Here is a 72,089-nt window from a genome sequence, read left to right as displayed (position 1 = left end):
TGTGGGTTGCAGAGAGGGCTTCATGGAAGACATGAGACGTGGAGCACAGGCTGGAGTGGATTATAAAGAATGTCCTGAGGGAAGAAAGTAACTGGGGTAAGTGTTTAGAGCATCATTTCCTGCTCTGGGTTCTGCAAAACAGCATTTAGCATAAAGCCTTTGAAGAGCAAAGAACTTTGGGAAATGCTGCATATCCTCATCTTGGCTGAGGTCTAAGGTTAGACTGTGATAGGCTCTGAGAACACCCAATTAGCCTGATTTAACTTACGTTTTCCGAATGTTCTAGATCGTAGAATCTCCTTTGGGGGAATAGGTATCTTTCAGAATGTTCATATTCCATGGAAACTTATGGGAAGCATTAATTTACAGGGTGATGTTTCTGAAACTATTATTTACTTGTGCCTTTTTTTGAGGTCTTAAAAAAATTCATCTTCTCTGTTTATACTACCTTATGATCAATCACATTTTCACCAGGGCTTCTCTTGTTTAACTTGATTTCTTTTTTTTTTTAATATTTATTTATTTATTTATCTTTAGAGGGAAAGGAGAGGGGGAGAGAAACATCAATGTATGGTTGCCTCTAGTGCATCCCCTGCTGGGAATTGGCCTGTAGGGAACTGGCTTGCAACCCAGGCATGTGCCCTGACTGGGAATTGAACCGTGATCCTCTGGTAGGTTTCTTCTATTAAGTAAATATAATAACTTGGTCAATTTTGGCAAGCTGACCTGATCCATTCCTAGCAAGGACGAAGAGTGAATTTCAGAAGAAGAAGGCTTCATGCCCTGGCTGGAGCAGCTCAGTGGGTTGAGTACCTGCTCGATTCCCAGACAGGGAACATGCCTGGGTTCTGGCTCAGGTCCCCAGCTGGGGGCGTGCAAGAAGCAATTGATCACTGTATCTCCCACGCATCAGTGTTTCTCTCTCTCTCTTTTTCCCTCCCTTCGCCTCTCTCTAAAATATAAATTAAACATTTTTTAATTAAAAAAAGAAGAAGCCTTCAGATAATTTGCTATAACAAGGACTGAAAAATCATTTGGCTGAGATTGTCCAAATCTGCCATCCAAAATTGTCCACATTTTGCAGTTTTCAAGATTGTGCCCTTGACCTTAACTATGACTATTGAAAATAAAACATTTTCTTAAAAATGCAGAAAGGAAAAGAAATGGTCCATCATAGACAACAGAGATCAAGCAAGTGGGCTTGAGCTGGGATTTGAACAGTCTGCCTGACTGAGCAGGTCAGGGGAGCAGGGGGATCAGCTTCAGGTCCTGAAGTGATTCATGGGAAGCTCATGATGAGACACATTGACCTTCACTGGATTGCCCACTGCCCAGGACCATGCACTTCCTGTTTAGTGCACTAAATAGGAATTTAATAGTAGCAATCCCTTAATTCAGGTAGCAACTGTGAAAGAGATCATAGTAATTTGAGGAAGTTAAGGGGAATGCCAACTTCAGAGGAAGTTTCTAATGGTGTTGAACAGGAAGTTCAAGAACTTCTGAGGAACAGAGGAAACTCTTCCAAGTAATGAAACTACCTGAAGTTTGTTTTCAACTTGGAAGCTTTCTACTTCCTTCAGCAAGTGAATAATTGTGAAACACCTCTCAATATTCCATTGAAGTGCAGATTGGTGGTGTGAGCAGAGTTTCAAGGCAAAGGGGCTCATAGGACACTGAAAAATATATATAGAAAAAGAGAAAGTTTCTTAAATTCCAACATTGTGTGGATTTCTGCCATGACCAATATGCATGAATATTATTGACAAAATGATGGCTGAACTTAGAGGATGAACTTGTCCATGTACAAATGGAGAAATTTAGAATTTTCTGTCATTGGGATTAATTACCACCAACAGCACAAACTCCTGAGGAAAGTGAGGCAGAAAAAGTTTACAACAGAAAAGGACAGGAGCTGTGTCGAACCATATAGAGAAACTTCTGTGTGAGACTATTGAAGGGTTTTTACCAATTCAGCATAGAGGAAGGCTGGGTTTACATAAAAAAACATTGTGCGTTACTCGCAATCTTGCTTTCTGACCTTGGCTCAATAGCTCAGTGACTAGAATGTAGGAAGCACCCACAAATATTTTTAGAATGAATAAATGAAGAAATACAAGTAGCTTAAGTTAACTGGCGGCTATTGCAGAGAGCTCATTTATTTATTTGTTAATTCATTTATGGTGTTAAGACTTTATTTCTTTAGAGTGGGTTTAGGTTGACAGAGAAATTGGGGAGAAAATACAGAGATTTCCCATATATCCCGTTCCACTCACACCTGTATAACCTCCCCCATTATCAACATTCCCACGAGAGTCGTACATCTGTAACAATTCACGAACCCACGCTGACACATTACAGCCACCTAACGTGCATAGTTTATCTTAGGGTTCACTCTTGGCATTGTATGTTCTATGGGCTTGGATGGATGCACAATGATGTGTATCCATCATTATGGTATGATCAGTATCATATCCTAAATGATATGGTTTCACTACTCTAAAAATCTTCATTCTTCTTATTCATCCCTCCAACCTGGAAACCACTGACCTTTTTGCTGTCTCTATAATTTTTCCTTTTCCAGAATGTCATGTAGTAGAAGCATACATATGTAACCTTTTCATTGGCTTCTTTCATTTGGTATTAATATTATGCATTTAAGGTTCTATATCTTTTTGTGGCCTGTAGCTTATTTTTTTAGTGCTGAATAATATTCCATGGTCTTATTTATCTATTCACCTACAGAAGGGTATCTTGATTACTTTCAAGTTTTGGCAGTTGTGAATGAAGCTGCCGGAAACACCCATGTAGGGGCTTTTTGTGGATGTAAATTTTCAACTCTTTTGCATAAGAACCAAAGAGCACAATTGCTGGAACATATGGTTAGAGCATGTTTAATTTGTAAGAAATTGCCAAACTGACTTCGAAAGTGGCTGTACCAAGTTCATCTTATCACATACATTTATAAAGCTGTAAGTCAGAGAGCCCCTTTTGATACCTCGCATGTGAACCACACCTGAAAACAATAGTCAACACTAGTGGCCACAGTGAAAAGGCCAGGTGAGCAGCCAGCCTACAAAAGAAGGCCTTAATAAGGCTTATTTTGGTGGGATCATGTGCACGTAGGGGGAAATCATGTCAAATATTGGATTGAACACCAACACCAACATTTGATTAGAATTCTTTGTGTTTCTAAATCACAGGAGAAAAAAAACACCCCTCTGGGGCAAGTGTGAGAATCCCATGTCCATGTCCTTGGTTCATGGCCTTTTGTTCCCTGTGTAAGAGCCTCACACAAGCTGTGCCTAGATGAGTCTCTGGTGTTATGCAGCGCCAGCCACGTGACCGACTCTGTCCCCAAACACAACCCAGGCCTGCCAGATGTTTCACAGAGAACACGCCCCATCTCTGTCTTTGGCACTTTACTGACACTTGTGGGAAGGGGGCAGATGCAAGGGTGACAATAACAATGACTTAAGAAGAATATTTGCTTTGTGTATTTACTCAGATGTTTGCACATAAGCTTTAGGAAAAGCAATAAAAATACCACAAACCATGGGGGAGCCTTGAAATGATCACATTCTTCTCCCTGGTGTTGAACAATAATTATCCTGTAACTCTCTGCGTTTGAAAGGGGGCAAGACCCCTTTTTTTTGCGTTGGTCGGGCATGAGTTTGAAATGCAATTAATTTCTCTCTCTTGCCATATATATGTATGTACAGAGTAGGGCAAAAGTAGGTTTACAGTTGTTCATATGGAAAATAATACAAGAATAAACTCTGTTTCATATACTCACAACTGTAAACCTACTTCCCCCATATACATATATAAACATTGATCTGTATCTATACATATATCTATATACTGTACATAATATATCTCTCTATAGACATACATATAAATATACAGATATCTATTTTAATATCTTATTGGGTACATGGGGAAGTAGAGAAAATATGTTATGATTTTTGCCTATTCCTTAGAAATATTTTTGTTCTAAGACACTACTTAATCTTAGGATTAAGTAACCCTTCTCCTAGGGTTACTGAGTGGAACTGTCTGCATGAGGGGCCCAGAGTACCTGGACTTCTTCTCACCGCCCCCCCCCACTCCATGCTACAGAGAAATTATAACCTTGTGGAAGTCATTAATGTCGCTGAATTCAGTTTCTTTGGATACAGTTACCTCTAACATCCTGGGTCTCTGACTCACTTCTTGACCAATCTCTCCCTCCTAGAGCATCTGAGTGAAGAAGGTGTGGACATTCTACGTGAGGAAGGCGTGTCGAGGCCGCCCGGCATCCATCCATTGCCCCCTTCCATTGGCTGTGGCACTCTGACTTCCTTCAGGGGAGCCAGCATCACCCCACTCTCTGTCCCTGTGCTCTAAGTGGCCCTCTGACCCAGACTCTGGGACATCAGTGCCTCAAATCCCCCAGGACCCATGACCAGTGCAGTCAGAGTGACCCCTGGGACTTCTGCTGTGTCAGGAAGAGACTCTGCCCGAACCTGGAAGGATGTAGTTGGCAGTGCCGCGGCCATCTTACCATCAGGGGAGTGTCTGTCTCAGAAAGAGCTGACGTGGAAGCAGAAGAGCCAAGAGCTGGAGACACGTCAGAGGCCCCGACTGCGCAGTTCGAGGCCCGAAGCCTTGGACTTCTCCGTTCCTGGAACCAACAGCCTTTCTTGTTGGTTTAACTTACAGTAGGTTTTCCGTCACGTGCAAAAGAATCCTAGCTTCCAAGTCCTGTTTTACTAGCACCCAGTTTTATTTCAAAGGACTCGATCATTTCAAATGTTAACGTTAGTTATTGTGTCCTGACTTAACAAGGCAGTTTCTCCTCATTCACTTACTGTCTGATCATCTTCAGGTATTTTGAACTTTCTACATGAAGTACACTAAGACCAGGGTCAAAAATAATATAAAAATGATAACTTGAAAATTCGTCAAACAGCATAATAAGACCTAAAGAAACGAATTCAGTCACGGTCGGTGTTGCTCTGCAGAACTACGTGTGAGAAGCCAGCGGGCCAGGAGCGCCCTGAAAGGAGAAGTTACGGAAGGCAGGAAACTAATGAAAGGCAAAGGGGAAGGACAGTGAGTTCTGTTTGTGACAATTTCTCGAGAAGCATTTCAAAATAATCTTATATAGGCAGCATTTCACTTGATTTTTTGGCCCATTTTATCTTATTTGGCAGTCTTTTTTTTAATAATGGTTTATCTTATCATTATTTATTATTTATTTTTAGAGAGAGGGGAAGGGAAGGAGAAAAAGTGGGAGAGAAACATCAGTGTGTGGTTGCCTCTCATGTGTCCTCTCCTGGGGACCTGGCCTGCAACCTAGGCATGTGCCCTGACTGGGAATCGAACCGGTGAGCCTTAGCTTCAGGCCCATGCTCAATCCACTGAGCTACACCAGCCAGGGCTTAGTTGGCAATTTTAATATGACAAAATTTACATCGAGAGAAGAACCTGGGAAGGAAACTAGTGCTCCTCAATTCTTCCATCGCTGCTTTCTTTTGTGTTTGATCTTTTCGGTAGTGTGTTGTTTTGATTCCTTTCTTATTTATTCTTCTGTGTTTTTGAATTTTATTCTTAGTGGTTACCCTAGAGAAGGCATTCAACTCTTAAACACATAACAAGCTATTTTGAATTATTACCACTTTAGCTTTAATTGCATAAAAAAACTCTGCTTTTATACAATTCCATTTCCCTTTTATTTTGTTGTTGTCATAAATTACATCTTTATACATTCTATGTTCATTAATGTAGATCTTTAGTGATTGTTTATGCCTTTGTATTTTAAATCATATATGAGAAAAATGAGTTACAAACTAAAAATATATAAAAATATATAAAAATATAATATATAATATAAACATACTATATGAGTGTGTATATTATATAACACAAGCATATTGTGCACTATATTACATAATATAAACACACCATATAATACATTATATAATATGAACATATTACATGCTATATTATAGAATATAAACACGCTATAATAATGTTATGTAAACACACAACATGTAAGTGCATATTATATAATTTATTATATATTTACATATAATATAAACATTGTATAATATGTTGTATATGCCATATGCATGTATAATACATAATATATTATGTAATATTTAATATTTAATACAATATAATAATACTTTGTGATTTGATTTACCAGTGCCCTGTTATTTCTTCATATGGCTTCAAGTTGCTGTCTAGTATCCATTTCTTCTCACTCAAAGGACCCCTTTCAGCGTTTCCCGTAGGGCAGGCCCACAAGTTGCTCGTTTTAGGACGTGGAGGTGTGAACGAACCTGTCAGCATTGAGATGAAGCCCTGGGCAGTCTTTTTCCTAGAAGCCTACATCAGAGCCAAACTCCACCAGTGGCCCCGTTTTGAGCTGAACTCAGAGAACTGTCATTTCCTCTGCCCCATTCAGGCTTTGAAGGGGAGTTAAGACATCTGATTTCGGTCCTGGTTCTGTCCATATCTGACCATGTGACTGTGGACAAGGTTACTACTCTTATTTGGGCCTTTTCCATCTCTGTAAAATTAGGTATTGTAACAACTTTTTCTGAAAAGGCCAGATAGTATTTCAGACCCTGCAGGCCACATACAGTCATAACTAACTACTCAGCCCTATCACCGTGGTGCCAAAGCAGCCACAGATAATAGGTAACAAATGGGCACAGCTGTGTTCCAATCACACTTATCGATGAAAGTGGGAGGCAGGCCAATCGGCCTGTGGGCCACAGTTTGCCAACCTTTATTCTAAATGGCCTTGGAGAGACCTCTAGCTTTAAAATATGAAAGGTCTGATGATTTACGCTGCTGTTATCAGTGTCCTTTCACTCCTTCGAGTCATTCCGGAGCATTGTCTCGATCGACAATCCAGTGGAAAGAATTACTACCACTTATTTGTATATCCTGTAGCCGAAGCATTTTTTTGCCTGTACTTTACTTATTGCTCCCAATGAGACTATTAGGTGGATTCTATTATAATTGCCATTGAACGTAAGCAAGAGCTAAAACAAAAGAAGTCCCTTTAACAGGTGCAAAGCCACAGAGTAGGTAACAGCAGAAAGCAAGCCAGTAGGACTCCAAAACCTTTGTCATGTGTTCTCCATCTCATGGTTCCTACATTCAAGGCTTTTAGTCTAACAGGGAATTTGATTTTCTTGAGAGGGAAAAACAAATCTTAAATACTAATCTAAAGATTAAGCCTCAAAAATTCCACACAGACTGTTTTTTAATTATATAAATAAAATGATTCGTTGCTGACTTCAAATGTTATCTCTAAGGTACAATGCCAGCAAAAGAACATGTTGATGCTCTCAAAAAACTCACCATCTGTCTGGCGAAACATTGGAAAGAATTAGTGAACAAAACGCAGTTCTGAATTAATTACAGTAGAAATGCTTTTAATTACTCTTTACTTACTGCACCTACCAGACAGACCGACACAGCCCCTTGGTGCCAGCTGGCCCACAGCACTCTGAGTGCTTCTCTGGAGCGTTCCACCTGGGTCCTGAGCTAGTTTCCTACGGCCTAAAACTCGGGAAGTCAGAAGTCCAAAATCAGTCTAGTGGGCTAAAGTTACGGTGATGGCCAGGCTGGTTCCTTCTGCAGGCTTTGAGGGCATTTGTTCTCTTGCCTTTTCAACTTCTAGAGGCCACCTGCATTCCTTAGTTCATGGCCCCTTCCTCAGGTATTCTCTTGTTTCTACAATTACATGTTTTTCTCCTTACTCTGACACTCCTGCCTCTATCTTATAAGGCCCCTTGTGATTATGTTGGGTCTAGCCAGGGTAATCTCCCCATCTCAAAATCCTCATCTTAATCACTTCTGCAAAACCCCTTTTGCCATATAAGGTAACAGTCACAGGTTCCTAGGGTTAGGACAGAAACGTCTTTGGGGAGCTGTTACTCAATCTCACACAGGTTCCGTCTCCAGCTTCTCCCACAGGTGAATTGTACACTTACCAACAATTGGTGGTTTCTGGGTCTGTTATTGTGCTTATTCTTATAACTAGCTGATTTAATTAAAAAAAATATGAGCCAGAAAAATATGCAGGCAAACAGAGAGTTGCACTGTCTGTGGTAAATAAATGAACTAAGGTTATTTAAAAAATATGGTCAAATTAGGTGAGGCAGAAAAAATATCTGTGGAAAAGAGTTAGACTGCAGAAGAAGGTATATACACACACAAACAATATGTGGTAAGGATGGCTGTGTAGGAAGGGTGATGCAGATCCTTCGCAAGGAAGATCTACTCGGACAAGGGACCAGGCTTCTCATTAAAAATTTGGGTAACAAATGGCCATTTAAGAGTTTTTATGAAAAGTTCTAAGTAGGTATGTTAAATTATGATCTCCTCACTTGAATAAACCTTTAGATTACCTAACCAATCTTTCATAAGTTTTTAAAAAAATATTTTTTAACATTTTATTTATTTTTAGAGAGAAGGAAAGAAAGGGAGAAAGAGAGGAAGAGAGGAAGAGAAGCATTACTGTGAGGTTGCCTCTTCTGGGCCCCCTATAGGGGACCTGGCCCACAACCCAGGCATGTGCCCTGACTGGGAATCGAACCAGCAACCTTTTGGTTAGCAGGCTGGCACTTAACACACTGAGTCACACCAGCCAGACCTCTCATTAGTTTTAATAAAAGGGATCCTATTAAATATGATTCAGGGTTTCATATGTCGATCATTTAGGGCTGCAAAAATTTGAGAAGAAAGTTTAATCAAGAATAGGGCTTAGCCCTGACTGGTGTGCCTCAGTGAATTGAGTGCCATCCTGGGAGCCAAAGGGTCACTGGTTTGATTCCCATTCAGGGCACATGCCTGGGTTGCAAGCCAGGTCCTTAATGTGGGGTAGGTGAGAGGCAAACACTGATGTTTCTCTCCTTCTCTTTCTCCTTCCCTTCCCCTCTCTCTAAAAAGCAAATAAATAAATCTTTAAAAAAAGAAGAGTGGGGCTTAAACTATACCATGAAAGTTATCAAGGATCTGAATAGATTATGGGGGGTTGAGGAAGGCGCACTGCATGAATCAAACAACATACGGTGGCCCTCCATATCCTGAGGTTCTGCATCTGAGGATTCAACCAGCTGCTGATGGAGGGTATTTGGGGAAAAATGTTACATTGTTGCTGACTTGTCCTATGTGATTAGCCCTATGATGTTTGTATCTGTACTGAACATGTACAGGTATTTTTTTCTTGTTATTATTCCCTAAACAATGCAGTATACTGACTATTTACATTGTATTAGGTATTATATGTAATCTAGAGATGGTTTAAAGTATACAATAGGATGCGTGTACGTTATATGCAAATATGATGCTATTTTTTTTTTAAGATTTTATTTATTTATCTTTAGAGGGGAAGGGAAGGAGAGAGGGAGAGAAACATCAATGTAGGGTTGCCTTTTGTGCATCCCCTGCTGGGAACTGGCCTGCAGGGAATCGGCCTGCAACCCAGGCATGTGCCCTGACTGGGAATCGAACCACGATTATCTGGTTCACAGGCCCGCGCTCAATCCACTGAGCTACACCAGCCAGGGCAATATGATGCTATTTACATAAGGGACTTGAACATCCTAAAATTTTGATATCTGCTGGGGGTAGTGGAACTAATCCGCCAACAATACCAAGGGATGATTGCACACACAGTGGAGGGGTAGAAATGAGTACGAATGGTCATTTCACTCCATCAGGTAGAACCCTGATGCTCCTACTACGGGTCTCATTCCAGCAGTGTCAGCAACACTGGGGAGCTGGTTAGAAATTCGGACTGTCAGGTCTCACCCCAAATCTACTGAGTCAGAAGCTGCCATTTAATGAAATCCCCAGGTAACTTACTTGTACACAACCTGTGAGAAGGGCTATTTTACAGAGAGCTTGCATCTTCCTAAAATGCACTGAAGCATTGCTATGATGCTGGACAGAATGGTAACGGACTTTATCAGGCACTTACTACGAGCCGGGCCGACTACCCAGTGCTTTGCAAATCTTGTCCTATTTAATTCTCAAATGTCCCAGTTTTGTGAAATAAAATTGATCTTTACTCTAAATTATGAAACACCTTTCTCTGTTCTCTGTGATCCCTTTGATAGAAGTTGGTATAAGGAATACATTAGTGTCTTAAAAACCTCAAATAATCTCTTTCTGAGTTTCAATTTGTAAAATATTTTGACATAATATTTCTTCCCTCTCTTTGTTTCCTGAGTGGCAAATTCACAGCTGGAAAATCTCAGATGCCTTAAAATTTTCAACCTATGAGAATAGAGAGGTAACTCAATAATAGCACTTGGTTTACGATGGGGGTAAAAGAAAATAAAAACTGTAAGAGCTACATACTATGAAGTGGAATGTGGGGATGATAAATCAGATTGAGCCAAATCTTGGGGAATTTGGAAGGCATTCTGGGTACTCCTACAGGGCTGCATGCCTCAGCAGTTTATGCAAAAAAGGGAGGGCTTTCTCAAGCGGACATTGAGAAAGCTTTTCCTTGCCTTGTCCAGACTGGAAAAGATGAAACTCTTGTAACTTCTTGTTCCTCTCTGACTTCAGTGCTCAGCCCACACTGCACCAAAGGAATACGCGCAGCAACCCAGATAATGGGCGCTGTGCACAGCCGTGAACGTGCACGCTGCTCGCTCCCTAGGCTTGTTTTCAGTGAACCTCCCATGCTGACTAAACTCCGTGCATGAGAAAGATCCAGTGGGTCTCCCCCCAGCTGTTCTCTTCACACAGTCTGCAGGTGGCAGACAGAGTCCCTAAAACTGAGAGTCCATAGGGGAAGGCCGAGTCTCAGTGCTCGCTGCCATGGGACTCAAACCGCAGAACTAAACCTAATTGTATCGGGCCGGGAAGGGCTGAGGGGACGGGAGGGTTAGGTTGTGCGGGGCATTCCGTTCTCTCGGACTTTCACAGAGAACGTATTGTATTCCAGAAGCAGAAATCTGAACGTGGGAAGAGGTGGGTTAGCCCTGGAGAGAGGAAATAAGGGCTGTGGGTTTCTGAAAAGGGCTGGAAGCTAGAAAGTCAGGCCGTGCTGACTTACCCAGCGGAATTCAATGGGAGCTTTGTGGCTCTCAATGCAGCCTAAACAGTAGTTTAAATCCGAGAAAACTTCCGGCAAAGCGAAGAAGCTTTCCTGCTTTTATTCTCTACCACCTGAATCTTTGAAAGGAGTGTATTGTGTATCTAATCAGTCTGTTTAAAAATACTCTAAAAGTTCTACCTGCGTATTCACATTAGTACTGTTTTTACATCAGTTCGACATTGAGCTAGACGGTACAGTACAGGCAGACCTCGGAGATGTGCCGGTGTCGGACCGCTGCAACAACGCGGACACCGCAATCGAGTGAGTCACACGAGTTTTATTGATTTTGTTTATTTTCTTCAAGAACTTTTCATTTGCATTCTCTAACTGGCTCAAGAGCCCTAGCTTTGGGCCTGTTTTGGCTTTTGACATGCCTTCCTCACTCAGCTTAATCATTCGTAGCTTTTGATTTAAAGGGAGAGATGCGAGACACTTCCTTACACCTGAACATTTGGAGGCCACGGTAGGGTTATTGACTGGCCTCATTTCCATGTTGTTGTGTCTCAGGGAATAGGGAGAGATGGGGAATGGCGGGTCAGTGAAGCAATCAGAACACACAACGTTTATCGATTACATGGGTGTGGTTTGTACTGCCCCAAAACGATGATAATAGTACCGTCAAAGATCACGGATTAGAGATCACCATAACAAATATAGTAATAACAAAAAAGTTTGAAACAGTGCAAGAAGTGGGATACAGAGACACAAAGTGAGGAAATGCTATTGGAAAAATGACACAGATAGACTTGCTTGACACAGGGTTGCCACAAATCTCCAATGTGTAAAAAGCAAAGTATCTGCAAGGTGCAATAAAAGTGAAATGCAGTAAAATGAGGTATTCCTGCATATATTCATATCCTGAAACTTTCTATTCAATGACTTGATACTATGCTTGGAGATTGATATGGAAATTTGATATATATTAATAAATTATATATTATATGTCACTTGTTTTAACTAACTCTGTGGCATTCTAATTTATAACATGTATCATATTTTATTTATTTATTCCCTTACTGAGGGAATAAATAGGTTGTTTCCATTTTTCACTATTAAAAGTCTTGAATGAATAGCCCTACGTTTTCTCCTTGAGCACAGTGAGAAATTTTCTCTGGGATTTGTACCTAGATAGCTTGCAGTCCACCTTAACTTTTTTTCTCTACAGAGAAAATACAGCCCTGACCGGTGTGGCTCAGTGAGTTGGGCACCAGCCCACGAACCAAAAGTTCTCCAGTTCGATTCCTGGTCAGGGCACAGGCCTGGGTTGTAGGCCAGGTCCTCAGTTGGGGGTGTACTTGAGGCAACTGATGGAGGCTTCCCTCCCTCTCTTTCTTCTTCTCTTCTCCCTAAAAATAAATAAAATCTTTAAAAAAGAAAAAAGAGAGAATACAAATATCTGCCCAATGCATGGGACAGCTGTTTGGAACAAGTAATCCTGTAAATATAAATGTGCTGTGTACAGTGTACAAATATACAGCATTATCATTCACCACTTAGAGTGATCTCTGCAATCTGGGTTACTGAAGATCTTGTTTTTAGGGGACTGCCAGCTTTCTTCTAGCAATCACATCTTCACTATCACAGAATGGAAACACTAGTGCATTTGCTCCTGCTGGTACACATGCCTAAATCAGCCCCGTGGAGGACCGAATAATCAAATGGCCACCTGTGCCAGTGGCATCTGGCTCTACCTGCCACCAGGGGTTCCCAAGGCCAGCCTGGTGGAGTGTGGCCCACTTCCAGACCTTCAGGTTACTGCCTGCCGTCTTGGACCACTTCCAGCACCTGCAGTTGCAGATTAGTGTTTTCTCTAACTAAGTAGGGCTGCACTGAGGAGGAAATGAACTATGATGCTGGCCCAACAGAACCTTCGGTCACCCAGCAGGAAAATCTGGAGCCAGCATTGCCTGTCAGTTTCCTCACCTAGGCCAGAATGGCGATGCTTTTATATCCCCGCCTCCCTCAGTCATTGAGTTCTGGCTCTCTTGGAAAGGGCTTTACCTTGGATGCGCAGCAGCTACCTCGAGCAGCTGTCTGCTGACCACACTCCCTGTATCTGGGCAGCACATCTGTCCTTGTAGGGGGCCCTGGGGGACACATCTCTGTGTCTGCCACATCCATGGGGTTGCATTCTTCATGCTCAACTCTGCTGCAAATAACAGCATTACAAAAGTTCATTCCCATTGCCAACCAATTATAGAGTACCCCAAAATTACAAGTACAAGTCTAATGGCATAAATCTCATTCTGAGGCTGGAAAACAAGTCACATAGTCATGTATTTTTGAAAGAAATAACACCCTTAGCTATTTCTTCATCACAATATGGACACTCAAAAAGAGATGAGTCACTTGTATTTCCCTCTTTTAAAGCTCTTAGAAAACATCTTAAGTGCTTTTTCCTTTGTAATGCCATTGGAAAAGCATAGTCACCTAGTAAACCCTGACTAATGTACAATTAAACAGCCCCAAATTAAACACAACTCGCATGACCATCATGGGTTCCCTCTGAAGAGCTGACTCACCTGTACAAAAGCAAACTCCCCTCGAAGACTAACAGAAACATGGGAAATGAGAGGAAGTCTTGCTGATGGAGACCCAGCAGGGCAGGGCGCTTGGAGGTTAGCCGCAACTCGGATTCCCATGATGCTAAAACAATAAAATAATTAAGTCCACCAAAAAAGTGTTTACTCTGCCTCTTCAGTGTTTTCTCTGAGGTTGCACCTGGTCCTGAGGGGAAGCCGCGGGAGAGCCCCAGGGACCGAATGGCCCCTCCAAGGTCATGAGGCCTTCGTGACTGGGAATAACGCCCAGGCTGTCTGACCGGAAGAACATGCTCGTTACTCTCTTTAGGTTGCTCTCTCTTCCGTGCTGAATGTTTTCTGAATATGAAACATAGCAAAATCAGAGCTATATTTTGTTTTCTCCCTGCTGCATTTTCAAGATCTCCTTAGCAACACTCGGTATGCACTGGCTGTGTGTGTGCCTTCCACTGCCAGCCACATGTTCTCGGTCACAGCCCGCTTCACCTGTGCTCCTCAGGGAGCCAGGTTTCCCTGGTGCTGTCACCTCTTCCACGGGCCCCAGGAGCTGCCTCTAATCAATGACTGGCAGATATGGGGCATTTCGAAAACTTTCCTCCGATGGGACAACCCTAAGATGGGCTCTACCTCATCCCAAGTCACCTCTGCTTGGTGTCACCCCCTTATTTGGTCCCCTTTTCTTTCTTGTCCCACTTCCTTATTCTCCTTGTGGTTTTTCCCGAGAACATTCCCTTGTTAGAAATGCTCAAGAAGCAGAGGCGGGAGGAACCAGATGATCTGATCCAAGTGCCTTTATTTGATGCTGTGCTTACAGGTGGGCTGAGTCTAGACTGGCCTCAGCCTTGGGGGAGGTAGGAATGGGTTTTTTTTTTAAAGAAAAAGTGCAGGTTTTGTGGGGGTGCGGGAGGGTTAGTCTTTTGTTCTTCCAGGCGGGTGCCTCAGGTTTCCAGAATGTGAGCCAGGACAAAGGTTAGGTAAAGGGCCAGCTGTTCCCAGGTATAGGGGGGTCAGTCTGAGCACTGGCCACTGTGGCTGGTGCCAGGTGTCTATTGTGCACGGTGGGAGGGAGTTTCGATTCAGCTGCAGGCTATCAGTTGACTTGGGGTAACTGAGTCATGGGCAGCCCAGCAGGTTAGGAAACTGGCCTGACTGGGTCTTGAGCGGTCTGGCGGGCTGGGAGCTGGCCTGACCCTTTCATCCCTAACGCATCATTTTCACATGAATTTTCTGTGTCTCAGAATCTGCTTCCAGGGAATCCAAATGAAAAACCAACTCTCAAATAACACCCCACCACCACCATCAACAAAAACCACCCGTTCCTGAGCACATACTGTGTATAGAGCTGAGCATCAGAGAGCCTTGGTTCGAATCCTGAATCCTCTACCGATTTATTGTTTGATGTGAGACGTGCTATGGAGCCTGTTTTATCTAAGTCCCCCTTGTGTAAACATGGGAGGTAATCTCCCTCTTGAGGATGCTAAGTGCCTGTGTTTATTGGGTATGGGTTGGGTCTTGTACTTAATTAGGGAAGAGGCCAGGTCAGTGCCTAGTTATGTACTGAGGCTGCAGTCAGATAACCTGCCCAAGTGTTTATCACTGATGCCTGTGACTACGGAGTAAAACAATGTATTTCCAAACCTGGCTGATCAGTGGGGCATGAGGAGTGGTGTTTTCCTGTATCCCTCCTGGGGCTGGACCATCGAAGGGCTCTGTAAGCACTTGTTGATAGACTGGTGAGCACAACGAGGTGAGCTCCCAGAGTCAATGACAGGAGCTTTGTAGGGGACACCATGGGAAGTAGCAGAAGAAGCTATAGGGAGCGAGTGGAACAGGTACAAGCTGGGGCGTCAAGGCTGAAATGTGGAGGGGAAAGGTGCCTGGTCTAGCGAGGTCCTAAGCAGCAGTGGAAGATTTCAGAGGAGGACAGGCTGGGGTGGGAAGGCCTGTGGGCTTAGTTGGAATAGGTGAAACTGGATGGGGACACAGCACAAGTAAACGTCCCAGAGAAAGAAGCTTCCAAACAGTTGTAATCCCTTACTAACCGCTGGGTAAACTGTCAGAGCTTGTGGCTAAAAAACCCACCTCACCCTATTTATGTAGGAAGGGCCTGCACTGGCCAGCTGCAATGACTGGAATTCCCACAACTAATCAATTCATTTGATTAAGGCCAGATTTCTTAACGTAGTCCCAAGGCCCAAGGACCTTGAATTCAGGGAGTTCATGAACTTGAAGGAGGAAAAAGTTGTATCTTGTCACTCTCCTCTAAATGAAATTTTAATAATGAATGTAATCCACAAACCTTAGCACTACCTAAGACTTTGTCACCAATAGAAATTATAGAATCTTTTATATAGCATTAAAATGGCTGTTTTAAGAAAAGTGTTAGATCTGCCTCTAAATCTTATTTTCTAATGTATTGTTAAAATAAGAACCTGTTATTATATCACATTTTAAATGTATTATGTGAGCAGTACTTTGATATAAATAGTCTTCTTTTTATTGTATTTTATGCATTTAAAACCAGTATTCTGAAGATAGGCCCATGAGGGGGAAAATAAGAATTAAGACATGGAATGCCACATATTAGCGAAAGCTCATGTGAATAAAAGTTACTGTTTTCCTTTAACACTCATCAGATGGGCATCACGCTCCCGTGAAGAACGGGAGCAACAGGAAAGATAAAGTCTGAAGGAGGAGAGAGAAGGGAAAGATGTGCCTGGAGCATCTTTAGCTGCCTGGCAGGTCCTGCTTCAGAAAGAGAAGGCAGGGAGGGTCTGTTAACACGACACAACAAACAAACACCACCCTTCTTTCTGCAAAGTGATTGGAGGTTGAGGATGAGTCGGCCACCACGAGGGTGTTTGTTAAAAATACAGATTTGTAGGCTCCGGGTTGTGTGTGGGCGTTCGTATTTTTAACAGGCATCCCAGCTGATTTGGGGATAAAACGTGAGCAGGGGTCTGGCCTATACGAGAATGTTTGGATAGAAGAAAATGCTGTCTGTCATTTTCCAGGGAACAACTGGGCCATCCTTGACATGCTAATTTGTGCCTGAATTCCCAAGGAACAGAGATAGTGACCCTGCAGGTTATAATCCAGCCTCCTACTGGGGAAATTGGATCTTCTACCCTCTAGAAATTTTAAATCCTGTGATGCTCACAATGTATGGTGCCCAATTTTTCAAAGCCCTAGGTCTGGGATTTCCTTGAATTAGATGAATCTTTTATAGTAGGTCTGTGTTCTAAACTACACTTCCCATCTTACTTTTATAAAGAATTAATACTTACTTATTAAAATATACTTACTATGTAAACGACAATGTCCTAACCTTAGTATAATTGAATGAAGTGGGTTTGCTTTTTTTTTTTAAGTTCTGAGGAGCAAATCCATAGTATGTTTCAAAGAGAGATTTAAATTGCTAATTTCCCAGCATTGAAATGTGAGGAAGGATTGTCACAGATTTAGCATGGAAGCCACGTATGTGTTTAACATTCCTAAGTAGTAACTGTCTCTTAGGTTGAGTTTTAGCTTGAGAAGCTGCAAGAACAGATTCAGCAGGATGGGGAAACCTTGTTGTTTATTTTAAATGTAATGAAAATGTATGAAGAGCCTCTGCCCACCAAGAAAGAGCTTTCTCTTTAGCCTCCCACATGATTTTGTACCTCTGATCACATTGGAAAGAACCTTTTTTCCCCCCTAACGCTGCCTGAGTTCTGCATTTTGGTGCCTGAAACAAGGAAGTGAGGGGATACATATGTAAGACACACACACACGTAATAGAAATGTAAAGAACAAGGATATCACCAGACAATATATATAATTTGGATCAAAGATGTCGTGGACAAAAAAGGGACCACATAGTAAACTTGACAAGCTTAGGGGGAGGCCCGTAGGGTGGCCTTACATGCTCAGACTGAGAGTAAGTCACCACGTAGGGTGGTCTGAACATAAAAGTTCCTAACTAAAAAAAGGCCACGGGGGCAGTCCTGTCCTGGGCCTGTAGCTTCCTTGATGAGGATCAATCTTCACCTTAACTGAGCCTCTCTGTGGTCTTTTCACATCTGCATAATATACCTTTGGAATGTCATAGCAATCCTTTTTTCCCCAGACCCCTCAGGGCACAATCTCCCACCAGAGCAGAGACCACAGAATCCTTCATTGTTATCTTGTTGCCCACATACCAGCTCTCTGAGCTGTAAACGTTCATTGTTAACTATCCTATACCCATCAGTGTAAAAGAAGTATTTGTCTCTCCATTTAAAAATATATATATTTTATTGATTAAGCCATTACAGTTCTATTTCCCCCTTCATTCCCCTCCACCCTGCACACCCCTCCCCCACCATTCCCCCCTTTAGTTTATGACCACGTGTCTCAAGTTCTTTAGATTCTATATTTCCCCTATTATTCTTGCCCTCCCCCCATCTATTTTATACCTACTGTCTATGCTACTTATTTTCTGTACCTTCTCCCCCCTTCTCCTTCTCCCACTCCCCTGTTGCTAACCTTCCATGTGATCTTCATTTCTATGGTTCCGCTCCTGATCTAGCTGTCCTCTTAGTTTGCTTTTGTTTTAGGTGTGGTTCTTAATAACTGAGTTTGCTGTCCTTTCACTGCTCATATTTTTATCTTCTTCTTAGATAAGTCCCTTTAACATTTCATATAATAAGGGCTTGGTGATGATGAACTCCTTGAATTTGATCTTATCTGAGAAGCACTTTATCTGCCCTTCCATTCTAAATGAAAGCTTGGCTGGATAGATCAATCTTGGATGTAGGTCTTTGGATTTCATGACTTGGAATACCTCTTTCCAGCCCCTTCTTGCCTGTAAGGTCTCTTTTGAGAAATCCACTGACAGTATGATGGGCACTCCTTTGTAGGTGACTGTCCCCTTATCTCTTGCTGCTTCTAGGATCCTCTCCTTCATTTCAATCTTGGGTAATGTAATGATGATGTGCCTTGGTGTGTTCCTTCTTGGGTCCAACTTCTTTGGGACTCTGAGCTTCCTGGATTTCCTGGAAGCCTATTTCCTTTGCCAGATTGGGGAAGTTCTCCTTTATTATTTGTTCAAATAAGTTTTCCACTCATGGCTGTTCCTCTTCCCCTTCTGGTACCCCTGTAATTTGGATGTTGAAACATTTAAAGATGTCCTGGAGGTTCCTAAGCCTCTCCTCATTTTTTTGAATTCTTGTTTCTTCATCCTTTTGTTTGGTCATTTTTTTTCTCCTTCTGGTCCACTCCTTTGATTTGAGTCCCAGTTTCCTTTCCATTACTATTGGTTTCCTGTGCATTTCCCTTCATTTCAATTAGTTTAGCCTTCATTTGTTCCTCTAATTTGTGGCTAAAATCAACCAGTTCTGTGAGCATCCTGATGACCAGTGTTTTGAACTGTGCATCTGAAAGTTCGGCTATTTCTCCATTGCTTAGATTTATTGGCTCTGGGGCTCTGAGTTGTTCTTGAGCCATGTTTTGATCTGTTCCATTACATATAAGGAGCAGAGCCTTAGGTGTTTGTTTTGTTACGTTCGAGGAGCGGAGCCTTAGATGTTCACCAGGGCGGGGCCACCCAGGTCGCAGGTTTGTGACCCTGTATGTGGGGGCAGGGTCAGAGAGGGACAATGGCGGTCCCCTCTGCCACTTCCCACTGCTGGGGCCTGCGTGGTCTGTCTCACTGCTAGCTCCTTCACCGGTTTATCTGCGTACAAATGTGTGACCGTGGTCAGCCCTCAGTGGGTCTGCCGCCTTGCGCCCTCAGTGGGTGCTTCTCCACACCTGGGATTCACCCACAGCCGCCTGTGTGCCTGGGTTGTGCACCCGGGTCAGTCCAGTGGATCCTTCCTGCCCAACGCCACTCTGCTGCTGGCTCTGCCCCTCTTACTGGTTTGGCTGAAGGGTTCATTGTTGTCAGACCTTCATATAGTTCAATTTTCTGTGGTTTGGCTGCGTTTTTGTTGCTAAAACTTTGTTTTTAAAATTGGTTGTGTGAGAAGGTACAGTGCTTCCACCTACGCCTCCATCTTGGCGGAAGTCTCTCTCCATTTTCAAAAAAGATTTTATTTATTCAATTTCAGATAGAGGAGAAGGAAGGAAGAGAGGGAGAGAAACATCAATGTACGAGAGATACATTGATCTGTTGCCTCTCACACGCCCCCAAATGGGGACCTGGCCCAAAACCCAGGTATGTGTCCTGACTGGGAATGGAACTGGTGACCTTTTGGTTCACAGGCCGGCACTGGATCCACTGAGCCACATTAGTCAGGACTGTCTCTCCATTTTACTTTTTATCCAGTCTCAGAGATTTCCCCACTTTGCTTTCTCCTGCCTCCCTAATTTACCACCAATGAAATTTCATACAACACCCCTTTTATCTCCTCCTTTGATTCTAATGTATAAATTAAGCAGTAAAGTTGCCATTCCCCAGAGCATTTTCTCACTCCATTGAGATTTTGCTTCCTGGCAATTGTCATTAGTTGGATCAAATACACTAAAAAATTCTCTAAAGGTTTGGACATTTCTGCCATTGACATTTTATTTGCCTAGGGCTCAGAAAGTCATGCTGGCAATACTGTGAGGGACTGGAACTGGGTCTCTCCCAACCCTGCGTGGCCTTCCAGCCACTCCCTTGGTGCTCATTCTTTCTTAAGTGGCCAAGACATGTCATTTTGACTGTTAGCAAAATCTCACTGTGGCTTTTCAATAGCATAATTGTTAGCATAGGGAGTTAACTAATTAATTATTAATAAAAAAAGAGGGTAAAGGGAATTAGACATTGAGCTTAATAAACTGAGGACAATGAGTCTGTTTGTCTCACCAGGAAGTCACAGCTTCACACCCCAGAGGATCATAGCATTGCTCTTCCAGGGGTTAAAACTCCTCCCTCCCCTCCTCACATGTTGGTACCAGATTGTTGGGGGGGAGGTGGGGAAGGTGCTTGACCACAGAGGCCTGTCAGTCTAGCCTGGGCAAAGAGATTGGTTGGGAGGTGGACCCATCAAAAGCCCACAAAACTTGAAAGTTGATCGGTTATTTTGAAAAAACTCCTGGTTAATACACAGAGGAACAAAGAAGCTCTCTCTTTCTCTCTCCTGCTTCCTCTCCCTCATCCCCCAACTCCCACCCTTACTTGGGCCATTCTTTCATGCATTCTCTCCGGCTCAGAAGCACATGGCCATGCAGGTCTACCAGCTACCGGGACCCACAGCAGACTGTGAGGGCTGCAGAGGACTAAGCTTTGATATGGCATAGGATCCCTGGATATTGACTCTGCTTCTGGCCCTGATGTGCCATGGCAGGATGGACAGAGAGGGGACAGTGGAGGACCATCCTTTTGATTTTGCTTTCTGAATAAATCTTACCACCAGACCTCATCCTTTTTTCTGGGTCCCTGAAAATGCTTTGTCTTGCAACACCACATGAACCCCACTTCCACTGGCAACATAATTAGCAACAATTCAGCCATTTTTTATTGGGCACTTCCCACATATCCCAGGGTCTGGGCTCAGATCCACACATGCATTAACTCATTGACCACTCACAGTCACTCCATTAGGTGGGTTTTTGTCCCCCTATATTTGGCCAAAATGGGATTGTATACTGGCTGACATGGAGTAAGCACTCACTGAAGGGTAGCTCTTGTTTTCCATCATTATTATTACTTCTATGAAAAACTTCCATATGCAGTGATCAGGACAATTGCAGACTCTTACTTGGACCTTGACAAAGAGGTTCAGATTTGATACAGAAACAGGGAGGAGGCACGAGCAGTCTAATATGAAGCCAAGGCTGAAGGAAGGGAACCATAAGGAGTATGTAGATAATGAGGAGTAACCAGCTTTTTTGAATTGCAGAGTTTGTGTAGAGGCATATTTGGAGCCATGCCGGAAGATATCTGTGGGTCTAATTTTGGAGCCTTTCTAGGCCAAGGAGTTTGGATGTGAATTTAAATGCTGTAGGAGCTCACTGGAGCTTTCCCATTGTTCTGGGTTTGGTGGTGAAGGGAGGGACATGGAAAAGTGTTGGGAACTGCCCTGCCTGCTTTCAGGAGCTGTAACTCCCCCCCACCCCCTACCCTATGGCTAGGGCTGAGTGAGCAACCTTCGGATCAGAAGCCACTAAGGAGACAAAGCTTATCTCCCTGGCAGAGGCCCTGTCTCTGCCCCTTTTACTTCACCCTGCCTGGCCCTCAATACTTGATAGGTTAGCCAATGACAGGTAAGATTCCCTAAGGGAGGGATGACCTAAGAGAGGCATGATCATGGGGCAGGGCCCGGGGAAGGACTTGGGGGCTACAGAAAAGGCGTGATGGACCCTCACCCCTTGGCTCTGACACAGCCTGAGTCCTTATTCTGTCTGCGAGAAGTCTCCTAATCTCTTGGCTGCCTTACTTTTCCTGCCTGACTTAGCCCGAAACAATGACTTATGCCTAAAACAATGCTGGTGGTGGGTGCAGCCCTGTGCTGGAATGGGCTGGTTCCCGAGGGTGATCAGGACTAAGAAAGAATATGTAAAATCCTGTGGAACCTGCTTTGTTCAGAATGCTCTCAATTAAATGATAAGGGTCCAAGCAGGAAGTAAGTTTGTTCTCCAAAGTTTTATGGCCCTTTAGCTAACTGACCCTGACTCAAATAAGGCCCTCATAGTTCTTTATATATTATCTGTTGTTTGATCTTTAGTGCCTGATAATGATTAATAAACTTTTTGTATACACCCTGTATCCCTATGCAAATTGAATCCAATAAAAGCCCCTCAAGGCAAGGGTTGGGGTGCTCTCCTTTTGAGACTGTGGCAGACACCCTTCAAGGCTTGCTGTCCCCTGGAGAGAGAAGTCGCGCCGTCCCTTTCCCTCCACAGGACTCGGTAGTCCATGAGAATTTATTTCATCTCACCTATAATGCCATGGACACTGCGGGCCGGTGTCCAAGTCAGAAAGGAATTCACTTTAGAGACATCACAGTATTCCAGGTTTAAAGAGATAAAGCGAGAGCCTGAACCAGGATAGTGCCTGCAAGGACAGAAAGGAAGGGGTGTGTGGGGGAGAAATTATGGAAAAGGACTTGTTAGGAGCTGGAGACCGGTAAAAATTAAGAAGAATATGGGAAAATCAAAGAGCAGTTTGAGGTCTTTTTTAAAATATTATTTTAATTGTTGTTCATGTACAGTTATCTTTTACTCCCATCCCAGTTTGAGGTCTTAATATTGAAAAAATTATAGTATTAGTTCCTAAGAAAGAAGATGGCTTTCAGATGTAAATTGGCAGGTCTGACTTTGAACAGCCTAATTTTGATTACAGCGGAACATCTGGGTGAAACTGTCCACTAAGCAGTTCAAATGTGGGATGAGTGATCAGTTTAACTTCTAGTAGAAGGACAGAGAATGGAGAAGCCATTCTTTGGGGAAACGTATCTTTCATGTGTAAAGGAGAAAGGGAACCACTGAAGGTGAGGAAGGACAGGTCTGATGTGTAGAAAGAGAAGCGATGATGTAAGATGAGGTGTCAGATGAACCAAGAGAGGAGAGAGGTGGAAGCCAGGGGGTGGGGGTGGGTGGTCGAAAAGGAAGACAACAGTGGTGGCCACTAGATATTCATGGGGGCCACTCACCTTTTCTTGACCTTCTTGCTTCTGAATGGCACACAGGCCAAGGTTATAAGGAGCTTAGGAGAAAGAGGAAGGCTCTGTGGAGTAAAGATTGTAGGTCCTGCATTGATATCTTTATTAACAGCCTCACAAATAAATCCCAGTCATGGTCAGCAGCACCATCTTTGAATACAGCAAATCTATCATTTAATATATATCAAGTTCTTGTTAACATCGTCTTGAACTACCCTGAATCATCAGTTAAGATGCTTTGGCTGTAAGTTCAGAAACAGACTCAAACTGGAGTTAACCACACGTTGGAAGTCCTGAGGTGGGGTAGACATTACAGTTGGTTGATTAGTCATGAAGGACCCCAATTTTTTTTTTTTAAGATTTTATTCATTTCTTTTTCGAGGGGAAGGAGAGAGGGAGAGAATATCAATGTATGGTTGCCTCTCATGTGTCCCCCACTGGGAACTGGCCTGCAACCAAGGCATGTGCCCTGACTGGGAATCGAACAGCAATTCTTTGGTTCACAGGCCCGCGCTCAATCCACTGAGCTACACAAGCCAGGGAAGGACCCAAGTTTTTCTCATTTCTCCTCTCTGTTCTCCCCCATTGGAAGCTTACTCCTCAGGGAATTAGCAACATGGCTGCTGCAGTTCCCGATATTGCAACTGAACTACAACTATTTGGAAGAAAGGAGAGACCACCTCTTCCTGTAGCTCTCCCCTAGGAGTGAAGAAACTTCACAGAAGCCTCCCAACAGAAGCAGTTCTATCATGCTTCACTGGCCAGAAGTAGATAATCTGAAAACACCTGTCACAACCATCTCAAACAAGGGGTGTGATACGCGGGAATCTGTGTTTGTGACGAGTCAGGAGTTCACTATAAAGACTGACGTAGAGCCACAAATCTCTGAGCTAGGGAGTGAGCCTAGCTAACACTTCAAGGTGGCAATGCGACCACAATTTAGTACATGATTCCACTGAACTTACAACAATACAGGTAGATACAGTTTTGGTTTTACAGGCACAAAACGGAGAGAATGATATATTCTTGCTGTTGATCGAGAATTTGGGCCGAAGCACTGTTGACATTTTGAATGGGGTCATTCTTTGTTGTGGGGCTGTCCTGTGCATTGTAGGGTGTTCAGCAGCATCCCTGGTTTCTCCTCACTAGATACCAATAGTATCCCTTTCTCACAGGCTGTGACAAGCAAAAACATCTCCAGACATTGCTAACTGTTCTTTGGTTGAGAACCAAGGTCTTCCATTTATTAACCCTGATCATTAAACTCTAAAAATTCAAGATATAAACCTCAAACTATTTCAACACTTCATTTCTATCAGGGGCTGAGTTCTTTAACTAAGTCTAATATACGTTGTTGATGATAAAAACAGGTATTAGGATGGAATGAACATATTTTGCATACATATTTTCCTATCTTTTCCGTTATTTTTACCCTAATGTGGATCAAACAGAATGAGCCTTTTTAAGGCTTCTCATTCATACTCTCAAATTACTGACCGTAAAAGTTGTGTCAATCTATTGTGCAGTTTCTCAACCATGTAAGACTCTATCTTATCACACCTTCCCCTGCACTGGCTATTATATAAACATTTCTGTATTTGTTAATATAAGATCTTATTTATATTTACCTTTAATAAATGATTATATTTATATTGTCTTATATTTTCGAGCATAGTAAGAGTGAACATTTTCCCATATGGTTTAGGCAGTGATACTTTTTCTTTTCTCAACTGTTCATGCTTCTTGCTCATTTGTGTGTTGAGGTCTTACTGATTATTCTATTCACTTTGTCTGAGCTCTTCATATTACATAACCTGGAGAGCATATATTTCTACCAAAGAAGCTCACATACAGCATATGATCTTAGACTTTATTAAAGTTGAGGTGCATGGCTAAGGATTTACATCATAGCAATTGAAGCTAATCTCTGGTGGAGTTCTAAACACTCCTATTTCTACAAGCCTTTTGTCACATTGCTCTCTTTTTTCCCTCCTCTTTTCCTTCACTGGCCTATGCTTCCATCCCTGCCTTCACCCGGCTCCCCTACCACTCCTGCTCCTTTCTGATCTGTGTTGTAAACTAGTTTGGTTATGTCTTTGGTTTTTGTCTCCATTTACCCAAGCTCCCAGTGTATCTTCTACTCTACTAGTTTATCTAGGTATTTCCCTATGCAAGGACATTTCCTTCCCTAAGGGGAATACCACTACCAACTTTCAAGATTTTTTTGATATTGTATGGTGTGAAAAATGATTTTGATTCCTATTGTGCTATTTTAAATACTTTCCTTTGTTTAATAAAAATCTTTTTTCTTTGAAAAGATAAACCTTATCTATGCATTTTTTCAGTATTTTAAGTTTAAAAGGTGCTTCCAGATGGAGAGTATTTAGATAGTTGGAAATGGAGAAAAAGGTGTGGCATGCCTTGTATACATACTTAGATACTGTGCTCAATACAGACTTCATTTAATCCCCACGATACCTCTAGGTATAAGATATGTATTATTACCACCATTTGACAAAGGAAGAATTTGAAGCTTAAAGGCCTAAGATCACACAACTAGTCAGTAGTGGAGCCAGGATTTAAAACCAGATGTCCATTCAGTCCCTGGTGTGACATCAGCTGTGACCTACGGTTCTTCACTTTTCTCATCTCTAAACTTAAAGAACTAAATTAGAATATCACAGAGTTCTCCACCATTTCTGAAACTATATTCTCAATTAGAATAATACCATCTGTCTTCCCACGCCAATGAAATCTACAAGGTTTAGGAGAGCGGCTTGCTACCTCCCCTGCCCACCGCTCTCGCCCCTTCCCCCAGAGGATGTATTTTCTCCTGTCCAGGCCTTCGACCTGAAACCCTCCTGGGTTTCTCAATCTGATGTGGTTTCTACTATTCGTGTTTATCACACACTACACTACTCCTGAACTAGATAACGTAACTAGATAACGTGCCCAAACGGTGATTTGCTCCGATAGATAACCCTAAAAAAATGAGCTCAATGCCTAGTGCCCAACAAATGCTCCGTGAACATTGTACGGAGTCCACTCCAAGGCGGCTAGAAGGAAAACGTGAATCAGCTGAAGTGAACCAGTAAGCGCATTACTCAGAAAACGGGGCTGTCTGAAGAAAACTCCGAGGGAAGGATCCTGTGTAGAGAAGTACTAAACGCAGAACCCTATAGCAGTGAGACAAAGTTAGGGATGGTAGCGGTGATGTTTTATTCGGGGCGAAAGAGACTCCACCCGGACCCTGGCAGGAGGGGAAACCCACCCACTACGGAAGTGGGCGCCAACCGGGACTGCCGGGTCACCCGGGTCTCCCGGCTTCCCCCGATCCTGCCAGCCCCGCCCTCCTGCGGAGTTCGCGGTAGAAACTGAGGATGCGCAGTAGCGCGCGTAGGCGCGGCCGCGCGCGCTGCGGTCAGCTGACTGCTCTTGCTAGCACGTGACTTGCTCCTTGGGCGCTGAGGACGTGGAAGCCTTGAGGCCGGAGCTTAGGTTTGGGAGGGATGGAGCGCTGAGCCGTTAACGTCTGCCGGGCTGCCCGCCTCCGTACCTGTTATCTGCTGCCAGTTCCTCGTTTGACATCTTCCTGGGTTAGTGAGCGATGGCTGCCCCAACGGGCGTCCTGGCCAGGCCGAAGCTTGCGCTGCGATCGCCGGCTGGGAAGGATGGGGGCGGCGCGGGGCTCGAGGCTGTGGCGTTGGAACTTGCTGGGTGGCTGTGACTGGTTTCTCGGCACAGGTTTTTCGTAACCTTGGGCCCAGGTTATGTGTCTTAGGACGAGGAAGGAGGGGAAAAGCGAAAGGGGCTACTCAGTGGCAAAGGCAGGAAGGAGAAACACTGCGAATCTGGGACATTTTTCCTTGGGTGAGGTTGGGGGTGGTCACAGAGTATCCACGCCCCCTTGATTGATGGGGATGAAGGTGGCAGAGTGGCCCAAATGCGGACCTGGGCTGATGTGTGAGATCACAGGGAGCACAGGTTTTTTTTTTTTACCAGGTGTAGGCGGATGGCAGTTTGAAGAGACTGGGAGCCCCTCCTAGGGGTCCCTCACAGAGGACGAAGGGTCCTTGTAGGCAGGGGAAAAACAATCCAGAGAATTAAAACCATTTATTAAAATGGGAGAAGGGCAGGCAAGAAACCCTTGAAAAACTTGAGGGGGGAGTCACATGCAGCAAATTGAATCACTGACAAACAGGAGTTAGGGGAAGCTAATACTCTTTAGAGGTAAAATGTGGTATGTCAGGGGGAGAACATTTCGGTGAGCGCGCAGTACTTTGCAATGCTCTGGGAGTGGAGGAGCAGGATGTAAACAGTTCAGCCTGAAGGTTTGCACCAGTCTTGGGGAGGTAAGTCACACACATGACACATTGAAGTCCTATGAGGTTACTGGTAATTATCGAAAAGAATGTTAAGTGCTTTGGAATTGTGGAGCAGGCACAGCTGTATGGACTGGCACTACCACTAAATATTCTGGAGGAAAGGTGACAGGTTAGGTCTTAGCAAGCCAGTGGGATTTGAACAGGTGGAGAGAAATGGGGAGAACTTTCTAGGCAGGGGAAGCCGCAGGATTTGAAGGCCTGAAGATGAGGGGAAAGTGCTTGTAGGGGAGTCAGAAGTCTAGTTTTGTGGTGGATTTGATTTACGGAGAAGTGGGGAATAAAGTAGGGGTCAGGTCATGACTTCTGAACGATTTATTTTCTTATGCACAGCTAATAACGTGTTGAGCTGTATACAAGGTACTGTGCAGATGCTAGGGTTTAGAAAACAGGATCTCACAGATTTTACAGGCAAGCGGAGGAGATGGATTTTTAATAAATAATTGTGTAAGTCTGATATTTGCTTTGAAGGAGTACCAATGAAGTGAAAATTTATAAAGGACGTGGCCTTTATAAAAGGTTCAAAGAAGGCTTTTTGGAGGCTATGACTTTCGAACTGACATCTGAAAAGCAAGCGAAGATGTAAGCAAAGGCATTCCAGGCTGAGGGAACAGCATATGTTTAAGTCCTCATGCCCTGGCTGGTGTTGCTCCGTGGATGAAGTGCTGGCCTGTGCTTAAGGGTCGCCAGTTCGAGTCCCAGTCAGGGCATATGCCTGGGTGGCAGGCCAGGTCCCTAGGTTTTCCTCACGTGTCAGTGTTTCTCTCCTAGTTTTCTCCTTTCCTTCCACTCTCTCTGAAAATAAATAAAACCTTTAAAAAATAAAGTCCCGAGCTGTGAGGAGGAGTAAAGCTGTTGAGATGTTGTAGGGGCACTAGCATGGCTGAGTCTGGAAGGAGCCATGGAAGACAGGTCGGCAGGTGGGGGAATCCTGGGGTTAGGCCCAGCAGGGCTTTTATTCTTAGAAACTTTTTATTCTTAAAAAAGAGGGAAACCAGAGAAGATTATAGGTAGCGAAGTGGGTCAGATGTGGATTTGAAGTGAAAATTCTGTTGTGAATGTGGAGGATGCAAGAGCACTAAATGAAGAGAGAGCACCTCAAGAAGACATTGTAACTTTACCAAGAGACGGCAAAGCCGATGAGACTTTTCTGAAAGATTGGAAGGCAAAATACTTTATCTCTTCCCAAAGGTAATTAAAGAGAATGTTTAACTATACTTTTAGAAGCTAAGGATTTGGGGAAGGGAGAGAATGATTCTGTTTGCACTTTCAGTGAGGGTGGTTATAGCTACTTCCTGAAGTTTGCAGGGGAGGCTGGGCCATTTGGGATTGATGGAAATCCATTTTGGCCTTCCAAGTTTATCCTTTGGTAATGTCATCTACTCCAGAATATCTTTTGCTGAACAATAGTCACAGGGAGGACTTGGTTACCTTTCATGTTTATTTGCACAGGTCTGTGAGGGAAGTAGATGAATATTCTCTGTGTAAGTAGGACTCTATCTAGGACTTTGGAACTAGGAACTAGATAAAGTGATTTGTCTAAGTCTGGCATAACTTCCAGGGTAGCTGGTGTATTGTTCCTGCTGATGACCTGCACAGTGCTTCACACGGTCCCATTGAGAGAGAATGGTCAGTTTCTTGAAGTGCACTGTAACCTTTGATTTGGAACTTTGGCTGAACTTTTTCTAGTAGGACAGCTTCAAGGGATTTGGCAGCTAGTGGTCAGTGCTTTAAAAATCAGTTTCTGTGAGCCTGGGTGATGCTATTCAGTTGGAGGTGATGATGAACAGCAGAGGAGAGCTGAAAGTGCTCTGGTCCCCAGTTGGTTCTTTGCGCAATAACCACGTCTCAGAATGTGCGGAAGACTGAGCCTCAGGGCTGTGTCTCAGAATTCCTGGATCTTTTTATCTTTTGGTAAGTCTTGCAGGGACTAGACTAGATAAAATCTTAAAAAAAAACCAACACAGTACTTGGGGTCTGACTAAAGTAAATGCTGAAAGTTAGTTGGTTAGAGTAATTTCGCTTTTAAAACTGTGCAGGAAATGTTCTTTTTTATTGGTTGGCATGTTTGTCTTTAAGAACTTCATTTACATTAATTTTTATAACCTAAAAAGGAACTTTGGGCTTCAAAAGACTGATCCTCTGATTCCCCACCCTGCACTCCCCCCTCCAGCTTATTAAATAGTTCCATTAGCAAAAGAGCAACTGAAAACCAGAACAGACCTTTGCCTAAGCTCTAGTCCCTGAACAGTCTTTCTTTTGACCTTGAATCCACTTAGGGGTAACTGCAGTTGTGTAACTAGGTACCTCCTAATTAAATTTTGTTGTTGTCTGTATTCTGATCTGTCTGGAAGAGTAAATCTTTTTCACTCTTTGGATGTAGATTTTTATACAGTTTTAGTTGTAAACTTATTCATATTAAATTCCCATTTCACTGATGTTTTTAAAGACACAGGAGAAACCATTAGCATAATACCTTTGGAAAGATAGCTTAGGTAATGAACCAGGGCAATCTAAAATTTCCTGTTAACATGAGTGGCCCTTGGAAGTAGAAATTTCAAACTGTATTCTTTTTTGTTTTTAAAGATATTATTTGTTTATTTTTTAGAGAGGAGAAGGAAGGGAGAAAGAGAGGGAGAGAAACATCAATGTGTGGTTGCCTCTCATACGCCCCCCACTGGGGACCTGGCCCACAACCCAGGCATGTGCTGGGAATCAAATTGGAGACCCTTTGATTCTTGGGGGTGAGGTGGGATAGGGGGGTGGAGGGGCACTCAACCACTCAGCCACACCAGCCAGGGCTCCAACTGTATTCTTGATAGTGAAGCAAAATTATTTTCCAGTGGCAAAGCTACTTCAAATGCTATACCATCGTGCAACTCTGCTGAGAGAAGTTAGGTGGGCAGTGGAGGAGAGGTACTTTGGTTCCATCAGAGAATAAATGATGGAGCATTGGCTCTATATTTAAAATGATATGCGTGTGTATTTGAAAATAAATGCCAGGTAGATGCAAAAATGGTGTTATGTAAAAAGAGATTGATGTGTCTTTTAGGACATTTAAGCAAGCTATTAATAAATAGGAAGTTATTTGTAAATTAAGCTGATGAACAGGTGGATTAACATTACCATGAAAGGATTTCTTTATGAATGAACCTGTGGGTTAGAGTTTCTCAATGGGTGCTATTGGCATTTGGACAGTCCCTTGTTTATCCCCCATTCACTAAATGCTGATAGTGACCCTCACATTGGGACAACCTAAAATGCTCCATTTCCAGACTCCTGGAGGAGAGAGGTGCCATTTGGTTGCAAAACCCCATGAATGGTAATCATTTATTTGTTGGACAGATAAATATCTGAGGGCTTGTTAGCAACAGACACTTTCCTGGATGTTGGGAGTATGGAAATTAAGAGTAGTTTAATAAACTATCGTGTGAAATGTATGTTGTTGCTAGCGTGTGACCCTGGGCAAGTAATTTCATTAACTTTTCTCTCATTTGCAAGTGGGAGTGGTGATAACATCTTTGAAGGAATTAAGTGCAAAATTGCCTAGGGTAATTAAAGTGCTTAATTATTACATAGTACGTATTCAGTAAGTGATTATCATTACCAGTAAACAGAATCTCAGACTTACTACAGCGATTCTGAGGAAAACTAACAAGTTTTTAGTCTTTTACTTGATGAATGTCAGGTTAGAATACATTGTGTTAGAGCGATCCGCACCTTCTAATGAAGGGGGTACAAACTTTTGGCATCTCTACGCCACAGTGGAAGAAGAGTTGTCTTGGGCCACACATTAAATTGTGACACATAATCACAAACAAATCTCAGTGTTTTAAGTAAATTTATGATTTTGTGTTGGGCTGCATTCACAGTTGGGCTGCATCTTGGGCTACATGCAGCCCATGAGCCGCAGGTTGGACACCTTTGCATAGAATCTAATGAAACATGGTATTGTTGTCCAGTCACTAGTCTGAAAAACCAGTTTGAAAGAAAAGGGAAGTAATATTTTGGGAGCCATGAGTGTAGATTCAGGGAATCCCGTGGCATGGAAGGAATTGGTTGTTCTGGGCAGCTGCTGAGTTGCCCTTGGGCGAGAGGAGGTCTCTGGGAACTCAGGGTTCTGAAGTGCCCTCCTCGCCGTGCCCACCAGTGTGTCCAGCTTTACCAGAAATTACAGTAAATTTTCTGGCATTTAAAATACTCTCTCTGTATTCTGTCCTGCGTGAATGATATAAAATCGTGCATTTCTTGACAATGAAAGCATTTACCCAGATTTTGTTTTGCCCTGTACTTGATTTTGTATATCATATTGCTTTTCACCTTTTTTTTTAGGTTTGTAATCTTCCATAGACAGCATGCAATAAGACAGTTGATATATTTAAGGATTCCCCCAAATCATTTCTGCATTGTAGTGCTAATAATAGTGCTTGATGATGATATGGCAGTTAGCCATCTTATTTAAAATATTTCCCATTTCTTGTAACATTCATTACATAATTATTGTAATCACAGAAATGCCTATTTTAGTACAGTGGTTCTGAAACCTGACTTATCTGAATTACCTGAGTTACTTACAGAAAAAATAGGAATATAAGAGTCTTGGGTCTCACCCAGTATAGATTCATGGTGTTTAGGAGCAGACGAAGGATTGGATTATGGGTATCATAATCCAATTTCATTTTACAGATAAAATTTATGCAGCCAGTAATTTGCAGAACTGAGATTAGGTTCCAGGTCTCCCCATTCTCAGTGCAGTGCTCTGGCCGTGACAGTCTGCTCCCTGAAGTTAGCATTGGGCTTTCTCTGGGCGTAATTCCCTGTGAGATGAAAAGGCTGGTACCAGCCTTGACCTGATGCTTCAGGCACAGCAGCTGCTAACCAGCCTTGCCCTTCTCTGTTGTATTATCACCAGACTTCTTTCTACCATGCTGTTTAATGAGTGGTTTCTAAACTTTGCAGTCTTTTCAAGAGTGAGGATACTACCCTACCCTTTTATCTTTGGGTATTTTGTGGAGTTGTTTTTGTGTGTGTGCGCGTGTGTGTGTTTACATGTAGTAATTTATTATTAAAAAGTTAAGAAACAAATATGCAGAAAGAACGTAAACAAACACAATCCACTCCCAGGAAATAATCTTTAGCAGTTAAAAAAAAATAATTTAATGTTAGTACCTATACATATCCTTGTTTCCTGTCTTAAAGTTGGAAAAAACTGGGTCAAAGTGTGGGCACATATTTGTGGCTCTTTTTTAATATTTTAAAAAAGATTTTGTATTTGTTTTTAGAGCTAGGGGAAGAGAGAGAAACATCAGTGTGTGAGAGATACATTGATCTGTTGCCTCTCACACACTCCCAATTGGGGACCTGGCCTGCAACCCAGGCATGTGCCCTGACTGGGAATCAAACCAGCAATCCCTCCCTCCTGCCGGTTCACAGGCTGGCACTCAGTCCACTGAGCCACACCAGCCAAGGCTATGGCTCTTGATAAATACTGACAGACGGTCAGAAATTGTCCTCCAACCCCCTTTTAATCACAGCACTTTTTTAGGCTCTCATGTGATAAAATTTTAGATTAAGGACATATTAATGATGGCAAATTATGTCTTTATTAATGCTTTGAAATGAATTTATATTTTATTATGATAGCTTGCCATATATCTGCAAATCAGTGACACATGTGCATGTGTGGGATTTATTTGAGCTGCATCTGTTCTGAGAGAACAGGGACTGAGAGATAAACAAATGAAGTGAATGCTAGAATCCCTCTGGCCTTCTGCCTGAAGGTCTACTCTCTGTGGACCACGGTCTAGGAAGGGAAACCAAGCCAAGCATGTTGTCTTGCTGAGTTGAAGACACTGGAGTCGGGGAAGGCTTATCTGGCCAGAATTTGCAGGTCATATTGGCAGAGAGGAGGGAGCTAGACAGGAATCTGTATGGGGTCTCTGGAGAAGGGCTAGCAAAAAATTACTAGAGAGCCATAAACTAAATAATTTCCAGGGCTCATGGGGCTGAGAGGCATTTGCATGCTGGATTACCTGCAGCATTCAGTAGAACCCCCAGAAGCTAAATGACCTTGGAGCTAAATGAGCCCTAAAGTGCAGCCTTAGACCATCTGAACAAAGTTTAAAAATAAGCCTCAAATGGATCATGCTGCTCCTCAAGTGACTTGACTACCTGTCAGAACAAAGTACAGCATTCTTAAAAAAGGAAGACAATAAAATCCAGTGATCAACATTGTAACTTTGTGAATTATACACATGCTCAGTGATGTAACAGAAAACATGAACATAATGAAGAAAGAAATGGAAGGTTTAAAAAATGGAACATATAAGGCTGAAAAATATATTTAAAGTGAAAAATTTACTTTATGAGATTAATATCAGGTTATTTTAAAGAAAAGGTCAGCAAACTAAAATATACAGCAAGAGAGCATCCAAACTGAAGTGCAGAGAATAAAACAACTAAAAAAAAATGAGACCCATAGGTCTCATTGATTTATGGGACAGTATCAGGTGGTTTAGTGTGTAATTTCTATCTCAAGAAAAGGGAAAGGGGAGCAGGAAAAAACTTGAAGAAAAGAACGGATGAAGTTTTTCCAAAGAAGATCAGTGAAGTCCAAGCAAGATAAATCCTCCGACTTTGGCACTTTTTTTTTGCTGGTGAAAAAGGTTTATTTAGATGCCAGCAATCTGAGAAGGTGGGAGACTCTTGTCTCAGCTCATCTTAACATCTCGATGCAGGCAGAGGCTTTTATAAGGAGGGAGAGTGGAAGCAGAACAAAGAAATGGGGGAGGGAGGTGAAAAGTTCTTTACCTGCACACACCAGGTTCCATTACGGTAAGGACCTCAGGGACCTCAAAACTGGTCCGTTATGGTCTAGTGTGCTTCATTCTGGTCTTTGTTGTCCTGGAAGGTCAGCACATCTGGAGCTGGAATTCCTTAAGGTCAGAGCCTGTATTTTTGAGGTTAGTTCCTAGGGGGCATATTTTTCTTAAGCCACAGAAACTACATACAGAATTGGGCAAAAGTAGGCTTATAGTTCATATGGAAAATAATACAACAATTAATAAATAATACAAGAATAAACTGATTTTTATACTCATAAATGCAAACCTACTTTTGTCCTACCCTGTATTATAAAAGAAAGAATGGAAGACTTCATAGAATTAAGTATTGGAGAGCATGTGGAACAACTGGAACTTGCATACCTTGCTAATGGGAATATAAAATGTTATAACTACTTTAGAAAACAGTTTGGCAGTTTCTTATAAAGTTAAATATATGCTAATCAGTCAACTCAGAAATTCCACTTCTAGATGTTTATCTAAGAAATGAAAAAATATTTTTTCATAGCACCCTTGTTAATGGGCCCAAACCAGTAACAATCCAAATTTCCGTAAATGGATGAACAGATAAGCAAATAGTACTTTCATGTAATGGAATGCTAAGCAATAAACAGAATGGACTGATGCCGATAACACTGCACATGGACGAATGTCAAAGACATGCAGAGCAAAAGAAGCCAGATGTAAAAGAGGACAGAATGTGTACTTCCATGAATTTGCAGGGAAATTCTAGATCAGGCAGAAGTAATTCTGCAGTGGGACAGAAAGCGGAATAGCATCTGCCCCGGTCTGCCAGTGGGACAGGGGCTGACTGGGTGTGAGTGAGGGAAGGCTTTGGGATGACAGAAATGTTGTTAGACTTGGTTTTGGTGGTCGTTACACAGATGTATGTACATTTGTCATGGGTATATTTTAATGTATATAAATTATATTTCAGTACAGTTGATTTTTGAAAAATACAGGGGAATTGATCGGGGCTAAACAACTATAAGTAAGGTACTTTATATTATCCCATTTTATCCTCTGATTTACTCATTCAAGACTATTCAACAAATACTTTTTGAGGTTCTGCATGCCAGCCTCTGTGACAGGTACCGAGGTTCCAGTTCTGGGCAAAAACTGTCAGTGTTCCATCTACCCTAATGGGCAGCTTATTTGGGAGAAGGATGTTAATAAAAAAATGTCCCTCAGGAAGGTGCTATGAGAGCATATAATACATTTATTTTTAGCATGGAATATATGTTCTCATGTTAAATGACATGAATACATATTATGTGATATATCTCATAATATATGAGGCACTTTCTGTGCCTCGGTTTCTTCATTTGTAACTACTACCCTTCTGATAGGGTTGTTTTAAAAGTACTCAGTGACCTAATACATGTAAAGTGGTTCGACTGGTGCTAGTAGACAGGAAGTGCCAAGTAAGTGTTGCCTGCTGTCTTGGTGATGTTTGACAGTTCTAACTGACACCTGCGCTAACTCAGGAAACACTGGAGTATGGCCAGGTTTGGGAGAAGAAATTAAGAGTTTGACTAGAAATGTTGGGTTTTAGGTGCTTTTGAGACACCCAGTTGGAGATGTCGTGTAGTCAGCTGTGGAGACTTGTTGGGTACAGCTTCAGAAGCAGTGGAGGAGCTTGGGCTGGAGATACAGATCTGGAGAGTTTTGAGCATCTAGACTGGAAATCACCTTGAGTATAGATAAGGTTATCAAGAGAGAAACTAATATCTACACGCACATTCAGATGCACATATAACAGAGGTCTTAGACCTAGATCTGAATCTTGAGGAACTCCAACATTTAATTGGTATACCTTTTAAATAGTATTCTCTTTCGTTTAACATACAATTTGCCTGTATTTTTCCTGACTTCCAAAATATGAGATGAAACAAAAGGAAATAATGAAGAATAAAACAGAAGTCATTTGAAACAGTTACAGGAGGTGGAGGAAGGTGCCCAGTTTCTTGGTGAGATGATTACCAGCAGACACCAGTTTTGAACCTTTGTTTCCACGTAACAGAGAGAAGAAGGGGAAGCAACATGGATTCCATTTTCTGACTAAATAAGTGTGCACAATATATATTCATCTGCAAAGATAAATTTTGTTTGGAACTGAGCTTAAATTGTTCTTAAATTTCAAGGAGAATTTTTTTTATGTGACTTACATAGATGACAGGTAACAGTGGACATTGTTTAAAGACATAGAAAACAGTTTTGCAAAAAACTTTCTGATGGTGCCCTCATGGGCAGTTGTTACATTTATCCTTAGATGTTTAAGTAAGCTTGTCTTTCCTGTGGGCTTTTTTTATAGTTTGCTTTGACTAGGGAATAAAAGAACTGAGACCATGGCTTTGTAAAATACAGATAAGTTTTTTTCTTAAGCCCTTTCTTATATTTTGACTGAGGTCACCCTTAAATAACAAATACACAGTCTTAGTAATCTGCAGCTTAACCAATTTTTAATTTATAGACTAAAATTAGAATTTGTTTTCTGAAAGCCTCTAAATAAAAATGATAACATAAAGTTTTTCGGCCCTTGTTTTTTCTCTAATTAGATGTTTTGATAAATTGTGTCACTTATAATTACATTTCATTGATTCATAAAGCAGGTCTTTATTAATTGTGTATGCTGGCTTTTAGGGCTTCAGAGACAATATGATTCTGGCCCCTCAGGATTTCCCAGTGTGGTGAAGAGCCAAGTATGTTATTAAAAAGGAGGCAGGATAGTGTCATAAATACGTAATAGTGGCATTTGTAAGATATTCAGTAAACAAGACATTTCTCATCCAGGATACCGGAACAGCCTTTGGAGGCGGGATAGGTTGGGGCAGCAGCTAATGCACTCAGGAAGTGGGGGAGGTCTAATGGAAGAGAGGATCTAGGTACATCATTTTATTTATTACTTTAACAAGTCTGTGAGGATATTTGTAATATTCCACTTTACAGATGAAGAAACTAGCAAGGGGGTGGCAGGGTGGACTCCCAGGTTTGTGCTGTTTGTGCCAGGTTTTTCTTGAGTATCTAATTTTTTAAAAAATGCTTTTCTGTTTGGAGGAATCATTGCTTGTTCTAAGAGACAGGGTGGTTTTGGGGGCTGATGATACTATTTTAGAAATGAAAACAAAATGGAAAGGAAGTCTAGATTCCTCTCTGCGGTAGCAGAATTCACTCGGTCTGCAGGGTATTCTGAGCCTGGAATCAGACATGGGGTGAAAAAGGGTTTAAGGCTGTATGTGGATCTCTCTTCAAGTAGGAGAGCCCAGGGAGGCTTGGGTGCAGAACATTTTCTCCTAGCGTGACACAGTAGAAATAGCATGGCCTTTATAGTAAAATATAATGAGATTTGAACCCTGTCTGCTAGTTGTGTGACCTTAGTAAGTGACTAACCTCTCTGGGTATTACTACTTAGACAGATTATAGGGCTGGCGTGAGAATTAAGGTAAAGAATGAGAAGTGTATATAACAGTACAAAATGTGGAAGACATCTTTTCCTCCTTATTTCCAGATGGGCTCCAGAGAGGGCTCCATTTAAAAGATGGACTTAGAAAACATTCTATAACTTGCTCGAACATTTCTAAACCCCAGTTTTGTTTAGAATTATTGTGGTATCATTTTACTTGGTCCTGATAAAAGCTCAGTGATGTAGGATAGGGCAGGTATTTATAATAGGAAATAGGATCCTTTTTCAAATTTTTTGAAATCCTTTGGAAACCCATTGGATAGATGAGATTTCCCTGAAGTTCTAAATGGTATGATAGTGACATCTACTGTGACAATGCATATTATTACAGCTTCAGTTTAGATAATTTAACAGTATCAGGAAGGACTTAACAATTGACTTCATCACCTGCCATTTTTTGGGAGAGAGGAGTTATAAAAATGTGTCATCAATTATTCTCTAATAGAACTGTAACCAAGCGAACCGGGGCTTGTTCATGTGGTACCTTGATGCATGACCCAACAGTTAGTGCTCAGGGAAACAGGTTTTCATTTATAGGATTCCACCCTCAGGGCCTGAGAGTGCTCCTGCTCTGACCCCTGTTCTCCCTCGAAACCCAGCACTTCCCTTGCTTCCCACCAGGCTGTGAGCCAAGAACACGCCCAGAAGTTCCCCATAGCCTTGTCTCTTCTTAAGCCGGCTGCACCCACAGTGCTCTGTCCCCTCCGGAATCTGCACTTGTGGGTTTCAGAGTCACCATCGTCTTGCAGCAGCTCTTTCCTTCAGGGTCTGGGGTGTATCGTACTCAGTCTCCGTGTAGTGGTCCAGGAAAACATGTGCCGTGTTACCGGATCATGGAGTCCACGAAGGCACACGTTCCAAGAAAGTGGCTTCTCTGTGTGTCCTTCAGAGAATTAGAAGTCTGTAGTCTCAGCATTCCTGGCCTCAGTTCAGCATTCCAGACATCTCCCACTAATCCATGCTTGGTTAACGGGCTCCCACAGAGCCCTGTAAGCTTTTCTGGATTCTTTCACAGCTCCATCAGCTCTTTCCTTACACCCTTTTCTCAGCCTGCATGGCTGCCTTCCTTACTACCCCAGGCTGCATGGCAAAATCCTGACTACAGACTGCATAGCCACTTGCTTCCTCTCTCGGTGCTTATGGCCAAATTCCCCTACATCATGGCTCCTTCCTCATGCATCCCCCCCCCCCCATGGCTGGTACCTACTCTCTCAGCCCTGGTGGTGGACCAGCTTCTTCTCTGTTAGCCCACCCTGATTTTAAATGCTGACCCAGAGCTTCCTATGTGTCCTCGTATCTGGCCTCTCCTACAATGTGCTACTTTTGCCAGTTCTCCCATATTTTTAACCTTCTTTTGGCTGCCATCTTTAGTCAGGGCACGAGTACCCCATGACACAGGAGCCTCTATCTCCCTGCTGTATAAGCTGTCCTCTGCAGTCCACCCCCAAACCACCTCATGAGCCATTACACATTCTGAAAGTCACATGTGCCTTTTGCCCAGGGTGCTAGTGCAGCTATCAACTTGCCATTATTATGAAAAGTGTCTTCCTTCTCCCATCCCTCAACTAGGGGTTATGGGGAATACGCTTTGTTATTTTTTGGGTACCATCCACTCTGCATGATGTTACAGGACCACTTGTATAAATAATTAAAAATAAAACCTTGAATTTCCAGAACTACTATCGCTTAGAAGATCTGGTTTATTAAAAGATGTTTAAAGATTTAGTGTATTGGATTCAACTCAGAATTTCAAATTTCAAGGTAGTTCTATGGTTGGTGTTTTGGCCAAAAAAAAAAGCCAGATTTGTTAAGTACAATATTAGATCCGGAGACCAGAGATAAGGAGATGGCCAAGGCCAAGTGGCCAAAGGAAAGTGAAAAGGTGGAGAGTGAAAAGGTAGCAAGTGCTGGAGCAGCTTGGCGAGGTGACCCAGGTGCAGTGGTGCGGTGGAGAACAGGAACAGGATCAGGATGATAAAGCAGATGTAGGTCCATACCATTTCATTAGGAATTTAATGTAAAAAGCAGCTTAGATAAATTCTGGTATTAGTACATATGTAGCCCAAGCTGTGTCTTTTCCAACACTACACAATTAGAATTGTTAAATATAATGACCTGAAAATACTTCTTAGGAAAAATCCTGAAACATCAAATGGTTGGTGTTCAGTATGTTACTCTTGGTCATAAGATTAGAAAGTATATCCACAAGGGTTAAAACAAAAATTATGCTTGGAGGATTAATTTGGTAGCTAGACTATTATTTGGCTAGTCCATTTGAAATTTCACTAAAGTTGTGTTTTTTATAAATTTGCTAGGCATTGTTCTATTTATCATAAATTAATTACATTCTTATAACAAGGTTTAAAATATTTAATTTTGAAATATTTTCGGTATATAAAAAAGTTCAAATTCTTCAGATTAACAGACTTTCACATACCCACTACATATATTTAACAGGATTAACATTTTGTCATATTTGCCCCAGGTAAGTTACTAAAGAAATGGAAGCTAAAGAAGCACCTTTCTCCTACCTATGGTTTTGAACTTTCTGGAAGCATGTAGTTCTGAACAATGTATACCTTCATGTGGGAACTTAACTCTGATAACTGCTTTTGAGAACAGTTTGGCAGTACCCAAAAGAGTTGACGTGGTCTTCTCAGTGATCTCATCTGCAAGGTCTATCCGGAAAGTATCCAGCCACGTGCTATGAAGAATAGAGACATTTGTTGAAGATACAGGACACAGGGAGCATCGTACGTAGGAGAATGACTTCTCAGTCCCCTTCAAAGTAGGCACCTTGGGGCCTCTCCCAGTCCTCCCATTGGCCATCAGCTGCTCCATTGTGTTTTCCCAAATCTCATTGACGTTCTGAATCTCTTCCCTTTCAAAGGTGATTTTAGTTTTGGGGAAAGCCAGAAGTTGCAGGGCACCAGATCCGGGTGATAAAGGGGCTGAGTCATCTGGGTGATTTGACATTTTACCCAAAAATTGTGCACAAGATGTGGTGCAAGAGCGAGTGCGTTGTCTGATGAAGCTGCCAACCACCAGTTTTCTACGGCTGCTGCCTTCTGAATCACGTGAATAGTTTCTGTGGTAGAACGTTCACGCTGAACACAGTTTCGTTGCTCTACTCAGTCATTTTGAATGTGACAGCCTCGCAGTATACACGGTCACTCAATGGCACCTACTGCCCCCAGTAACTAGTACAGTGAAGTCATCGTTCACACATGTGCATTCCAGTTCACTCTCCTTGGCTGCCAGGTTACATCAATGTTGTGCAAACTGTTCTCATTATATTAACAATGGTTGGCCTTTTTCTAGTCTAATCTCATCATAAATAGCAGACCACCCTGAAATTTAGTGACTTACACAGTGATTTCTAATTTTTCCTGCTTCTGTGGGTTGTCTTGGTGGTTCTGCTTGTTTCACATGTGCTAATTGATGGGACCGCATTCAGTTGGGATGTTGGCTGATCTGGAAACTTCAAGATAGCCTTCCTCACGTTTGCCTGTTTATGCTGGTTGTCAGCTACAGTGTTAGTGTTTCTGTGCCATGTGGCCTCTTATCTTAGGCTAGACTGGCATCCTTCCATGGTGGTCTGAGGGCAGCCATCCAATAAACATAAGTTGAAGTTCCAAGGTCTCTTGAGGCCTGGGCCCTGAACTTATAATAGTGTGGTGTTTTGTTGGTCACAGCAAGTTATGGGCTATCCCAAATTCAAGGGTAGGAGAAATAGACTCCACCTTTTGACGGTAGGAGTGGCAGCCACACTGCGCAGAGCATGGAAAGACCTGTTGCCTTCACCTTTGAGATAACTCCACCACATTATTGTACTTTTGTACTTTTCCTGTGTGTCCTGGAGAAACTCACAGAAACACGTGAAGTACAAAGTTGTTCACTGCAGACTTGTTTATAAAGCAAAAAAGTAAATTATAGCTATTCTTCCAGAGGAAAATGGATAATAAATTTTAGTTTGCTTATAGAATACCATTTAGCATTTAAAATGAGTGAATTCAGTTGATAGGTATTACCATAGATAATTCTAAAAATAGGTTGAGTGAAAAACAGGTTGGAGAAGATTATGGGTAGGAATATATATATATATATATATATATATATATATATATATATATAATAACTGGTTTAACATTTGAAGTTTCTCATGTAGGCTAATGAGGGTTTTGTTTTTGCTTTTGTTTTAAATCCAAGCTTATTTTTGGATGTCTTCCTTAGAACTAGGTGTTTTGAGTGGCTTCCATTCTCAGCCAGCCAGTTAGTTAAGTTTGCTGTGTTTCTGGCCAGACCTAGTGCTTTGTCTGGTCTGGTCATCACTAACAAGTCTGTTTAGTTGCTGGCCGTCTGATTATAGCTCTTTGTGCAGGTTTATCAGTATTGTGCAGAAAATCATCTTAGAGTACAGTTCTTGAGATTTATACCAGTTTAACTTTTCTGAGTATGTTATCTGTAAGTGGGGAGGATGGTACATATGCTGGGATGCCTGGGATAATCACAGAACATTTAGAGCAGTTCCTGGTAGATGCTCTGTAAACTGAAGTTCAAAAAGACACACAAGCAAATAGAATGGCATCTATGTTAAGTTCACTTTCAATTGTGTAATGACTAGGTAGGATTACTTTAATTGCAGTGGGCTTCTGAAATTACGAAAGTAAATTATGATTAACTATAATTTACATTTTATATACACTTTTAGATTTTTTTTATTTGGTTTTAGAGAGAGGGGAAGGGAGGGAGAAAGAGAGGGAGAGACACATCAGTGTGGGAGAGAAGGCATCCCTCTTGCATGCTGCTGATGGGGACCTGGCCTGTAACCCAGGCATGTGCCCTGACCAGGAATCGAACTGGCGACCTTTAGGTTCACAGGCCGGCACTCAATCCACTGAACCACACCAACCAGGGCTATAATTTCATTTTAAAGGAGATTTAAGTTTATCAAGTTCTTTATAAATTTCACTAATTTTGTTATCAAGACAACTTTGTAAGGTAGTTTTATCTTCTATCTAAGACTTCAAGTTTCAGGACAGGCTAAATAAGCAGTGGCAGTAGAAAGCTAACAGTGGTTCTGATGAAGGCATATTAAAGTGGAAATAATGATATTTTCATTTTTATGAGTTCTTTTTGGTTTGTGTACTTAGACTCTGAGTACAGTTGGCTCTGGACTTATTTTTTACGTGCGCATGTGTGGGCGTCGTGGGGAGAGGGAGAAGGAGAGTGGGAGGGAGAAAGACTGTAGAAGGCTGGTTGTGTCTTAATGGATCTGGAAGCCTTGGGAGAGGAGACCCACAGCCTCTCTTCTCTCAGATCCAGTAGTGCTGTTTCTCCGCCCCAAGGTCATAGTTTCAAAATAATACAAGGTGACTGGGAAGATTTTTATTATACTTTTTTGCAAATTTATAAATGTTTTATGGCAGCTAAGTATACACCAGAGATTTGAGAATCCTTAGGTTGAATGTGGATTAAGATGAACCCCAATTTGGTTAACCTTGTAGGATTTGCTCGGCCAGATGTGGCAAGTTTACTTGGTGATTACTATTCAAATGCATTGATTCAAGTTGTGCATGTTTTTTATTTCTTATTTTGGTTTGTGTTTTAAAAGTTTAAGATAAACTTGTAAATTTGTGACTCTGATTTTTGTGACATGGAACTATTAGTGGTTAGTATTTTAGGTAGTCCATCTTCTTCAATTAATTCCCATTTTAGGATGTTTTGTAATTTTTCTAAAAATTAGATACTTCATGTATTAAGTCTTTATCATCAATTTTATATGATCATAAATAAGTCACATTTTATCATTTATATGGATTTACTTCCAGGTAAGTAAATCTGACTTTGCTTGGGATCATGTGCCAGTGTTAAATTAGTTTTGAAATGTGACTCTGAAATACTTTAGAAACAAGTGATATTAAATTTATTTTCTGTTTTATTTTGTGTTTCAGAGTCCCTCTTGATTTTGGAAGAAATACCGGGTAACAAACATGACTGAGTTCTGGCTTATATCAGCTCCTGGGGAGAAAACCTGTCAACAGACATGGGAGAAGCTGCACGCGGCGACTACCAAGAACAATAACCTTGCTGTTAGTTCAAAGTTCAACATTCCTGACTTAAAGGTAAAACTGCACTGTGCAAAATAGTGTTTGAAGGGCAGTCGTGTTTCTGACTAGGCAACATTTATACCTTTTGGTATAAATGATATAATAGGTTCTTTTTCCAGCCATTGGCTGGAGAAACCCATCTTCTTTTTAGGAAATTGAGATTTTAGAAGTGAGCTACCAAAGCAAAATAACATTTTTTTTCCTAAAGATTTGTGCTTTTCTAAATTATACTTTAAATTGTAATGGGAAATCTTATGAAAAGATGTGATATATTACATTTACAAATAGGACTTTGAGGAGGGAAAAAAATCTTAGTTATATATATATATTCTTTTTTTTTAGTAATATATATTTTGAAGTATCAATCCATGTTTCTGTAATTAAATTCATATAATGCTCACTAATGTTTTACCATTGTACCTCTTTAACCATACTTGGAAAATTTAACCTAATTATTTAATCTAGTTAATCAATTTAACATTTATTAAGTATCAGTAACCTAGCAGTCTCAAAGTGAAATAGGCTGCCAGTGTAATCATATGACTGAACTTTTGTAAAGAATGGAAAAGAACGTGATCATTTGTATTTTGCTGGGTAACTAAGAAGTGATACAGTTAACCCTGGCTGGTGTAGCTCAGTGGATTGAGTGTGGGCCTGCGAACCAGAGGATCATGGTTTGATTCCCCGTCAGGGCACATGCTTGGGTTACAGGCCAGTTCCCAGCAGGGGACCATGTGAGAAGCAACTGTACATTGATGTTTCTCTCCTTCTCTTCCCTTCTAAAGAGAAATAAATTTAAAAAATCTTGCAGTTATATATTATATAGCACTCGTTTACTTAAGAAATACTTAAATTGACTGGTTTTTATAACAGTATTTTGGCAGTTATGAAATCCTTTAAGACACTGATACAGATCATGGACATTACTTCCAAAACATGCTCATTTATCCACATAGTTTTGCATATAAATTCAGTTACAAGCCCTCTAATGCACAGTCATGCACCCGTGCCTAAGAGCTGCTTTTGTAAACTGCGGCTTCAAGTGATGGGCCGTCACTGGGCAGCACAAGCAGGGGCACAGGCCGGCCATTGCAGACTCATCGCGTCTTACACGGTGGTTGTAACCATGCATTAGAGGATTGTCTTGCTTATATAAATAGCTTTGAAATGTCTGGCAAACATGTTTTAACCACACTTGCACATTATGAAATAAAAAAAGGAGAACTTAAGTTTGGTGCGCCCTTCAAATTAAGTGTTGCATCATCTTGTAAAAAGAAACCTCAGTAATACAGTGCTGTTGCCCCTCCAGGTCGGCACACTGGATGTCTTGGTTGGTTTGTCGGACGAACTGGCTAAGCTGGATGCATTCGTGGAAGGGTAATGTACCTCTCTGCACAGATCAGAGCACAACGAGGGTGGCTGTCGTCAGGCTGCCTGGACATTGGGTTTTTTATCACACGTATACTGTGCTTACAGAATGGTTTTAGAAATGATGACGCTTTTTTCTTTGTGATCAACTTTGTGGAGATACAGTTTACCTACCATAACATACCTGTTTGAAGTGTGAAATTGCCATTTTTATTGAGATACAGTGTACATGTCCTACAATTCACCTGTTTACAGTGTACAGTGCAGTGATGTTTAGTGTTTAGTACGTTCACAGAGCTGTGCAGCCCCCTCCCCAGGCCGTCACTCCCGACCTCCCAGCTGCTCACTGTGCTTTCTGACATTACAGATTTGCTTCATCTGGACATTTTGTTGGAATCACACAACATGTGGTCTCTTGTGACCATCTTCAAATGCATCAGGAAAACGTTTTTTTAAACAATGGTTTCTTTAACAAAATTTTGTATGTTATTAAAATTTACAGTGAATGTTGTGGCATATCATTTTCCATTGTGTGACAATTTATTGGCTGGCACCTGGATATAGTACTTCTTTTGAAAAATTCACAATGGCAACTGACAAAAGGAAGAGAAACTGGTTGTTGAGTGATATTTAAGGGGGGAAAATGAGATGATGTCCAATCATTTTTGTTTCCTTATATCTAACTCTAAATGGTTAAAGTTCCAAACAATAATACTGTTACAAAGCACAAGAATAGTAGTATTATCTCAGCTACCACAATTCTGACAAAATTAACTTACAATTAATTCACTTACAAAATTCAATCTAACAGCAGTGTTTTCAAGGTTCTTCCACATTGTAACATGTGTCAATATTTAATTTCTTTTTCTTTGGCATATTATGCTTTATTATTTCAAGAAAGATAAAAACACAACTGAAATGCAAAAAAAAGACTTGTGCAGAATACGGAGAAGGTGCTTTTTTTTACTATTTTATTTTTTTAAATTTTTAAAAATATATTTTATTGATTATGCAATTACAGTTGTCCTATTCCCTCTTCATTCCTCTCCACCCTGCACACCCCCTCCCCCACCATCCCCCCCTTTCGTTTATGTCCATGTGTCACAAGTTCTTTAGATTCTATATTTCCCCTACTATTCTTGCCCTCCCCCCATCTATTTTCTACCTACCGTCTATGCTACTTAGTCTCTGTACCTTCTCCTCCTCCCACTCCCCTGTTGCTAACCCTTCATGTGATCTTCATTTCTATGGTTCGCTCCTGATCTAGCTGTCCTCTTAGTTTGCTTTTGTTTTAGGTGTGGTTGTTAATAACTGTGAGTTTGCTGTCCTTTCACTGTTCATCTTTTTTATCTTCTTTTTCTTAGGTAAGTCCCTTTAACATTGCATATAATAAGGGCTTGGTGATGATGAACTCCTTGAATTTGAACTTCTCTTACCTGAGAAGCACTTTATCTGCCCTTCCATTCTAAATGAAAGCTTTGCTGGATAGAGCAATCTTGGATGTAGGTCTTTGGATTTCATGACTTGGAGTACTTCTTTCCAGCCCCTTCTTGCCTGTAAGGTCTCTTTTGAGAAATCAGCTGACAGTCTGATGGGAACTCCTTTGTAGGTGATAGTCCCCTTATCTCTTGCTGCTTCCAGAATTCTCTCCTTCATTTTAATCTTGGCTAATATAATGATGATGTGCCTTGGTGTGTTCCTTCTTGGGTCCAACTTCTTTGGGACTCTCTGAGCTTCCTGGACTTCCTGGAAGTCTATTGCCTTTGCCAGATTGGGGAAATTCTCCTTTATTATTTGTTCAAATAAGTTTTCCACTCGTGGCTGTTCCTCTTCCCCTTCTGGTACCTTTATAATTCGGATGTTGGAATGTTTAAAGATGTCCCGGAGGTTCCTAAGCCTCTCCTCATTTTTTTGAATTCTTTTTTCTTCATTCTTTTCTGTTTGGTAATTTTTTTCTTCCTTCTGGACCACTTCCTTGATTTGAGTCCCAGTTTCCTTACCATCACAATTGGTTTCCTGTGCATTTCCCCTCATTTTAATTAGTGTAGCCTTCATTTGTCATTCTAATTTGTGATTAAAATCAACCAGTTCTGTGAGCATCCTGATCACCAGTGTTTTGAACTATGTATCTGAAAATTTGGCTATCTCTTGGTCATTTAGATTTATTGGCTCTGGGGCTTTGAGCTGTTCTTGAGTCATAATGTTTTGGTCTATTCGCACCTGTTATGTATGAGGGGTGGAGCCTTAGGTGTTCACCAGAGTGGGGCAACCCAAGTCACTGGGTTGTGAGGCTGTATGTGGGGGTGGGGTCAGAGAGGGGCAGTGGCGTTTGTTCTGCTCTGTCTCAGGTTTCTGTCCCCTCTGCTGCTTGCCACAGGCTAATTGGGCCCTTCTGGTGCTGGCTCCCAGGTGTGTGGGCCTGTGCACCGTCTAGGACCCTGTGGGTCTCTCCAACAAACTCTCTGTGAGCCTGGGAGCTTCTCCCAGCACCTCGACCCCGAAAGTCTTTCCAATTGGTGCTTTCAGGTTCTAATTCCCGTCGCTGAGGCCCTGGCCTGAGCAGTCTGTCTCACTGTTCGCTCCTTTACTTGGTTTATCCGAGCACAAATGTGTGACCGCTGTCAGCCAGCCGCCTTGCACCCTCATTGGGTCCACCTGTTGCCACCCCACACCTGGGATCCGCCAACTGCTGCCTGAGCTCCTAGGTCAGTCCGGTTGATCTTTCCTGCCTGACCCTGCTCCGCTGCTGACTCCGCCCCTCTTACCAGTCTGGATGAACAGTTCCGTGTTGTCGGACTTCCATACAGTTCAATTTTCTGTGTTTTGGCTGCATTTTTGTTACTAAAATTTTGTTGTCTTTAAACTTGGTTGTGGGAGGAGGCACGGTGTTTTCACCTACGCCTCCATCTTGGCTGGAAGTCCAGTATTTAATTTCTTTCTTTACCAAATAATACCTCATTGTGTAGATATACCTCGTTTTATTAGTTTATTCATCAGTTGATAGACATTCAGGTTGTTTCCACTTTTTGGCTAATATGAATAAAGCTGCTATGAATATTTGTGTATGGTTTTGTGTATTCATAGTGTTTTCATTTCTCTTGGGTGTGTATGTACCTAGGAGTGGAATTGCTGGGTCATAAGGTAACTCTGCTTGTAACATTTTGAAGAACTGCCAGACTGTTCTCCACAGTGTCTGCACCACTTTACAGTTCTACCAGCCGCATCTGAAAGTTCCAGTTTCTCCACATTCTTTTTTTCATTGTTGTTCGGTTACAGTTGCCCCCAACACTTGTTAACTATTCACTTTTTTGATTACAGCCATCCTAGTGGACATGAAGTAGTATTTTGTTTTTGATTTGCATTTTTCCAATGGCTAATGATTGTTTGTTGATTGAGCATCTTATCATGTGTTTATTTGACATTTGCATTTTTTCAGAGAAGGGTTGATTTTGGATCCTCTGCCCATTTATACATTGGCTTACTTGTCTTTTTATTATTGAGTTATAGTAATTCTTTATATGTTCCAGATGCATATCAGACAAATTGCAAATATTTTCTCCCATTCTGTGGGTTGTCTTTATTTTCTTGAGACTGTCCCCTTTGAAGCACAAATTTTTAATTTTAGTGTCCAATTTAATTTGGTTCCTTGTATTTTTTTAATAGATTTTATTTATTTATCTTTAGAGGGGAAGGGAAGGAGAGGGGGAGAGAAACATCAATGTATGGTTGCCTCTCGTGTGTCCCTTGCTGGGAACTAGCCTGCAACTAAGGCATGTGCCCTGACTGGGAATCAAACCAAGATCCTTTGGTTTGCAGGCCCATGCTCAATCCTCTGAGCTACACCAGCCAGGGCAAGGTTCCTTGTATTTTTAATTTCATACCTAAGAGACCTTACTTAATCCACAGTTACACAGTTTTATGTCTACTTTTTCTTCTAAGAGTTTTATAGTTTTAGCTTTTACGTTTAGGTCTTTGATCCATTTTGAGTTCGTTTTTGTATATGGTGTGAGATAGGAGTCCATCTTCATTCCTTTTCATGTAGACGTCCAGTTGTTCTAGCACCATTTGTTGAAGAGACTGTTCCTTCTCCATTGAATTGTCTTGGCACCCTTGCCAAAAGTCAGTTTGAAGATAAACGTGGGAGTTTATTTTTGGACTTTCAGTTCTATTTCATATTTCTCTATTCCATATTTCTATTTTTGTGCTAGTACCACATTGTCTTGATTATTGTAGCTTTGTAGTAAGTTTTGAAATCAGGAAGTATGCGTTGTTTTTCTTTTTCAAGATTGTTTTGGCTATTCTCATTCCTTCCATTTCTGTGTGAATTTCAGGATCATTGTATCATATTTCTGCCAAGAAGTCAGCTGGAGTTTGGATGAGACTGTGTTGAATCTGTAGATGAGTTTGAAGAGCATTGCCATCCTAATAATATTGATAAGTCTTTGATCCATGAACATGGGATGCTATGTAATTTATTTGAAGATGGTGGTGCTTTTGTTTTCAGAATTGAGTTTCATTAGAAGAATTTTTCTAGCCTACATTTTCAGTAGCTTTTAAAATTTAGTTATTGTATATTTCAGCTGAAGATGGATATGGGATCCTTGATAACTTTCTGCATTTTGATTAATTGGCAGAACCAATTCCTTTAATTTTTGGTATGCAGAGCTTTTAAATACTTATAAGTTAATAGGCATTTTTGTAAAATATAGAGAATCTTGGAAATGTACACTTGACTAAAACTTTAAGGGAACAGGCTTGAATAGAAGGGAATTTATTCTCGATACCTGTGCAGAAGGGTGTACTGTTTATGCTGTTAGGCTTTTCTGCATTGATAGAACCACCGTAATGCAAGTTCTCCGGTAGTAGAGGCTGAGATGTTCCAGAGAGATCTTCTGACGTAGTAACATGTGGTAAGGAAAGAAAGAGACCTAAAGGTACGCTGATAGTCTTTAATACTGGACCCAAGAAGGCTGGTTAAGAGACAGTTTTACAGTAGATTAGGCAAGAGATATCCAAGGCCAGCCACTTGACAATAGAATGGAAAAGAGAGGATGAACAAAAATTAACAAAGTACTTCTAAGGTTAATAATTCCGTGCATTTGCGTAGAGCAAATGTGAAAATAGTTATTGATGGTATTCTCAAAGGACTAACTGGTCATCTCTTGGTTTCTTGAGTACAGGTTTTTAATTTAGAGTTTGAAGAAACTTTCTGTGGTTGCTATTCCTGAGATTATGGTCTTCTCTACAGCTTGTCCAGTTCATTACAGTTTCAGGGCAGGACAACCGAAGAGACATTGAGAAGGGCGGTTCCTGAGAACATAATTATTAACCCTTACCTTGATCCTTATTAAGTACCTTTGTGTCTTAATAGGTCTTTCTTTAAATTGTCGGTGGACTGTCCTGAGTGTAGTTGAAAGTTTGGTCACATTTTTCTAGGGAAGGAATCTGAAAAGTTTTCACAGCAAGGTAGTTCATCTAGTCAGTAGGATTGAGTCACCTGTGTAGTTCGTCAGCTGTTCTTTTCTGCACGGTTATGCGGTCTTGTCTTACCAGTCTTCTTGAAAGATAGGAAGAATTTAAAAGTCATGTGGTTGTTAGGCCTTGGTAGAATTGACAGATGGTACCTCAGTGAGTTAAATGTTCCAGTTTTTAAAGTCTAAATGTTATGCTGTGTGGAACAAATTATAGCTTAATTTCTTCCAGCAGTCTAATCATTTGAGCAGTTTTTTTTTTAAAGGGACTGGGTGTACCTTGACATAGGCTTGTCGAGATACATAGCGAGACTAAAATTCTGAGTCAGTATTACATTAAGTTTATAAATGTGATGCCAAAAAGTTCTGTACTTTGAAGTATTTCTAAGGTAAATGTATGCACATTTTTGAATGTTCATAGCAAACATTTCTGCTTACAAGATACTTGTGGACGTACATGGGAATAATAGTTTTTCTCCTTTGAAGGAACAGGTAAACATTTTGGAGACATAGCCAGAAGTGTATGTACAAATCTCAAGTTAAACATGTCGAAGATTTATAGCTTATAGTTTTTTTCTGAAATTGTTCTACTTTCTTAGGTTGAGATCATTCAAATTGAGCCCTTCTGTCAATTTTTCTGGTCCTTACTGGTCATTGTGCAGGAGTTTCTTCATTTGACTTCCAGTTTACCCTCCCTGCCAGTGAGCACGTGGTCATCAGGTAATTGGGAGCCCTGATTTGACCACGTTGCACTTCCTTCTAAAGTCTGGCATCGGAGGCTGCGGCGGTCTGGCCCCGGCCTGCCCTCCCAGCGCAGCAGCCCCTTTGCCTCAGCATGATGGTCCAGGCAGTCGGGACCCGTCCTCGTTCTCTGAGTGTCAGTCGTGTTTCTGCCTCTCCCGGTCTTGACTCATCTGATGCCCTGTGGCGAGAGTGTACTTTCTTTCTGTCGAGTCATCCTTTCAAAACCATTCTTACCTTTCTTTACCCTGTTCATGAGCCATATGGTTCTTGATTACAGTCGTTGGCAGTGCTCCCGTTTTCCTTTATGCTTCTCTGTTTCTCTAACCTGATAATCTGCGCTGGCACTTATCACAGATTGCTTTGTATTTAGTCATTTGTATATTTTGGTAGCTCTCCAGTTCAACTTTAAGCAATGTGAAGTTAGTGATTTTTGCCCTAGATACTTTGGAATATATAGGGCCTAGAGGCACACATGGACGGCGGAAGGGACACCGGACTCCAGAGTCAGGGCACCATGCTTCCGATCACAAATCTGCCACTGACTGGTTTTGTAACTGACTTTTGTGACTTACTCTCTTTGTAACTTGGTCTTTTCTTATAAAATGAAGGACCAACGGGGTGATATCTAGGTGCCTCAGGAGTTTTGGTACTAAGGTTTCTTGTACAGGCTTGCTCCTTGCAAATGTAGATGCTCCATAAATAGTTAATGAATAAATGATGTAGGACCTCATTCGTCGTCTTTATTGTTGCTTGTATTCTGTTGCTCGCTGGGGAAGCATATAGTTGGTGAGTGCTGGCTTGCTGCCTCCTCCTTTGTTCTTGGTCCTTAACAGTCAGATCCATTGCCTAGTTTTTCATTTTATACCATATGGCTCTCTATAGGCTGTTTCTCACTACTTTTTTGCCCCAGACTAATAAACAGTTAATTCAGCTGAGTTTTACATAAAAATTTTGGTCTGTTCTGTCCTTCAAACATTATTTGTATAAAGGACACATGGACAAAAACTAAGGGGGGTGAAAATGGGAGGGAGGTGGGGAGCACGGGGGGTGGGTGGGCTGGGATGGGAGTAAAAGAAAACTGTACTTGAACAATAATTAAATAAAAAATATTTTAAAAAACTCATTATTTATAAAAGTTAGGATCCATTTGTTCTATATTATATAGATATGCATAATGGAAACATATAGTCAAATTCACATCTTTATGTAATGTGTTCATTGTATAGCATGAAATTCTGGTCTTTTTCTCCTGAAAAGGATATGTTTTTTTTTTTTTGCCTCTAAAGGGTGGTTAAGAAAGTGGCTCAGTATATGGCTGACGTATTAGAGGACAGTAAAGACAAGGTTCAGGAGAATCTCTTGGCAAACGGAGGTAAGCTAATGTTTCATGATTTGATGTTGACTTGTATGAAGTGAATGACTAAGCTATAAAAACAAAAAAAGAATTTAAATCTATAGATAAGGATCTTAAATGTGATAGACGGACATTAAAATATAGAAATTACTGAATTCAGCGATACTGCTAGTTACAAGTTGCCTCCCGAAACACAGGCTCATCTGAGACAGTCTTACATAATGTATAGTATAGCTTATGATATGGATGTCAAATCCCTCCAGACGCAGTATTATAAAGATTTATCTTAGTTCTTTCCGGTATTTATTTGTTAGTTGACATTTACAAATGTGTTTCCAAGTTATGTGTCTGAGCATTTTTTTTTTTAGTTAAGTACTTGTTGTCTTTCTAACTTTTAAATTTTTAATAGCATCCAACTGATAAAGCCTTAGAGTAAAAATTATTTTTTTATTACAGAGTAATGTCCCCTGCCTTCAAATGTGAATGCGGCATTTCTTTACCTTAGTACCTGTACAGTAGTTGGGTACTGATCTTTTTGCAGCTAGAACTTAACATTTCCATAGAGTTTGCTCTGTGCAATGGTTTTGTAAAGATGGCATTGATATCATTGTCATCTGTACTTGGACTTGCTGTTTTCTTGGGAAATACCATGTTAGCATTTGTTTCATTTTAAAGTAGGCGGATCTTTAGTTATGTCATTATAATACAATATAATTATAATACATATTATAATACATTATAATATAACTAAATACATGATAAGGTCACTGATGTGACTTTGTTAGATTAACATTTATTAAATAGAGCTCCAGGGAGTCATGGGATAGGACCAACCAGAGACCTCAAGGGAAAGTGAAATAGAGAAGTTTATTACTCACAGGTCCTGGAGGAGGCAGGGCAGGGTACAGCTGAGAGTGTTGGGACATGTGCCTTTGATAGGGTCTGGGGGTGGAATGCTTTGGGGTTCTCAGGCTAAGTTCTGGTAGGTCAGTTCAAACCAGAAAGAATAGGGTTTTGGTAACTTGGAAAGTGTCTTATCTAAAGGGTCCACAAGAGGAAGGCCCTAGGCAGTGGGAGAGTTATCCATGGAACTCACATTAGTTGTGAGCCTGCAGGCTGTTATATGGGGCTGTTATTGAGGGGACGGGTAGTGTAATTTCTAGGCCCCTACAGGCCACTTGGCCACACACAGTGGATGCCAACGCAGCAGCATGGAGTAGTTTGGCTAAACTCTCTAAAGTAACAGTATTTTAAATCTACATTTCTCTAATCTCATTTCTTCTCCTTGCAAATAAGTATATCTTCAGTAAACACATAATCTATAAAAATATATAATTTATTCTTGCTCTTTGTTTTGAGAGTGCTCCTGATCTGATTTAGTGTTTCTGTTAACTTTTGTTTGGGACATAGGGACAGAAGGTAGATATGTTAATTTAGGGCAGTTTTATTCATCTTTTAGGTGACTGATGAACTAGGGTGCCAGTCTCATAGGTGGAAAGGGGGTTGACACTCTAGGGGGGCAGTGCATTTCAAATTGATTTTGGAAGTACCGTCTACATTATTGAGTTGTTGGAATTAAAGGGGAGAAGTTGAGGAGAGAATGATATTTTGAGATGAATTATTTTTTCCAGTTAGCTGTACTTGACATTTGGGCTCCCTGACCCAAGTCTGATGGGATCAGGCTTGAAGGGTAAAGTCATCTTGATGACTAAACTTTCAGGAAAAGTTATTGGCTGTCTCTTTGGCTCTAAAGTTTTTATTTTTTTTATTTGAAAGTGGAAGGTTCTGTGTTTTGGAGATTGTTTGAAGTATAGGCCCCTAGGAACAATCATCACATGGTGTTAACAGCAAGTTTATTTTCAGTTTGTTCAGGTTATTTGGCAAAGACAGGGCATACTTTTGTCAAATTCTGCTAATTGAGACAATTTGAAGCAGTTTCTTTATCTTTTTATCTCTTTCCTGCATATGAGGCGTACCATGGGTACGTACATGTTCCATCTACTAAGTTGTCAGATTAGAAGGAGTATTTTAATATATATTAAATGTTGAGTAAGGGTAAGAGATCCAATCAGATTGCAAGGAGAATTTTGATTAATTCATCATACTCAATATAGTTCCACCTTTATTTAATCAGAATGCTTCGGAAATCATGACATCTTTACCAGTTTTTTCAATGCCAATTTCAGCATTAAAATAGGAATGTTTACTGTGTAGCAAACTACAAAAACCCTATTGCTTCTCCTCAGTAATTAACTTATTCCCTCATTTCAGTTGACTTGGTTACTTATATAACAAGGTTTCAGTGGGACATGGCTAAATATCCAATCAAGCAGTCCCTGAAAAATATTTCTGAAATAATTGCCAAGGTAAGATAAAAAATGACACAGGTAGGACACATTGATTTATAGTGGCTTCATTTATTTTATAAGCAGTTAGCTATGGAAATACTCTTTAGGTTTTGAAAAGGCAACTTAGTTATATGTGACTTAGAGAAACAGGAGGTACCCTGACTACAACTTTGCTAAAAACAAGTATAGCACTTCTATGTATAGATTATCCAAGTTATGTAGTTTATGCACTTGCATAGTTAAGTTTAATGTTGCATCAACAATGTTTAAGGAAAGAAACTTTAAAATTCTATATTGTATACAGATTGTAAGGGTAACTGAGATCATGTAGAATAGGAAATCGGAGTCTATTAAATAGGATTTGTGAGTCACGTAGATGGTAATGGCTACTTAGGTATGTTTATACTGATTTAGACATGAAACTTCATGTTCTCTGACGCCTTCTGACATTCAGTATTGCTTCTCTACCCAGAAAGGTGCCTGTGTTTATGTACCGTATGATTTTTAAACATTTCCAAGGAGTACACAAATCCTGAAGCCCATCCATGAACTCAAGAGTTTAAAAGCTCCTTTTTATATTGCAGTCCTGGAGCTTGAGAGAAAGTGTAGAAGTCTTACCTGAAATTATAATGAGGCAAATAGACAAGGACTTACTGTTGTCAGTATTTTTGTGACCTGGCTATAGAATAAAAAGTATGGTGTCAATTACTTGGACAGATATTTCTTTGATTCTCAATCACTTTATTTGTATAGTATATTCTATAGTTAAATGTAACTGAATAGATTATCAAGGATTTAACTAAAGTCATCATGTAATTTAATGAAAATTAGTAGTTTGGTAATATTATAAAATGGTGCTCTTACTATGACTGAGCCTGTTTCAGTTCTTATCAAGGATTTAGTGTTCCTCTTCCTGATACTATTATAGATGAGGTAGGAGATTCAGAGCAAGTGAAGTGACTTACCCAGTATCACACGACACGGCTGAATGAATAATAATGGTAGAGCTGAGTCGAAGCTAGTTTTTCAACTATTAAATCAGGCTGTCAGGATGGCTAAATGGTTTAAGAGGCCAGACTCAAGGTACTCAAATGTGAAATCCACTGCTTTGCATTTTCTCCCTAAATTGTTAGTAGCCGTAGCCATCTTTTGGAAAAATCAGCTTTTTAACATTCATAAATAAATTCAGTGACAATTCAAGTTACATTGAGAAAACTTCTGTATAATAATAGTGGAGTTGTGAAGAATAAAACTAATCTAGTTTATTTAGGGAACAATCCGTCAGCCTTGTGAATTAAAGCCTTTTAATTAGTAATCTCTAAACCTGTTGGCCTAGATTTCATTTAGGTTTAAGAAGTAGTACAGTAAATAATTGAAATACATGAGGACTAAAATATTACTTTGAGTAGAAAAGGTTCATATGGAAATTACCATGGTTATTAAAAATAAAGTATGTTATTTTTTCTTTTAAATGTAATCTTTATTGTATTTTTTTCATTACCATTTAATACACCTTCCCCCCATTAGGTTATATTTTCTTAAATGACCTTTTAAAGTTGTGCTTTAAAAAACAGAATCTTTTTACATCAGGAACTAGTAGTTGTTTTTTTAAAGTTAATGTTTAAGTACAGTTGACTGTATATTAACAGATGTAGATTAGGAATACCTGGCCTCTTTTTTTTTTTTTTTAAGGGAGTAACTCAGATTGACAATGACCTGAAATCTCGAGCATCCGCATATAATAACCTGAAAGGGAATCTTCAGAATTTGGAACGAAAGAACGCGTAAGCACACCAAGTGTTGGTGAATATGAGGAATTAGAGAAGTGCCCGGCCGCGTGGCCAGTTGGCTGGGCCGTTGTCCCCTACACCAACGGTTGTGGGTTTGATCCCTGGTTGGGGTGCATCCACCAGGCAGCTGATCCATGTTTTTCTCTCTTGTGTTGAAATTTCTGTCTCTCTCCCCCCCGCCCTTCCTCTTTCTTTCTAAAATTAATAAACATATCCTTGAGTGCGGATTTAGAAAGAAAATGAGAGAAGTACTCTAGCATACACTGAGTTAGAGATTGTTGGGGTTTAGTAAGTTGCAGCTGTTTATTTTTTCACTTCATGGAAAAAAGTTTATTAATTGAGTCTAATCAAAGTAGATGTGAGACAGACTTTTCATACTTGTTTCATAATTAATACTTGTGAGTGATACTTAAGAGCTCAATCCTGGTTTATGCCTTTGTGCATTTGATGAAAAATGTCTAAAATTGTTTTAAATCAAATCATAGTTTAATTGCATAATCTGGTCAAAAGACTTCTGTGGAAGAATCTTTTTATAATGCAATACTCATTCTTCGTTTTCCCAGTTCAGAGATTTTGCACAGTAGGTTTCCTTAAATTGAACACGTTTCTTTGGGTTGATCTCCTTGCAGCAGGACTGCTACAAGCGCAGCTTTAAGCACTTAGCTGTTAAGCATTCTGTCCCAGAGGAAAAGCTGGTTGGCATGTGCTGTCAGTGGTGTGAGCAGGCCAGACATTTCCGTTAGGAGGGGTCCGCACTGGGAGACCAGACGAAGACTGACCGGAAAGGGTTGACTGTTGGGCAACCGGCCAGAATCGCCTGGTATCAGGTGATACCCAGGGGGAGGGAGGAAAACCAGGGGTTGTGCTTAGATGATACAGTTTCATAATTACAATGAAATAGACTTTAATTAAGACCTAATGAGTAACACTTTCTCAGTCTGGATATTACATATGTAATCAAGAGAAGACCCGAGTTACATTAATTAGAGCAAACACAAAGGGAGACACTGGAGACCTATTTTGATAAATTGACATTTCTTTGGTTGCAGGGGTGAGAAATAGCTAAACTTTGACAACTTATAAAGTAAAAATGTTAACTAGACCAGTGGCTCTCTTGAGATGTCTGAATAGTGTATGTGGATATAATTAGTTTGCTGTTTCTTTACTTGTGTTGTGGGAGCATGTAATTATCAGCCTAATGATTTCTTTCTTCTTCCTCAGGGGAAGTTTGCTAACTAGAAGTCTAGCAGAAATTGTGAAGAAGGATGACTTTGTTCTTGATTCAGAGTATCTCGTCACATTACTGGTCGTAGTTCCCAAGTATGTCTTTTTATTACAAAGGTTTTTACTTGTTAAATTACAAGAAAAATGTTCAACACTGATATGGTAATTTGAAGTTTCTCATAAAGCCTAAATGTAAAGGGACTGTCACCTGTCATTCATTCTGTCAGCTAGCATACCCCTGTGGCACGGATGGTAGAGTTTAGTTATAACTAGAGACATGAGTTATAAATTGAAGTTTCAAAATCAGTTTAGCAGCTTAATAGAGTTGGCTCATTAAAAAGTTAAGTAATGTTAAATTATTTGATTTAGAAAATGGATTTAAATTTTCTAAGATACAAAGTTCTTTGTTCTTTTATTTTTGTTTTTTGAAAAATGTTTATGTTTGGTTAGGATGAATTAAGCCGTATAAGAAGCAAAGGATGTGCCTGACTGGTGTGGCTCAGTGGATTGGGCGCTGGCCTGCGTTCTGAAAGGTCACCAGTTGATTCCCAGTCAGGGCACATGCTTGGGTTGCAGGCTGGGTCCCCAGCTGGGGGCATGTGAGAGGCAACCCGTCAATGTTTTTCTTGAACATCAATGTTTCTCTCCCTTTAGTTCTCCACCCCCCCCCAAAAAAATAAATAAAATTTGTGTTTAAAACCAGAAGATTTTTCGTTTTCTCTACGCTGTAATTGAAACAGGACCAAGGCATTACCTTATTTAGGGTAATAATGAATTATTCTCTGCCCCGGCCTACAAATACTATAGTTCTTTATTTTAAATTACAAACATGATTGTCTCTTTCTACAACCCCAAAAGCCAGTTCTCTAGAGAAGGTTGTTGCACAATTGTTCTGTGGCAGCAAGGTTTACTGGCACTTGGCTCAGTACTTCCTGGTGCTCGGTGCTTTCAGTAAATATCCTCTCGTCCAGCCTTCCTCTGCTACTGGAAGGAAGTGATAGTGCTTTCGGTGTGGCCTCTTTCTTTCCCTCCCTCCCTCCCCCTCTGTCTCTCTTTCTATTTCTCTCTTTTCTTTTCTATACATTATCAACCCTAAAGTTTGAAAGTAATTTAGAAAATATGCTTTGCCTTACTTCCTTTCCAAACTTAGTTCTGGGATGTGTCTGCTTTGCAATAGGTAGTGGATATAAGGGTGGTGAACCATAGGTACTTCTTCATTCAGTGTGTTTGAAATTCATTCTCAGTAGGAAACGTAAATATTTTTATTAGATAGATTTGACATATATTTAGCCAAATTTCCTATTTGTCCCATCATTTAATTTCTTTTCTTTCTGGATGTGGCTGGAGGTAGGACTTACTTTTCTTTTCCAATGCTTGTTGTACCTTTTCTGCAGGTTAAACCACAATGACTGGATTAAGCAGTATGAAACACTAGCTGAAATGGTAGTTCCAAGGTCTAGCAAGTAAGTAGTAGTCTTTGTAAAATCCATTTCTTTCCTAGAAAATTCCTTTTATAGTTTGGATGTTGGGTTAGGAAATATCTTTGTGGGAAGTTTATAGTTTTATTTCACCTTATAAACAAGTTATATTAATTCTGGCTATCATAATTTTAGTTCTGGAAGGGACGTACACAGTCTGATTCACCCACTCATGTTTACGGATGTAGAAGTTTGAGGCCACAGAAGCGAAGTGGTTTGCCCAGAGTCACACATCCTGTGAGTGCAGGGCTAGAACTAGAACCCAGGTCTCTGGTGTGACACGTTTTCTGCTACCTTCTGAAAATTCTTTAATCAGCATTCCTGGGTACCTCTGATGAGTCCTCACTGACCTTGTGAGGGAAGTGTCCCAGAGTGGCTGTTCGAGTTCTGCGTGGCTCTCCAAATCGTCACTGCCAGTGTCCAGTGGCATAGATTCTACCTAATTTATACTTTCCATTAGAAAACCCCTTTATTAAGCACTTTATACTTTATGGATTAACATACATTGTCTGATTGTAGCAATTCTGTGGGGTGGTCTGGGGAGTTATTCTTATAGATGAGGAAGTCAGAACGCAGAAACTTAAATAGTTGCTTAAGGCATGTGGCAACTCCCATGCCCAGTGACAGAGCTGGACTAGCACTCCCGGTCGTGTACTCTTTGACACTATACCTTGTCATTGTTTCTGTACTGGGCTATTGCACACCAGGTGTTCTCTGAGACAGTAATAAATGGCAGGGTACTTGCACGCCCCGAAGGTGGCAGCATGGGGAAAGAAAGCATAGGCCATAGTAGGAAGTGCAACTAGTAAGGCCAGGCCCACGAACTATTTCCTTTTCCAGTTTCAATGTGTCACATGGGAGGTAGCTTACTAGAATGGGAAGAGTCCTGGACTCAGGGATCTGAGTTCTATTGCGCGTTCTGCTACCAACTTGCTGTGTGACCTGGGGTAAGTCTTTTGACTTCTCTGGGCCTCATTTTCTTTGTCTGTAAAGTGAATATAGCACCTCCTTTGTACATGTCGTAAGGTTATTTTAAGGCTTTGGTAAGATTTACAAAATATAAAGTGTATGATTAGTATTGTAGTTTCACAGACGGTGATTTTTTTTGAGACCTAAACCACAAACCTGTGCCCATCTCGAATTTTAGAGTGGGCACTGGGAGGGGTGCTCTAGCTTTCACTCACACCAGCCCTTCACTTGGTAAACATGTCAGGTCTCGGCGCTGGTTTTCTTCTGAAGCTCTAACTCTGGTGGACAACCTGTCTTACACCTCCGTGCCCTGTAGCGCATTAGAGCCATAGAGGTCCACTTTGTCTGGGGGGCCAGGGAGGGACGAGAGTAAGGACCCTGTGCACACATGAGGTCCGCCCAAGTGGTACGCGTGCCACGTTTGAGTTCCAGGGGATGGTGAGCAGGCTAGTTAAGTAGGCCCAGATTTACTCTAAAAGAAGGACTTTAAAATACTACTTTAGAAATGCACATCTTCAGAAAATCACTTGAGTGGTTTCAGGGGAAAAGTGGCAGGCAGTGACCGTGCAGTGCGGGCAGGACCTGTCTTCGGAACGACCCCGCCCTTCCTCACCCAGTGAGAACGTCTGTTCTGCTCTGTCTCTGTTCGGAAGTCATTTGGAATCGCTGACTTGAGCACGCACTGACTTGCCGTGTGCGTTTAGCCGTTCAGAGCAGAGCAGTAGTGCGGCCTGCACTGTGAGGAGGATGATTAGTTTGGGGTGGGGGGCGGGGAGGAGGCCCGGTGGGCTGGTCTGGAAGGTGTCCTAGGTTGAGGAAGGATCTCTGTGCCTTGAGACTAGATTTTCTCTGGCTGTCATAGTACTTAAGGTTTTTGACTAATGACGGTGTGATGGTCATTGTTCTAAGTGACTTTATAAAAACTCATAAGTAGTGATACTTTGACTTTTTGCTTTTTTGGTGCAATACTGGAGCGACTGTCTTGGGGAGAGTGAGGTGAAAGTGGAGTTCTGAGGTAGAAGAATAGGTTGAAAAATACCATCTCAAACCCGGAAGGAACAGTTTCATTTTAAAATATGTAAAATCTGATTATCTGCAAAATGTTCTGCCTGAAGTCCTAAGCTGTTGGACAGTTTGCAACACCGCCCTGTTGTGCAGTTACGCGCAGGACGTGTGTGTTGCGTGTCGGTGTAGCAGTCAGAGAAGCGGAGGACGGGCTGCTGCTCTGCTCCTTTCTGGTTGAAAAATGGTTCATGGTGAGGTGCTTCTTGTTCCTGCTTTCAGAATCACCACTTTCCTTTTCGTCCGTGTACTTTTGCTTAAGATGGTTTGATTAGGTCAGACCACTGTTCACTTCTGCCTTTCTCAGTTGTTGGAAGCAGCGCCGCCGGCTCAGCGGGGCTTCATGGAGGGGTAAGTGCAGGGACCTGGGGCTGCAGATGAGGTGCAGGAGCCGAACTAGGAAGGCCTGGAACGAGCCGCACTAGCTGTCGTGCCGAGAAAACTTTCTCGTGTTTCACGGCAGAGATCACGAAGATCACTTTTATGAAGAAAAGCGGGGAAGGTGTCTTGACAACGAGGCAGGTAGGTTGTCTGGGGAGCCGAGAAGGCGGCAGGTCTTTGCAGTGATGTCCAGGAGCCCGTGACTGGGTGGAAGGGCTGGCCCCACTGGGGTCTTCTGAAGCCTGACACGGAGCCCTGAGACGAACATGCAGGTGCGTTTTCTCAGGGGTAGTTCAGGCAGTTGTGTGCGGTTTGATCCAGGCTGTGATGAGAGAAAGGAGGTTCCGGCGGTGCAGAGAGGGTGGGCCGGAGAGGGGGAGAGTTAGGTTTCCAGGAGAGAAGAGGAGGCTTAGCCAGGACGCCAGGAGACTCTGGAATCAAACCAGCCACGGACGGTGTTGCTGAGGCCAGCCCGGCAGTGATGTGGACTGAGAAGCGTGCTGCTTAGAGTGCGGATGCTGTCCTTGAGTTCCTGTTCAATGTGACTGGTTAGGAGGCGGCAGATGTCGTGTAGGGCTGTTGGAGGAGACAAAAACATGGGCAACGCGGTGTCTTCAGGGTTCGAGGCAGGTTTGGGAAGGGCCGCCGTGGTCTGCGCGTCGTCCTGCCCCTCCACTGTCTGCCTTCTGTCTCTGATACGAACAGAGGGCAGGTAAACGCCAGGTTTTCAGTGGGCTTTGTCTTTTGTTCCGTAGTGTTCTCTCGGAGGACCAAGACAGTTACCTTTGTAATGTCACACTGTTCAGGAAGGCGGTTGATGACTTCAGGCACAAAGCCAGGGAAAACAAGTAAGATTACTATTTTTTTCATTTGTTTTTTAACTTGTTAAATCACCTGAACACAGTATGGACAATTTTGATTTTTCCTCCCAAATTTAGATTCATTGTTCGTGACTTTCAGTATAATGAAGAGGAAATGAAAGCAGACAAAGAAGAAATGAACAGGCTTTCTACTGACAAGAAAAAGCAATTTGTATGTATTCTTAATATTTAGTGTTATCAGTGTTAAGCAGAAGAAAAACTGGTGTTGCTTTTATTTGATTTAAAAGAAAGCAATACTCTGACTTTGCATTGAAGACATTTGATTTTAATTACTTTTTCTATTAAATAATCAGAAGGAATTTTCTCTAAACAAGCTTGGATTTGTGAATGGTTATCTTAAAATACATACCTAAAATTCATTACTCCATCTAAATCCATGCGAGAAGTTCATTTTAAATGCAGGGTGTTAGTTAGAGCCCCTGAAGTGGAATGGTTGATTTAAGTAGTACAGCTTTCTCTTTCCAGTAACAATTTTCATTTTCTTAGAGCAGTTTTTTTAAATGCCACAGGGTTTTACTGAAGCAGTTTTTATTTAAACCATTGGAGAGTTATGATATTCTAGGCAGAACAGGGAACAGGAATGTATTTGGTGTGCACTTTCTTGCTGTCTTAAGATGTAGGATAATCGTGAAGACCGAAAGATTGGGAGGGGAGACGTGATTAGTGCAAAGGTGTTTCTCTTGTAATGAGAAAGAAAATAAAGGCAGTTTCATTTTAAACTATTTTTAAGTACTTTATAAATCATATTATCTCAGTTGAGAGAAATCTAATCCTAACCAAGTAAATGTCTAATAAAGCCAATTGGTTCATCTAATACCTACTTGCCATTTTTCAAGACCAAGTTTGTGGTGATTTTTTTCCCTCTTTATAGGGTCCACTTGTGCGGTGGCTGAAAGTGAATTTCAGTGAAGCATTTATTGCATGGATTCATGTGAAAGCATTGAGGGTTTTTGTTGAATCTGTTTTAAGGTAAAGAAAGTTCATTAAGAAACTTGGATCTGAAGAGTTCATAGGTGCCCTTATATTGGACCTCTTTATTGTAACACACAGTCCAGTAATAGGAAATTGTATGTAGAAACCAAAGGGCCAGTCACAAGGAGAGACTGTCAGTGTCATACAGCTTATTACGTGCACATGTGCCGTGTCTCTTAACACTGGATTCAGAAAGAGATCCATGCTGCTGTACGCTGATTCCTTTCTTATACATTTATTTAGGTTGAAAGTAGATTATAAAATATTAGCCAATGTTTGTTTAAAAGAAAGATCTTTCAGATATTTACATGTAGTTTGGTACAGTATAGTAATGACATTTGAAATCATTGTTTTATTTAACCAAAAATAGTTCATATTTGACATACATAAATATCTTATGGTCTTCTATACCTATTACTCATATTAGAAATTGTGAAAGATTTATCTTCAGCTATGCTCACTGTTTTTAAATTACTTTGAATTTTAAAGTAAGATGTGGTTAATTTCATGTTGTTTATCATGAAAGTATTTACTAAGTTTACATACTATCATTATTTTATTCATAGATTCCCTTAAATATTGAAGAGTAATTAAAGTAATTCCTAGTAGACAGTTGGCTCCAATTTTAAAGAAAAATACCTAGTGGACAATGAGGACCAGAGAAGGTTTGAGTTTCTGTGTATGTTAGTATGTTAGTTGAACTTGTAATGGTGGTTGTTAAAATGAGGTGCCTTCTCCCCATTAGCTATGCTTCAAGGAGAGGATGAGAGTATTTGCTTTAAAAGTAAAGTCTGTGTGTTTGCTTGTGTTACATACTGTGTTTTTGCTTCTTTATAAGGTATGGCCTGCCAGTGAACTTTCAAGCAATGCTACTTCAGCCCAATAAAAAAACAATGAAGAAACTAAGAGAAGTATTATACGAATTGTATAAACATCTAGATAGTAGTGCGGCAGCTATTATTGATGTAAGTACTTGTTAGATAGCCTCATAGAATCGTAACTGGAATGAGTTTCAGAAAAAATTACTGGAAAAGACAGAAAAGGGACAGTGAGCATTGTGGTAATTCATTCTGTTTTTATTATTGAGATTCTCAATTAGTTTGTTAGATAAACATAGCAAGTAATTTACCTTGTTTACGCTGTTTTATGGAAGTTAGATCTGGGATTCCTAAAAGCCAATTACTATTTTGCTATAAATCAGATGTTTATAGTTGCAGAAATATGGAACCAATCAGTGATATTATTTGTTTACAAAAATTATAAATTGCAGAGAAGAAAATTATTTTCACTTGGTAGAAGTAATGAATGAAACAGATGAGCATTGTAAAGCAAATTGTTTTTCTAAAATGGTATGTGTTTTATACTTTTTATACAGAGAATATAAACAAAATATGTGTGTTTTTTGGCATTGCTGTTGTTTAAGATTGTAGTGGGCTTTTATTTTATATTTTTTCAAACATGTTGATATTCTTCCTCTTTAGTTAGGGTGGTATATCTCACACATGCATTAGTTTAGAACCCATGAAAACTTAGGTTTATTTGATAGAAGAAAATGCAGGAAATGACCTACATTTTCATGGAATTGTCAGTAAAATAATGAGGTCCAAATATCTGACCTACCAGTAAATTCTTATAATAGACATACATATGATACCTTTAAAACCATACTTGTTTTATTGTTATCCAATATTTTATAGGCCTTGTGTCCCATAAACCGAATACCCCAAGCTTGAGAAAAAATATTTTTTTTGCTGTGCACATAAAAAGGGGCAGGATCATGGTGAACACACAGGCTTTGAAGTTGGCCTTACCACTCACTGTCTGTGTCTCCTCGGGCACGTCACCCTTTCCGGGCTTGTTTCCTCATTTGCAAATCGAGATACTGTGTACCTGAGATTAAATTAGCATAAATGCATGAACTTGGTCCAGAGTAGGTGTTAATGGAAGGTAAATGGTAATACTTTATTTCTTTGTTTACTTTCTGTAAGTACATAGTCGAATAATTTGTCTCATTTTTCATAGGCGCCTATGGATATTCCAGGCTTAAACCTGAGTCAGCAGGAATACTACCCCTATGTATACTACAAGATTGATTGCAACTTGCTGGAATTCAAGTAAAAACGAGCTCCTCCCAGACAACCCTGTCCTTGTGTTGGTGTAATAGCGAACAGAAGTAGGCTGAACTATGACAGTACTTTTAACTCTATTATCCTTTGCTTGCTTGTGACCCCTTTTCCTAGGTGAATTCTCCCATCGTAGTCCATTTCTGAACAGTTTCTTTTGAAAGGGAAATGTATGTCTTGTTTCTTTTTATTGATCAGGTCTGTAAATGTGTACTAAAACAAATCAGAGTCTATTTATAAACAGAATAGTTTATTTAAAGAGGTCTTTCCTCATCTATGTTGTGATAGACATAATTCCATTTGTTATTATTGTGCACAAAAGCCTTGTTTACAAGGGAATGGTGTAAACGTTTATACCATTTTGTTCACTGTATTTAGTAGACATAACTGTTTAATAGTTACTTGATCATGATGTAAAGAAATGTGACAATATTCAGTTATGTGCTTTCTGAATGTTTTAAATTATAATCGATGAGCTTTGTTGACACCCACAGGAGAGAATAAAATTACCTGTGTAAAGGTGTATTGTGGTGTGTGTAACTTCAGAAGATTACAATTCAGTTTGAGAGTTTAACAAGTGGTATCATAGTTAACCTGCTATGCCACTTTTAGTGTTTTGTTATATATGAGGTGTCTGACTTGTGTTATGATTTAAATGTGTCAAATTTGGATCAGAGCACAAATTTGAAGATTATTTTTCCACGCATGATGGGTATTTCCATTTGGACACTAGAGTCGTAGTTCTTCAATATAGCGTTGGCCACAAAGTTCGTTTGTTTTTCTTCTGCAAGATGGCTGTAGTGGCGCTTAGCTGTCTTTGACCTCATTCGAAACACTTTTGTTAGATTGTATTGTGACAGCTGTCATATCAGCATGCATTTTTTAAAAACTTGTCAAAATTGGTGAATTTTTGTGCAGCTATTTTAATATTGAAGATGGAAGAAAATATGCAACATTTTCAGCATATTATGCTTCATTATTTCGAGAAAGGTAAAAATGCAACTGACACAAATGATTTGTGCAGTATGTGAAGGTGCTGTGACTGATTGAACGTGTCAAAAGTGGTTTGCAAAGTTTTATGCTGGAGATTTCTTGCTGGATGATGCTCCATGGTCAGGTAGACCAGGTGAAGTTGACAGTGATCAAATCAAGTCATTGATTGAGAACAATCAGTGTTACACCACATGGGAGATAGCTAATATACTCAAAATATCCAAATCAATAAAGTTTTCATGAAAATGAAAAATGTCTTTTATTTTACAGAAAAAACTAAACGGACTTTTTGGCCAACCTAGTAATTAGGAGGTAGGGCTGATTTTGAATAAAGTGTAGCAGAATTATGTAGCTTTAGTCACTTGTTTAAGTATTTTACACAATTTAAGAAGTATACTTATAAAAGCCTTTATTTTGACGTTTATGACGTAGTCTGAAAGTAGAAGCATTGCCAGCTTTAAAAGTCTGAATCAGTGATGTAGTTTACAGCATCCTGAGTGGGTTTCTGAGTGAGGGCGTGGGGCAGTGCTGCCCTGTCTGGGCCCCCACCGCCTTGAGAGTGGAACAGAGAAGTTTACATTTTGTTCTAAGGGCTTTTATAAGCTGTTCTTTATTCTTTAGAAAATTAGTCTCCAGAAGCCTTTTTATTTCAAAAGTAAGTGTTAACGTCAAACAATATACACTTCTAATGGTAAAACATGAGAGAGGATGCCTGCTCCCTGCTCCCACCTCCCACGCCCGAGGGCCCCCAGGGCCCCCAGCGCCCCCAGCGCCCCCCAGCCCTATTACTTCTTCCCGAAGCAGTTTATGTACTCCCCCAGGTCTGTCTCTGCTCCACAGCACATACACACACACAGTTTTTTTCAATAAAAGTAAGAACATACTGTACACACTCTGTCACCTTTTTGCTTACCAGTGTGCCCAAGACTTCCTTACCTGCCTGTATATTTGGAGCTACCTCATTCTTTTAACTGACAACATGGTTTTCCATCGTGGGTTTGTGCCATAGCGTACCTGAGTGGATGGATATTCAGTTGGTTTTTATTTTTGCTCTTACAAACACTGCTTTAGTGAAAATCCTTATATAGACTAAATCCTTAAGGAAACTAAAATCGTTAGTTTCCTTACTAGGAGAAGTAAGAGAGATCCTGGAAGTGACATTGGTTGGTCACAGGCTGTATATGTTCAAAGTTTTGACACGTACTGCCAAGTTATAATCTATTCATTTTAATTCAAGATGTGTTTGGGATGCAGATTTTACTTTCAGTTTTCCTTTGGATAAAAAAAAAGGAAGCTGAAAAGTTTTAGTTTTAATATTAGGAAATTCTGGTTCTCTGTCTTTTGCAAGTGTTCTTTGAGTCAGTGGCTGTAAAAGGGTCTAATCTCTCTCATGGGTGATGTGTTTTGATGATTAAAAGATTTGTGTAGGCCTAGCAATGATTTGAAAGTTCGATTTAGACTTTAATACTGCTTTTAAGATTCCCTCCTCTTTAATCTTGGCTAATATAATTATGATGTGCCTTGGTGTGTGCTTTCTTGGGTCCACCTTCTTTGGGACTCTCTGAGCTTCCTGGATTTCCTGGAAGTCTTATTTCCTTTGCCAGATTGGGGAAGTTCTCCTTCATTATTTGTTCAAATCAGTTTTCAACTTTTTGCTGTTCCTCTTCTCCTTCTGGCACCCCTGTGATTCAGATGTTGGAATGTTTAAAGTTGTCTTGGGGGTTCCTAAGCCTCCTCATTTTTTTGAATTTTTGTTTCTTCATTCTGTTCTGGTTGACTGTTTATTTCTTCCTTCTGGTCCAAACTGTTGATTTGAGTCCTGGTTTCCTTCCCATCACTGTTGGTTCTCTGTACATTTCCTTCATTTCACTTTTCATAGCCTTCACTTTTTCTGCCATTTTGCGGCTGTACTCAACCAATTCTGTGAGTATCCTGATTACTAGTGTTTTGAACTCTGCATCTGATAGGTTGGCTATCTTCAGATAGGTTTGTTGCTTAGTTGTATTTTTTCTGGAGCTTTGATCTGTTCTTTAATTTGGGCCATATTTTTGTCTTTGAGCGCCTGTCACATAGTAAGGGACGGTGCCTTAAGTGTTCACCAGGGTGGGGCAACCCATGTCACTGCCTTGTGGCACTGTGTGTGAGGGAGGGGTCCGAGAGGGAACAGCGCTGCTTGCTCAGCTCTCTGTTAGCTTTTAGTCCCTTCCGCCACTACCCCTAAGCAAATTGGGCCCTTCTGGTGCTGATTCCCGAGTGGGTGGGTTGTGTACCTTCTAGGACCCTGTGGGTCTCTCCAGCAAACTCTCCTGTGAGGCTGGGAGTTTATCCTCCCGCCTCAACCCTCACAGGTTTTTGGAGTCAGAGGTTTTGAGGCTTTAATTCCCCGCACTGGAACCTTGGGTTGTGTGGTCTGTTTCACTCCCCAGTTCCTCCCAGTTTATCCACATGCAAATATGGGATGACCTGCTCCACCAGCTGCCGCCTCGGTCCTCCAGCTCCTACTTTGCCATGAGTTCCCTCTACCTGGCTGCCCATCTTCTCCACTCCTACCAGTATGGATGAATGTTTCTTCTTTAACTCCTTGATTGTCAGACTTCCATACAGTTTGATTTTCTGTCAGTTCTGGTTGTTTTTTGTTTTTAAATTTGTTCTCCATCTTTTGGTTGTGTGAGGAGGCACAGTGTGTCTACCTGTGCCTCCCCCATTTTGACTGGAAGTCTGCCTTTCCATTCTAAATGATAGCTTTTCTAGATACAGTAATCTTGGTTGTAGGTCCTTGCCTTTCATGACTTTGAATACTTCCTTCCAGCCCTTCTCGCCTGTAAGGTTTCTTTTGAGAAATCAGCTGATAGTCTTATGGGAACTCCTTTATAGGTAACTATCTTCTTTTCTCTTGCTGCTTTTAAGATTCTCTCTTTTACCTTTAACCTTTGGCATTTTAATTATGATGTGTCTTGATGTTGCCCTCTTTGGATCCAACTTCTTTGGGTCTGTGCTTCCTGGTCTTGTATGTCTGTTTCCTTCTCCAAATTAGGGAGTTTTCTTTTTCTTGCTCTTGCTCTTCCTCTTCTCATTCTGGCATCCCTATGATTTGGATTTTGGTACATTTGGAGATGTCCCAGAGTGTCCTTATACTATCCACATTTTTAAAAAATTCTTTTTTCTTCTTGCTTTCCTGGTTGAATGCTTATTTCTTCCTTATGTTCCAAATCATTGGTTTGAATCCTGGCTTCCTCCCCTCCACTGTTGGTTCCCTGTCGATTTTTCTTTATTTCACTTAGTGTAACCTTCATTTCTTCTTTTATGTTGTTGCTGTACTCAGTGAGTTCTGTGAGCATCCTGATAACCAGTGTTTTGAACTCTGCATCTGATAGGTTGGTTGTCTCTATTTCCTTTAGTTCTTTTTCTGGGGTTTTGTTCTGCTCTTTCATTTGGGCCATATTTCTTTGTCTCCTCAATTTGGCAGCCTCCCTGTATTTGTTTCTGTGTAATAGGTAGAACTGCTTTGACTCTCTTAGTAGCGTGGCCTGTTGTAAAAAGGCAACTGTAAATTTTTTGGAGTGAAGCCTTAGGCTGTTGCCAGGGCAAAGCAACCCACTTTACCACGTTGTGGCTGTACGTGTGGGGAGGGCTCAGAGAGGTGACAGTGCTGCTGCCTGGCTTCTGGAGGTTTGCTCAGCACTTGCCCTGTTTTCAGTCACTTCACCCCACACCCTGTTGTGACTGGCACCCTTCCAGCTGTTGCCTTAGGGGTGAATTCCCAACTGGGTGGGTGTATGTTTTAAGTCCCTGCGGGCTCTTTAAGCCGAGTCTCCTGAAAATCCAGCAATATCTTCTGCTACCCCAACCCCAGTGGTATTTACAGCCAGATGTTACGGGGATTCATCTTCCAGGCACTGGAACCCTGGCTCTGCAGTGTGGCCTGGGGCAGGGATTGCTTGCTCCCTAGGTGTCCCTCCCAGTTTCATCCACCAGAGTTGAATGTGGGATTGTCTGTTTGCTGCTTCCACCTCTCTGTACCGAGTTGTATCTTCTTGCCTCTCCGCCACTCCCGTCCGTTTGGATGAATGTGTCTTCTTTAAATTCTTAGTCGTCGGACTTCCATACAGCTCGATTTTCTGACAGTTCTGGTGTTAACTTGTTTTGAGATCTAGTTGTAATTCTTTTCTATGATTGTGTGAGGAGGTGAAGTGTGTCTACCTATACCTCCACCTTGACCAAAAGTCTCAGCTGCCTTTAAAAAAACACATGCACAAGGTTAAAAAGCATACACCCAAATATTATAGAAAAGCTACCCTTTCAAGGTCATAATTGAAATTTGCAAAAACTGTGTAAAATGATCAGGGTCACATTTTTATCTTTTAATTCAAAACCCACTTTGGATGTGATTTATCACTGCTTGTAAAATTTAAAAGAACAATCAAGACGTTTAAGGAATGTTCTGTATGAGGAAACAAAAAGAAGCTATGAAGATAAAAATGAAAAAGGAGTTAAATGCAGCAAAGGTTGTTGGTTTTAGACAAAAAATAAATAAACTGTGCAACAGCATCTGAACTTGAAAGTGTATTTTTTTAAACTAAAGGATGAACAGAAACGATCCAGAATATTAAGTCCAACGAGGAGCTCTCCTGTATCTCACCGTTTCCGAGGCACGTGGATGACTTTATCAGAGAGTTCTGTGACAGAGCCTCCTTCATTTACCTTTTTCACAATTACAACATGCCAGATTTCATATTTAAATATGTACATAAATATTTGGGCTGATTCTTAGGGTAATTGCATGTCGGTACAGGTTTTAATGTTACCAGAAACATAAATAACTTGCTTTTTAAAATAAAAGTTGAGCCCTAGCTGGTGTAGCTCAGTGGAT

The 72,089-nt window shown here is 41.0% G+C and overlaps 1 protein-coding gene across 2 annotated transcripts; it reads left to right on the top strand.

Annotated features, from left to right (window-relative positions):
* Positions 1 to 26,695: 26,695 nt before the first annotated feature.
* On the top strand, positions 26,696 to 71,767 carry ATP6V1C1 (ATPase H+ transporting V1 subunit C1). Of its 2 annotated transcripts, none has more exons than XM_037133368.2 (13): positions 26,696 to 26,860; positions 43,906 to 44,076; positions 45,371 to 45,438; positions 52,931 to 53,016; positions 55,270 to 55,364; positions 57,039 to 57,130; positions 58,358 to 58,456; positions 59,755 to 59,823; positions 63,006 to 63,098; positions 63,189 to 63,282; positions 64,003 to 64,100; positions 64,942 to 65,068; positions 66,126 to 71,767. In XM_037133368.2, the coding sequence occupies exons 2-13, from the start codon at positions 43,945 to 43,947 to the stop codon at positions 66,219 to 66,221; spliced, it is 1,149 nt and encodes a 382-aa protein (XP_036989263.1). In that variant the 5' UTR covers positions 26,696 to 26,860; positions 43,906 to 43,944; the 3' UTR covers positions 66,222 to 71,767. The 2 variants fall into 2 exon arrangements, with proteins under 2 accessions (XP_036989263.1, XP_036989265.1); XM_037133370.2 differs by lacking the exon at positions 26,696 to 26,860 and adding an exon at positions 28,693 to 28,837.
* Positions 71,768 to 72,089: the final 322 nt, after the last annotated feature.

The sequence above is a fragment of the Artibeus jamaicensis genome, unplaced genomic scaffold (assembly GCF_021234435.1).
Source record: "Artibeus jamaicensis isolate MK-2021 breed Jamaican fruit bat unplaced genomic scaffold, CSHL_Jam_final scaffold_916, whole genome shotgun sequence".
NCBI lineage: Eukaryota > Metazoa > Chordata > Mammalia > Chiroptera > Phyllostomidae > Artibeus > Artibeus jamaicensis.
The sequence above is the reverse complement of the archived record's forward strand: the minus strand, read 5'-3'. Positions and strand labels throughout refer to the sequence as shown.

Excerpts from the sequence above, each read along its gene's own strand:
- ATP6V1C1 (XM_037133368.2), top strand. The coding sequence starts at position 43,945 with ATGACTGAGTTCTGGCTTATATCAGCTCCTGGGGAGAAAACCTGTCAA. Across the intron at positions 44,077-45,370 it reads TCAACATTCCTGACTTAAAG|GTCGGCACACTGGATGTCTT; the intron begins GTAAAACTGCAC and ends TTGCCCCTCCAG. Across the intron at positions 45,439-52,930 it reads CTGGATGCATTCGTGGAAGG|GGTGGTTAAGAAAGTGGCTC; the intron begins GTAATGTACCTC and ends TTGCCTCTAAAG.